We start from the raw sequence: 67585 nt of genomic DNA, 5'->3' as shown, positions 1-67585 counted from the left end.
CCACAAAGATGCAAAGTACTCAAACTAAAGACAACATAAGCATTAACGCCCACAAAACCATTGTGTTCTACTCGTGCAACCATCTATGCATAGACACGGCTCTGATACCACTGTAGGATAACGTAGCATAGAAAACAAAAAATTTCCTACGGCGAACACGCAATCCAAGCCAAGATGCAATCTAGAAGACGGTAGCAACGAGGGGATTATCGAGTCTCACCCTTGAAGAGATTCCAAAGCCTACAAGAGGAGGCTCTTGTTGCTGCGGTAGACGTTCACTTGCCGCTTGCAAAGCGCGTAGAAGATCTTGATCACGATCGGTTCCGGCGCCACGAACGGGCAGCACCTCCGTACTCGGTCACACGTTCGGTTGTTGATGAAGACGACGTCCACCTCCCCGTTCCAGCGGGCAGCGGAAGTAGTAGCTCCTCTTGAATCCGACAGCACGACGGCGTGGTGTCGGTGGCGGTGGAGAAATCCGGCGGAGCTTCGCTAAGCGTGCGGGATATGATGGAGGAGCGGGGCGCTAGGGTTTGGGGAGAGGGGGTGGCCGGCCACTATAGGGGGCGGCCAAGGTGGTGGCTTTTGTGTGGCCGGCCCCCTCCCCTTGGCCCTCATTATATAGGTGGAACACCCAAGAGTTGGTGTACAAGTCTTCGAATAAGACCCCAACCCAAAACCTTCCATGTGTAGGGAAACCTACCCAAGGTGGGATTCCCACCTCAAGTGGGACTCCCACCTTTCCATGAAGGGGGGTGGCCGGCCACCTTGGGGAAAGTCCACCTTGGACTTTCCCCTCTAGGGTTGGCCGGCCATGGGTGGTGGAGTCCCTCCGGGACTCCGCCTTCCAAAGTACTTTCTTCCGGACTTTTCTAGAACCTTCTAGAACCTTCCATAAATGCACCGGATCATTTTCAAACATATAAAATGACTTCCTATATATGAATCTTATTCTCCGGACCATTCCGGAACTCCTCGTGATGTCCGGGATCTCATCCGTGACTCCGAACAAATATTCGAACTCCATTCCATATTCAAGTTCTACCATTTCAACATCCAACTTTAAGTGTGTCACCCTACGGTTCGCGAACTATGCGGACATGGTTGAGTACTCACTCCGACCAATAACCAATAGCGGGATCCGGAGATCCATAATGGCTCCCACATATTCAACGATGACTTTAGTGATCGAATGAACCATTCACATACGATACCAATTCCCTTTGTCACGCGATATTTTACTTGTCCGAGGTTTGATCATCGGTATCACACTATACCTTGTTCAACCTCGTCTCCGACAAGTACTCTTTACTCGTACCGTGGTATGTGGTCTCTTATGAACTTATTCATATGCTTGCAAGACATTAGACGACATTCCACCGAGAGGGCCCAGAGTATATCTATCCGTTATCGGGATGGACAAATCCCATTGTTGATCCATATGCCTCAACTCATACTTTCCGGATACTTAATCCCACCTTTATAACCACCCATTTACGCGGTGGCGTTTGGTGTAATCAAAGTACCTTTCCGGTATAAGTGATTTACATGATCTCATGGTCATAAGGACTAGGTAACTATGTATCGAAAGCTTATAGCAAATAACTTAATGACGAGATCTTATGCTACGCTTAATTGGGTGTGTCCATTACATCATTCATATAATGATATAACCTTGTTATTAATATCATCCAATGTTCATGATTATGAAACTAATCATCCATTAATCAACAAGCTAGTTTAAGAGGCATACTAGGGACTTCTTGTTGTCTATATATCACACATGTACTAATGTTTCAGTTAATACAATTGTAGCATGATATATAAAAATTTATCATAAACATAGAGATATAAATAATAACCATTTTATTATTGCCTCTAGGGAATATCTCCTTCACTTCATGCGTCCCAGCTGCCGATCTCTCCTGTACTAGTATAGACAGGGTTTTCTTCATCTCATCGACTTCCGATGCCAACCGCGCCACAACATCTGCATCCCGATCCGACTTTCTCTTACGGCTTACGTAACCGTACGGGTCATCGTCCTGGGAGAACCCTTCTTTCCACGTAATGTTCCCGGGCATGCCTCGTACACGTCCTCCGTGTTCGGGATTCCCGAGGGCTCTTGTCGGCGCGTCGTTCTCTCCGTTGAACTTGATCTTCCCCTCTTGAGCATCCCTCATTGCGTCAATAAGGGCTTGGGTGGGTTTAAACATTTTGTTCCCGTAAACACACGCCCTCGTCTCCGGGTCTAGCGTTCCCCCATGCCCGTACCACCGGCTTTTGGCCCTTCGGTCCCATCCCTCCGTACACGGACGGATTCCTCGCCTCCTCGGCTCGTTCTCCATCTTCTCCCACTTAGGCTCCCAAAAGCGATACCCTCCTGGCCCCATAACATGATTGTACTCCTTCTTAGCCGCATTTTCCTTATTTTTTTCGATATTTCAATGAAATGCTCCGATTTCTTACGCTTCACAAATTCTGGCCAATCATGTTGAAGTCTCTCATACTTGTCCTTTGAATTCCGGAGTCTTGTTCCGGTTGACATAGTCACGGGCTAGATTCTGCTTGAATTTCCGGAATGTATCGGCCATCTTACCAAGAGCGAAGTGTTTGAGTAGCCTCCTCCTCTCCTTGTTTTCCTGAATCTTGTTACCCGCCTCATCGAATTTGTGGTATTCCGGAGGTAGGATGAAATGCTCCATAAGCTTTTGAAAGCAATCCTTTTTAGTTCTCTTGTCGACAAAAGTGAAACCAAGACATGCCTTCTTTGGCTCATTCCACTCCTGGAGGGTGATCGAGATGTTGTCTCTAACAACGGCTCCGCATTGGTTGATAAACTTGGTGGCGTACTTCGGGGGCTCCAGCGGCCTGCCGGTTGCACTGTCGACAACCTCGATGTTATATGTTTCTCCTGGTTTGAGCGTCTTGGTTGCGCCACGCTTTGACGACGACGTACTCGATTTTTTCGACGATCCGGCCGAGGGCTAAAATAAGAAAGAGAGTCGCGCGTGTTAGTACACACATATTTATTCAAATCAGTAAGTTTGTATCACCAGAGGCAAAATATATATATATACCTCGGCGCCGGAGCTAGTTGCTACTTGCAATTGAAGATCGTCGTTTATCGACGTTTCTTCCCCATCATCTTGTCGACGGCCTTCATCTTGACCGTCAAGATTCAGATAAGAAGAAATATCCTCTTCATCTTGTTCGGTCGGCACATAAGGAATATCGCCTTTTATGATGCCAAATATCTGTTCTTCAACTTCTTGATCATAGTTGTCCATAATCGGGTCAGCTCTATCGTCCGCCATATATCAGTCCTGAAAACATGTAGTAAAAACTAAGTAATTGTGTATATGCCAGCATTAAAAACTAAGGGCGGCGGTGGCGAAAGGGCGGTGGCGGTGCCGAGAGGACAACACACATAACCCTCGCCGCCCCCTCTCGATCCCAAAAAAACACCGCGCGTATACGAGGGGCTCGCTAACGGAGGGAGGTGGCGGTGCCGAGGGGGAAGCCTAACGGCGTCGCTGTGGAGCTCTGTTCGATCGGTGGAGAAGAAGAATGGGGCGCGGCGGTTAGCGCGAGGGTACGGTGTATTTAATTAAGTCAAAATTGTTATGTCAAAATTATTAAGTAAAAATTGTGAAGTCAAAATTTTTAAGTCAAATTTATTAAGTCAAAATTTTGAAGTCTAAGTTTTAATTTTATTAAGTCAAAATTTTAGTTAAGTTACTTTTTTGTTAAGTAAAAAAGAAATGAGGGAGATTTTTTATTAAATCAATTTTTTATCCTCACAAAATTTTAGTTAAGTTACTTTTTTGTTAAGTAAACTAAGTTACTTTTTTGTGAAGTTCAATTTTTTGTTAAGTTAAAGTTTTCATACAAGTCACAAGAAATGGTTTTTTTAACTAATTAAAATTGTAGCTAATAATTAAAGTGTAATTAAATTTGTAACTCCGTTTTAGTTTTGTTTTTTGAATTTGTAACTTAGTTACATTTATAATTAAAAAACTTAGTTACATTTAATTAAGTTACAAATTAAAAAAAACTTTAAATTTGTAACTCCGTTTTAAGTTACATTTGTTTTTTACAATTTAATTAAGTTACATTTTTAATTAAAAAACTTAGTAACAAATTAAAAAACAAAAAAAACAAAAAAATGGGCCAGGGGCCCCTGCCCTTCTCTCTTCCCCTCTCCTCTCTCGTTACTGGCGCCGATCGAAGGGCGCGCACGCCAAAGGGGGCGCACCGCGCGCGCGCGCGGCGAGGGCGCCGGCGGCAAGCGTGGGCGCCGGCGGCGACGTTCGGGATCGAGGGCGCGGTGCGTGTGGCAGCGCGGTGCGTGTGGCGGCGGCGGCGCTTCGGCCGGCATGTGCAGACGACGCGCGCGGCGAGACGAGGAGGGCGCGCGGCGCGACGACGTACGGCGAGCAGAGAAGGGCGGCGACGGCGGCGGTGACGTGCACGGCGGCGGCGCTTGACGACGGCGACTTGGACGACGACGGGACGGCGCAACGGCGTCGTTGGCGAGAGGAGCAGATCGATCTCCGGGGCGGCGGTTCGGGCGAGTTGGAAAAGAATGGTGGGCGCGGAACGGCCGCGCGCTTTTATAGGGGCGACCTTTGGTCGCGGTTGGAGTCACCAACCGCGACTAAAGGGTACCTTTAGTCGCGGTTGGTGACCCCAACCGCGACCAAAGGTTTTTTCGGGGAAATTTCGTTCCCGCGCCGAAGGACCCTTTAGTCGCGGTTGAGGAGGCCAACCGCGACTAAAGGTGATTTTCGAAATACTTTTGGTTTTAAAATCTTAAAAATGGAAATAATATATCAAAAAATTAAGAAAAATAAAACCAATTCAATTCAAAATGTTAAAATACAAATAATATATCAGAAAATAAAGAAAAATAAAATAATTCATTTAAAAATCTTAAAATTACAAATAATATATCAAAAAATAAAGAAAAATAAAACTAGTTCATTTAAAAATCTTAAAAATACAAATAATATATCAAAAAATTCAGAAAAATAAAACTAATTCATTTAAAAATCTAAAAAATACAAATATTATATCAAAAAATAAAGAAAAATAAAACTAATTCATTTAAAAATCTTTCCGCCTCCCTCTTCCCACCAGTTCTTCCCGGCAGCCTCTGTCTTTCCGCCGGCCCCCTCTTCCCGTCTCTGTCTTTCCGCCGGCCCCCTCTTCCCGTCTCTGTCTTTCCGCCGGCCCCCTCTTCCCATCTCTGTCTTTCCGCCGGCCCCTCTTCCCGCCTCTGTCTTTCCGCCGGCCCCTCTTCCCGCCTCTGTCTTTCCGTCGGCCCCCTCTTCCCGCCTCTGTCTTTCCGGCCCCGCTACATGCTTTATCTCATCGAGCAGTGCGTCCACTGATGACCCACAAGTATAGGGGGTGTATCGTAGTATCTTCGATAAGTAAGAATGTCGATCCCAACGAGGAGCAGAAGGTGTTGGCCGCAGTTTCGATGAAGGATTCACTGTAAATGCTCACAGACAAGTATTCAGGGGTTTTGATATTGCGGATAAATAAAGTACGAGTAAGTAAAATGCGAGAGAAATAATTGCAGCGAGTGGCCCAATCCTTTTTAGCACAAAGGACAAGCCGGTTTGTTTACTTATAATGACCAAACGTTCCCGAGGACACACGGGGATTTTAGTCTAGTACTTTCGCTTCATACGAGCTGATTAATCTTCATTGTTTTGATAAGTGTCGTGTGGGTGAACCTATGCTAATGCACCGCCCTTCCTAGGACTAATACATACTTGTGATTATACCCCTTGCAAGCATCCGCAACTACAAGAAAGTAATTAAGATAAATCTAACCACGACCTTAAACTGCGAGATCCTGCGATCCCTCCCGCATCGATATACTAACGGGGGCTTAGGTTTCGTCACTCCGGCAACCCCGCAATTAGCAACCGAATACAAGATGCACTCCCCTAGGCCCATAAATGGTGAAGTGTCGTGTAGTCGACGTTCACACGACACCACTAGAAGAATGACACCACAACTTAAATATCATAACATTGAATATTACTCAACCATAATTCACTACTAGCATTTAGACTTCACCCATGTCCTCAAGAACTAAACGAACTACTCACGAGACATCATATGGAATACAATCAGAGGTGATATGATGATGAATAACAATCTGAACATAAACCTTGGTTCAATGGTTTCACTCAATAGCATCTACAACAAGTATAGAATAACACCGGGAGAGTTTCCCCTATCAAACAATCAAGATTTAACCCGAATTGCTACAGCGATGACGAGGTGCAGCGGTGGTGATGGCGGTGTAGATGGTGGAGATGATGATGATGATGATGGAGATGATGTCCCGCTCGATGACGATGGCGATGGTGTCGATTTCCCCCTCCGGGAGGGAATTTCCCCGGCGGATTCCTCGCCCGCCGGAGAGCTCTTTTCTCTCTGGTGTTCTCCGCCCCGCAGAGGCGGCTGTAACCCTTCGTGAGGTCCTCTCTCTGGCTTAGGTTTTCGGGACGAAGGAGTACATGAAGAAAAGGAGGCGAAAAGGGTCGTGGGCCCCCAGAGCATAGGGTGGCGCGGCCAGGCCTTGGGCAGCGCCGCCCTATGGTCTGGGCCCACAGTGGCCCCTCTCTTCTTCCCCTTCCGGCTCCCTTCGTCATCCGGAAAAATAGGAATTTTCGTGAAATTCCCTTCCACGATTGATCTTCCGAAATATTGCGTTCTGACGGCGCTTTTTCCAGCAGAATCCTGGCTCCGGTGCTTGATCCTCCAATAATGATGAAATATGCAAAATAGATGAAATAACATAAGTATTGTGTCCCAATATGAAATATATCAATGAATAACAGACAAATTATGATACAAAATAGTGATGCAAATTGGACGTATCAACTCCCCCCAAGCTTAGACCTCGCTTGTCCCCAAGCGAAGCTGAGCTCGATAAACAAGACCACATGTTTATGGAGTGAAGAGTCGATAAATAAAATACGGACAAGAAGCATCATATTCATTCACACAAGACATTCTAGTAAACAACTTCCTCATATAACTCATCTCGAAATAAGTAAAGAGAAATCACAAGTAAAGGTGCATAAGAAATCATAGTTGGTGATGGCAAACTTTGTTCTTGGTCAGAGAACTACTAACGGATTGCACTTCTAAGCAAAGCTTTCATATTAGAATTTATAGCTGAGCCTTCATATTTAAGCATGACAATCTCTTCATAATCATTGAATACTTCAAAGTCATATTCATTCGGACAAAATTGGTACTAAACAAGAAAGTATAAAAGACATGATTAATCGAATCATAGCATAAATGATTGGTTCACAACAACTCAATTGCTTGCTTGAGATAGAGAGAAATAGGTTTATCGACTCGACATAAAAGTAAAAGACAGGCCCTTCGCAGAGGGAAGCAGGGATTAAATCATGTGCTAGAGCTTTTCAAGTTTTGAAATCATATAAAGAGCATAAAAGTAAGATTTTGAGCGGTGTTTGTTGTTGTCAACGAATGGTAGCGGGCACTCTAACCCCCTTGCCAGACAAACTCTCAAAGAGCGGCTCCCATTTTATTTTTGTTTTTGGGTGGCACCCCTTCCAACCTTTCTTTCACAAACCATGGCTAACCGAATCCTCGGGTGCCTGCCAACAATCTCATACCATGAAGGAGTGCCTTTTTATTTTAGTTTTATTATGTTGACACTCCTCCCCACCTTTGCTTTCTCAAGCCATGGCTAACCGAATCCTTCGGGTGCCGTCCAACAATCACAAACCATGGAGGAGTGTCTATTTTGATTAATTAATTCGGGACTCGGGAATCCCATTGCCGGCTCTTATTGCAAAGTTATTGGATAAGCGGATGTGCCGCTAGTCCATTGGTGAAAGTTGCCCAACAAGATTGAAAGATAAAACACCACATACTTCCTCATGAGCTATTAAACATTGACACAAATAAGGAGTAATAGTTGGAATAATTTAAAGGTAGCACATGAAGTATTTACTTAGAATGGCGAGAAAATACCATGTAGTAGGTAGGTATGGTGGACACAAATGGCATAGGTTTGGTCTAAGGTTATGGATGTATGAGAAGCATTCCCTCTCGATACAGGTCTTTGGCTAGCAAGGTTTGATAGCAAGCATAAAGTTGAGGGAAACAAACAAATATACATATGATAGAAACAATCATGCATCTTTCTCATAAGCACAAGCAATTTTAACTTTAGAATACTAAGCATAGAGATAATAGAGTAATGTATCTAAGTGTATTTCTCTCTTCTAATTAAACATAAGGGTGTTGTTGCTATTGACCAATGCTAAGTTTGCCAAAACCAAATAGATTTACTTGATGCTCCCAAAGTGATATTAATACTCATGTCAAGAGTAATCATATAATAGAGATTGCAAACTAAAATAAGGTGTGCAAAAAGTAAATGATAAGACTTCTCATTAATATTCCATAACGATAACTCACACCAACGGATACATAGATAACTAACTAAGAGAGATACTTCCACATTGCATACTATTCTATATAATAACTTCCCTACTCATGATATGACACTACTTGATAGTAAAAGATAAAGATGGTGGTGATGTGATACCGCGGCACTCCCCCAAGCTTGGAACAAACCAAGGGGATGCCAATACCGATGATGAATTACTCCTTCGGTGATGGTGGTGATGGATTCTTCTCGACAAGCTTCCTGACAAGCTCCTGTAAACCTTCAATCTCATAGGTGAGGTTGCGAATCATCTCCGAGTTGTGCTCAACGCGGCTCATAATCATGTCCGGTGGTGAATCCCAACTCTTAGAGTTGTTTCCCCATCCTTCGACTCAGATTTCATCTCTCCTGCATTGTCAGAACGATTTATATCCCAATTACTCGGCAACACTACCTTGGGAGTTCTTTCAGTTTGACGATCGTAGATTAGATTGCGGTAAGGGTTGTAATGGCTCGGAGAAGATGTCCTAGGAGCCAAGTAATGACGTGGAACCGCTCCTCCGGTAGTGATTCGTGCACTCCTCTTGACGTCGGATGGATTTGATATCACGCCAATACTTGCAACGGTGGCTTGCTTGGTGTTCCTGCGAAGCTTCCTCCACTTCTTCCTCATCATCTCTTGCATCTTCTTTCTTCAGCTCCGGATCTTGAATATTTTCCTTCAAAGGTTCCTTGTCCTTGTTGTTGGAGGCCATGGTGCTTCTAGATCAAAACAAATCGCGTGAAAACAGCTCGAAACAAAACACGACGAGAAAACGATATTACGGACCTCCAGGGGTCCGGGGGATTTTATAACAAATATTTTTACGACAAAAGGAAGGTTCCAGATCGAACCAGAGTCGGAAAGGGGCGACGAGGCGGCCAGACCATAGGTCGGCGCGGGCCCAGGTCAGGCCGCGCCGGCCTATGGTGGCACGCCCTCGCGCGTCTTTTCCACTCCGTTTCGATTCCGTAATTTTTCATATTTTCCAAAAACAGCAGAAATAATGTTCGGAAAGGTAAACGCGGACTTTTTATTACCTATACTGTTACCTATTCAAAGTCCAGTTCTGGCGGACTGTCAATTTGTCCTTTGATGAAAGCCTCCGGTGTCTCCACTTGAATAATATCAACATCAACATTATAAGAATCACCCGAGATATAATGCTTGAGTCTTTGTCCATTCACCACTTGTGTGGCATTGCCTTGGAGAGAGCTAATTTTAATTGCTCCTGAACGATACACCTCCTCAACAACATATGGTCCTTCCCACTTCGAGAGTAATTTCCCTGCAAAGAATCTGAGACGAGACCGATACAATAGAACTTGATCTCCAACATTAAATTCTCTTTTAATGATCCTTCTATCATGCCACTTCTTAACTTTTTCTTTAAAGAGTTTAGCATTTTCATAAGCTTCACTTCTCCATTCATCTAGAGAACTTAATTGCAACAACCTCTTATTACCGGCTAGTTTAGGATCTTTATTTAATTCTCTAACAGCCCAATAAGCTTTGTGCTCTAGTTCTAGAGGTAAATGACAAGCTTTTCCATAAACCATTTTATAAGGTGACATTCCCATAGGATTTTTATAAGCAGTTCTATAAGCCCATAACGCTTCTTTCAATTTGCTAGGCCAATTCTTTCTAGATTTATTAACGATCTTACCTAAGATACCTTTAATCTCTCTATTTGATAACTCTACTTGACCACTAGTTTGAGGGTGATAAGCGAAGCAATTCTATGATTAATACCATACTTAGCAAGAGTTTTTCTAAAACCTCCATGAATAAAATGAGAACCTCCATCAGTCATAATATATCTAGGTACTCCAAATCTAGGAAATATAATATCTACAAGCATTTTTATAGAGGTCTCACCATCAGCACTTTTTGTAGGTATAGCTTCTACCCATTTAGTAACATAATCAACAGCGACAAGTATATGAGTGTTACCGTCCGAAGAAGGGAAAGGACCCATGAAGTCGAATCCCCAACAATCGAATGGTTCAATAACAAGAGTATAATTCATAGGCATTTCATTGCGTCCGGAGATATTACCAACTCTTTGACATTCATCACAAGATAAAATAAATTTCCTTGCATCTTTGAAGAGTGTTGGCCAATAAAAACCTGATTGTAGAACCTTTTGCGCGGTTCTATCTCCAGCGTGATGTCCTCCATAAACACTTCCATGACATTTATTCAATATCTCCTGTTGTTCATATTCAGGAACACATCTTCGCATAATACCATCCACTCCTTCTTTATATAAGTGTGGGTCATCCCAAAAATAATGCCTCAAGTCATAAAAGAATTTCCTCCTTTGCTGAGCTGAAAAGGTTGGAGGCAAATACTTCGAAACAATAAAGTTAGCATAATCTGCATACCAAGGGCTCTCTCGCGAGCTCACCTTTATTACAGCCAATTGTTCATTTGGAAAACTATCATTAACGAGAACAGGATCATAAGATATATTTTCCAATCTAGACAAATTATCGAGCAACAGGATTATCAAGCACCTTTCCTATCTATAATATGTAAATCAAATTCTTGCAACGAAGTACCCATCTAATAAGCCTTGGCTTAGCATCTTTCTTTGTCATAAGGTATCTAATTGCAGCATGATCAGTATGAATTGTAACTTTCGAATCAACAATATAGGGTCTAAACTTATCACAAGCAAAGACTACGACTAACAATTCCTTTTCGGTTGTAGCATAATTTCTTTGAGCGAGCATCAAGAGTCTTACTAGCATAATGAATAACATTTAATTTTTTATCTACCCGCTGTCCAAGAACAGCGCCTACAATAAAATCACTAGCATCACACATAATTTCAAAAGGCAAATTCCAATCAGGAGGTTCGACTATAGGAGCAGTTGTTAAGGCTTTCTTTAGAGTTTCAAAAGCTTCTTTACAATCATCATCAAAAACAAAAGGTACATCTTTTTGAAGAAGATTAGTAAGAGGCTTTGAAATTTTAGAAAAATCTTTAATAAATCTCCTATAAAACCCAAGCATGACCAAGAACACTACGAATACCTTTAACATCCCTCGGATAGGGCATCTTCTCAATTGCTTCAACTTTAGCTCTATCAACTTCAATACCTCTCTCGGAAATTTTATGTCCCAATACAATTCCTTCATTAACCATAAAGTGGCATTTCTCCCAATTAAGAACAAGGTTAGTTTCTTCACATCTCTCGCAAAACTTTATCGAGGTTTCGCAGGCAATTATCAAAAGAATTCCCATAGACAGAAAAATCATCCATGAACACCTCTACAATACTTTCGCAAAAACCATGAAAAATAGCAGACATGCATCTTTGAAAAGTAGCAGGAGCATTACATAAACCAAAAGGCATACGCCTATAAGCATAAGTTCCATAAGGACAAGTAAAAGTGGTTTTCTCTTGATCTTTAGCTTTAACGACAATTTGTGAAAACCCGAATAACCATCAAGAAAGCAAAAATGAGTATTTTTAGACAACCTCTCTAACATTTGATCAATAAAGGGTAAAGGGTAATGATCTTTCTTAGTAACTTTATTAACTTTTCGAAAATCAATGCACATTCTATAACCTACAACTATTCTTTGGGGAATAAGCTCATCATTATCATTAGGCACAACAGTCATTCCTCCTTTCTTAGGAACACAATGAACAGGACTAACCCATCTACTATCGGCAATAGGATATATAATACCAGCTTCAAGGAGTTTTAATACCTCGTTTCTTACCACTTCCTTCATCTTCGGAATTAGACGACGTTGATGTTCAACAACGAGCTTTGCGTCTTCTTCCATATTAATAGCATGTTGGCAAATAGAAGGAGAAATCCCTTTCAAATCATCAAGAGTATAGCCAATAGCTCCTCGGTGTTTCTTCAATATTTCCAATAACCTTTCTTCCTCAATCTCTGAAAGCTTAGAACTAATAATAATAGGATATATTTTCTTATCATCAATATGAGCATATTTAAGATTATCGAGTAAAGGCTTTAAATCAAAAACAGGATCTTCCTTCGGTGGCGGTGTTGTACCCAAATCTTCCACCGGTAAATCATGCTTGAGAATAGGTTGGCGACGAAAAATTTCCTCAAGCTCATCTCTTTCTTTCCTAAAAGCTTCACTTTCACTATTCTCCAAATGTTGCTGCAAAGGATTATTAGGAACAAGAACAATAGATGCACACTTGCTCCATTTTAAAATCATTACTAGGCAAGTCGGCTTTATAAGGGGTTTTGGTAAATTTAGAAAAGTTAAATTCATAAGGTTCACCAGACAAATCTAGTCAAAATTTTCTCTTTCTTACAATCTATAATAGCTCCACAAGTATTTAGAAAAGGTCTACCAAAAATGATAGGACAATGATCACTAGCAGCGAGAACCAAGTACCAAAAAGTCGGCAGGATATTTAATCTTACCACATAGAACTTCCACATCTCGAACAATACCAATTGGAGAAATAGTTTCTCTATTAGCCAGGTGAATAACCACATCAATATCTTCAAGTTCACAAGAACCAATTTCGTGCATAATCTCCGTGTAAAGTTCATAAGGAATAGCACTAACACTTGCACCAATATCACATAAACCATAATAGCAATGATCACCAATTCTAACGGATAGCATAGGAACACTAACTTGTTTGGATTTATTAGGATGTGAAACAATATTAGAAGCATCTTCACGAGAAAATAATATGACCATCCTCCACATTTTCAGTCACAAGATCTTTAACTATTGCAACAGCGAGGTTCGATTTTAATTTGTTCTTCGAGGTTCTTTAGGTTTCTTTTCACTTTTATTAACCGCACTAGATATGATAGAGTACTCCTTCATTTTAGCGAGGAAAGGAGTTTTTTCAATATAAGCTTCGGGAATTACATTATCAACGAGTTTCAACCACTTGCACATTTGTTTACGGATGAATCAATTTTATCTTTATACGGTTCATGATACTTATCAAAATTCTTCTTAGGCAGTTCATAATGAGAGGCAAAAGCTCTATAAAGATTTGCAACAACTTGGGAATCAAGACCATATGTAGCACTCATATTACGAAATTTATCAGTATCCATAAAAGCTTCAATGCATTTATAATCATAAATTATACCTGATTCTCTATCTTTGTCGTTCTCCCATCCTTCGGTATTTTCTTGGATCCGATCAAGAAGGTCCCTTTTAAACTCTTCATTCTTGCGTGTAAATGATCCAGAACAGGAAGTATCCAGCAAGGTCTTGTCTTGAAAAGAAAGTCTTGCATAGAAATTATCAATAATAACATTACCAGGAAGCTCATGAATGGGGCATTTGAGCATTAAAGACTTCAATCTCCCCAAGCTTGGGCAATACTCTCTCCATCATGAGGCCGGAAATTATATATGCGGTTCCGATCTTTGTGAATTTCACTTGGAGGATAAAATTTGGAATAGAATAAAGGCACAATGTCCTCCCAATCAATAGAATCACCATTCTTCGAGCAATTTATACCAGTGCGCCGCTTTACCAGACAGCGATATAGTGAATAGTTTCTTCCTAACTTCATTCATAGAAATACCTGCACATTTGAATAACCCGCATAATTCATGCAAAAACAGTAAATGATCACCAGGATGGACGGTTCCATCCCCTTCATAGCGGTTATCCATAACACGTTCAATAATTTTCATAGGTATTTTATATGGTACTACTTCCTCACTCGGCGCTTCATCCACTACCGTTGCAGTAGTAGTAGATTTCCCAAATAGAAATTGAAGAGAAGATCTCTCCATAATGATTTATAGCAGCGAGCAGTAAATAAAATCAGCACAAACGAGTAAATTTCCTTACCAATTCCACTTACCAATAGCGCTTCACTCCCGGCAACGGCGCCGTGAAAATAGTCTTGATGACCCACAAGTATAGGGGGTGTATCGTAGTATCTTCGATAAGTAAGAATGTCGATCCCAACGAGGAGCAGAAGGTGTTGGCCGCAGTTTCGATGAAGGATTCACTGTAAATGCTCACAGACAAGTATTCAGGGGGTTTTGATATTGCAGATAAATAAAGTACGAGTAAGTAAAATGCGAGAGAAATAATTGCAGCGAGTGGCCCAATCCTTTTTAGCACAAAGGACAAGCCGGTTTGTTTACTTATAATGACCAAACGTTCCTGAGGACACACGGGGATTTTAGTCTAGTACTTTCGCTTCATACAGCTGATTAATCTTCATTGTTTTGATAAGTGTCGTGTGGGTGAACCTATGCTAATGCACCGCCCTTCCTAGGACTAATACATACTTGTGATTATACCCCTTGCAAGCATCCGCAACTACAAGAAAGTAATTAAGATAAATCTAACCACAGCCTTAAACTGCGAGATCCTGCGATCCCTCCCGCATCGATATACTAACGGGGGCTTAGGTTTACGTCACTCCGGCAACCCCGCAATTAGCAACCGAATACAAGATGCACTCCCCTAGGCCCATAAATGGTGAAGTGTCGTGTAGTCGACGTTCACACGACACCACTAGAAGAATGACACCACAACTTAAATATCATAACATTGAATATTACTCAACCATAATTCACTACTAGCATTTAGACTTCACCCATGTCCTCAAGAACTAAACGAACTACTCACGAGACATCATATGGAATACAATCAGAGGTGATATGATGATGAATAACAATCTGAACATAAACCTTGGTTCAATGGTTTCACTCAATAGCATCTACAACAAGTATAGAATAACACCGGGAGAGTTTCCCCTATCAAACAATCAAGATTTAACCCGAATTGCTACAGCGATGACGAGGTGCAGCGGTGGTGATGGCGGTGTAGATGGTGGAGATGATGATGATGATGATGGAGATGATGTCCCGCTCGATGACGATGGCGATGGCGTCGATTTCCCCCTCCGGGAGGGAATTTCCCCGGCGGATTCCTGCCCGCCGGAGAGCTCTTTTCTCTCTGGTGTTCTCCGCCCCGCAGAGGCGGCTGTAACCCTTCGTGAGGTCCTCTATCTGGCTTAGGTTTTCGGGACGAAGGAGTACGTGAAGAAAAGGAGGCGAAAAGGGTCGTGGGCCCCCCAGAGCATAGGGTGGCGCGGCCAGGCCTTGGGCCGCGCCGCCCTATGGTCTGGGCCCACAGTGGCCCCTCTCTTCTTCCCCTTCCGGCTCCCTTCGTCATCCGGAAAAATAGGAATTTTCGTGAAATTCCCTTCCACAGTTGATCTTCCGAAATATTGCGTTCTGACGGCGCTTTTTCCAGCAGAATCCTGGCTCCGGTGCTTGATCCTCCAATAATGATGAAATATGCAAAATAGATGAAATAACATAAGTATTGTGTCCCAATATGAAATATATCAATGAATAACAGCAAATTATGATACAAAATAGTGATGCAAATTGGACGTATCATCCACCCACGCGTCACAGTTGCACCCCCTCTTCCCGCCTCTTTCTTCCCGCCAATTTCTTCCCGTCTCTTTCTTCCCGCCTCTTTCTTCCCGCCTCTTTCTTCCCGCCTCTTTCTTCCCGCCATTTCTTCCCTGTCTTCCCGCCTCTTTCTTCCCGCCTCTTTCTTCCCGCCAATTTCTTCCCGCCAGCTCTTTCTTCCCGCCTCTTTCTTCCCGCTACTTTCTTCCCGCCTCCTGTCTTCCCGCTCCCATTTTTCCCGCCATTTCTCACTACATATATGTTGTCCGGCTTGGCCAGTATTATCACATCTCTCATGGCTTCCACCGCACCCACTCTAACCTACCAGCAGGTGGAGGAGCTTTGCGCCTCGAACTACCCTTGCCCACCGGGCTACCGCGTCCCCGCCGGCTGGAGCCTAAGCGCCGGCGGCGTGCCGGTCCCTCCCTCCCTCGGGTGCTGCGCGCCGGGCGGCCATCACGAACCACTACTACCTCGACCTCACGCCGGAGCAGCGGATGAATCCCCGCCGGCATCCCGATAACCAGCATACTTGGGACGCCTTCTTCATCAATCGGCGTGAGAGGGCGCTCGCCGAGTATGAGGAGGACGGTCTGCCTCACGGGAACTTCCACGAGGCCGGCCGTCGGCTATGGTGGTACGGCCGGACTCTGCAGAGCGTCATGGACTACATCACGGCCGGCGATATCCCCCGCCTGTGCTACCCTCAGTTCGAGCCACGAGCGCCGCCCAACGACAGCGACGACAGCAGCGACGACAACGGCGGCAACTTAGAAGGCGACAACTACCAGTACAACGGCGGCGACTATGAAGACTACGAGTATGCATATTATACGCCTAGGCAGGAGTATGACTAAATCACTCCAAATTTCATGTATCATCAGTGATATCTCGAATCAATCGAATCATTCGAAAATGGACACCAAACACATCACGGGCAATATAATTCACATGATCCATTCAACAAAGTTTGGTACAATAAATTATTACACATCATTTCTTCCCTTGTGTCCCCGCTTGCTTACGATTGGGCCGTATCCATGGAGCATCCTCATCATTTAACTTAATGCTTGGATCGGTGTTCACTTTGAAGGGCGGAATTTCACCAAACATATTATAATCTTCCGACATGTCTGTCTTGTCCTCCACTCCCACGATGTTTCTTTTCCCCGAAAGAACAATGTGGCACTTTGGATCATCGCATGATGTACCGATCGTTTTCTTATCTTTCCGTTTCCTCGGTTTGCTACTCATGTCCTTGACATAGAAAACCTGAGCGACATCTTTCGCTAGGACGAATGGTTCGTCAAGGTAACCAAGATTGTTGAAATCCACCATTGTCATTCCGTATTGCTGGTCCACCTTTACCCCACCTCCTGTTAGCTTGAACCATTTGCACCGGAACAAAGGGACCTTGAAGGAGGGTCCATAGTCAAGTTCCCATATCTCCTCTATGTAACCATAATATTTGACCTTTTGCCCATTCTCGGTTGCTGCATCAAAGCGGACACCACTGTTTTGGTTGGTGCTCTTTTTATCTTGGGCGATCGTGTAAAATGTATTCCCATTTATCTCGTACCCTTGGAAAGTCGTTATAGTCGAAGATGGTGTCTTGGCCAACATGTACAGCTGATCTACAACCTCATTGTCACTCATTAAATGTTTTCTCAACCAACCGCCGAAAGTCTCCATGTGGGCCTTCCTAATCCAGGATTCGGGCTTCCCGGGTTTTCCGAGCGTAAAATATTCTTGTGTTTCTCAAAGTACGGAGCCACCAAGCTGGAATTGGTCGAAGCTGTGTGGTGTGCTTCGATCGGAGAATGGCCGTCCATACATATCGTTGATTTCCTTCCGATCGTGCCTTTTCCACTTAGTCTCCCCTCGTGCCGCGATCGAGGAAGACCAATCGGCTTAAGGTCGGGAACAAAGTCAACACAAAACTCAATTACCTCCTCATTTCCATAGCCCTTGGCGATGCTTCCTTCCGGCCTAGCACGGTTACGAACATATTTCTTTAATACTCCCATGAACCTCTCGAAGGGGAACATATTGTGTAGAAATACGGGACCGAGAATGGAAATCTCTTCGACTAGGTGAACCAGGAGGTGCGTCATAATATCGAAGAAGGATGGCGGGAACACCAACTCGAAACCGACAAGACATTGGACCACATCGTTACGTAACCGTGGTAGAACTTCTGGATTGATTACCTTCGAGAGATTGCATTGAGGAATGCACATAGCTTCACAATGGCTACTCGAACATTTTCCGGCAGGAGCCCCTCAAAGCAATCGGAAGCAATTGCGTCATAATCACGTGGCGGTCGTGAGACTTCAGGTTTTGGAACTTTTTCTCCGCCATGTTTATTATTCCCTTTATATTGGACGAGAATCCGGACGGGACCTTAATACTGCTCGGGCATTCAAAAAAGATGACCTTCTCTTCTTTGGTCAGAGCGTAGCTGGCACGACCTTGAAACCATTCCGGATGCTGGTCATCAGGGTCTTTCAAGCGTTGCTGTCCTGCCGTGCTTCCTTTGTATCATTTGTCTTCCCATACACGCCCAAGAAGCTTAGAAGGTTCACGCAAATATTCTTCGTAACATGCATCACGTCGATTGCAGAGCGGACATCTAGGACTTTCCAATATTCTAGCTTCCGAATATAGATTTCTTCTTCCACATGGGTGCGTGCCCGTCGGCTCCCTTCGGAATTGATTGTCCGCCAGGACCCTTTCCAAAGATGACTTTCAAATCCTTGACCATATCAAATACCTCGGCACCGGTGCGTTCCGCGAGCTTCGGCCGGTGATCTGCCTTGCCGTTGTAATGCTTGCCGCGCTTTCTTACGTTATGATTTTTGGGAAGAAATCGACGATGCCCCATGTACACGTTCTTCTTACAATTTGGCAAATGTACACTTTCGGTCTCATGTAAGCGGTGCGTGCATGCATTGTATCCCTTATTTGACTGTCCCGAAAGGTTACTAAGAGCAGGCCAATCGTTGATGGTTACGAAAAGCAACGCTCGTAGGTCAAATTCCTCTTCTTTGTGCTCATCCCACACACGGACACCAGGTCTGCCCCACAACCGTAAAAGTTCATCAACTAATGGCCTTAGGTACACATCGATGTCGTTGCCGGGTTGCTTCGGACCTTGGATGAGCACCGGCATCATAATGAACTTCCGCTTCATGCACAACCAAGGAGGAAGGTTGTAGATGCATAGAGTCACGGGCCAGGTGCTATGGCTGGAGCTCGCTCGCCGAAAGGATTCATGCCATCCGTACTTAGACCAAATCTTATGTTCCTTGCGTCAGCTGCAAAATCTTTAAACTCTCTCGTCGATCTTTCTCCATTGCGTTCCATCTGCGGGGTGTCTCAACTCCCCGTCCGACTTACGGTCCTCTTTGTGCCATCGCAACAACTTGGCATGCTCTTTGTTACTCGAACAGACGTTTCAACCGTGGTATTATAGGAGCATACCACATCACCTTGGCGGGAACCTTCTTCCCGGGTTTCGGCCCTCGACATCGTCACCGGGGTCATCGCCTCGATCTTATAACGCAATGCAGTGCATACCGGACATTCATTCAAATTCTCGTATTCACCGCGGTAGAGGATGCAGTCGTTGATGCATGCATGTATCTTCAGAACCTCTAAACCTAGAGGGTAGACAACCTTCTTTACTTCATACGTACTGGAGGGCAACTCGTTATTCTTTGGAAACATATTATTCAACATTTTCAGCAAGTTTTCAAATCCCGAGTCAGCTACACCTTCATGTGCCTTCCATCTCAGCAAATCCAGTGTGCAGCCCAGCTTTTTCAGACCATTATCGCATCCCGGGTACGGCGACTTTTTGTGATCCTCTAACATGCGATCCAAATTCTCCCTCTCCTTTTCGGTTCGCAGACGACTCCGTGCATCAGCAATGGTCCGACCAAGATCATCAGCGGGCTCATCACGTGCCTCTTCTTGATCACCTTCCCCACCTTCAGCATCATCCATGAAAGTATCACCGAAATGATCAAGATAGCTCTCATCGATGAAATCATCCCCTTCTTCATCTTCTTCCATTATAACCCCTCTTTCTCTATGCTTGGTCCAACAATTATAGCTTGGCATGAAACCATGCCGAATCAGGTGCACGTGAACTTCCCTTGAGGAAGAGTAACCCTTCTGATTCTTACAGTTAACACATGGACAGATAACAAAACCCCCTGCTTGTTCGCATTAGCCACTACGAGGAAATCTTTCAAACCCGTAGTGAATTCGCCGGAGAGTCGGCTAGCGTACATCCATTGCCGATTCATCTGCATTATTATAATACAAAATATATAATTAACCATCATGCATTTGTTAAACTAAATAGAAATTAAACAATGAACTACACACATATGCATATTTTATCAATGACACATATATATGAAAGGTTCAAGTGTTGTTGCTAACCGCAATCGAGGAGGAAAAAATAAATGAGGAAGCTCGATCAAGTGTGGCTCCGACACTTCATATCATGTTTGTTTCATGCTCTTGGGACATTTCATCAAACACCTTGTGTGCATAAGAGGAGCCAAAAGCAAACCATACACCCCCTTGTGAAGTTTGTGAAGAGAAGTGGGCACCAAATGGCTAAGTGCTGTGGGCTGGATGGTATATATAGGGGAGGGGCTTTAGTCGCGGTTGGCCTGGCCAACCGCGACTAAAGGCCTTTGGGCCAGGCCTGAGGACATTTAGTCGCGGTTGGCCAGGCCAACCGCGACTAAAGCCCCTCCCGTCCACCAGCTGGCCACCGAGCGCGCTGGGCCCAGGCCTTTGGTCGCGGTTGGCCAACCGAGCCGCGACTAAAGGCACCATTGGTCGCGGTTTTTGCATTTCCGCGACTAATGGGGCTGGACGGAAGACCTTTTTTCTACCAGTGGTGTCAACCTTCAGAAGTCCTCCATTTTCTTTGGCAATGGATGCCCCGTGGAGACGAAAAATAATCTCAAGCGGGCAGTTGGTATTGAGTGTGAAGCCCTCTCCGAACGATACATGGGACTGCCCACGGTTGTCGGTTGCTCAAAGGAGGGGTGTTTCAAATATCTTCGGGAGCGTTCATGGGGAAAAGTGAAGGGTATAAAAGGTCGAGGCATGTCCAAGGCCGGTAAGGAGACTCTTGTAAAATCTGTTCTCCAAGCAGTCCCCGCCCATACCATGAGCTGCTTTATGTTATCAAAAAAGATCTGCCATCAACTAAGCTCAGTCTCGTCGAACTTCTGGTGGGGGGATACAGAAGGAAAACGCAAGGTCCATTGGATAGGTTGGGATCGCATGTGCAAAGGAAAACAGCGAGGGGGCTTGGGTTTCCGTGACTACAAATCCTTTAATCAAGCGTTTCTCGCCAAGCAAGGATGGAGGATGGTGACTGAGCCTGACTCCCTATGTGCATGAGTTTTAAAAGCACGCTATTTCAAGGAGGGTGATTTCTTGAGTGCTGCCTGTCCAAAGCGTGCGTCGTACACCTGGAGGAGTATTATCCATGGTCGAGAGCTGCTGCGTGCTGGCTTAGTATGGCGTATTGGAGATGGCTCCAATATCCCAGTCTGGACCAGCAACTGGATCCCAAGAGAAGGACTGCAGAGGCCAATGGGAAGAAAGATTGAGGAGTGCCCAGAGTATGTTCGTGATTTCATAAAACCGGGTTAAATCACAAAACCGGGTGAGAACATATGGGATGAAAATAAACTGAGAGTACATTTCCATGACCCAGACGTGGAAGACATTCTTCGCACCCCGTTAGGAAATTCGGGTGCTGTTGATGTGCATGCCTGGAATTTTACGAAGAATGGCCAGTTTTCCATGAGGTCAGCATATCACTTGGCGATTCAACGGAAAAACTTGGCAAGAGGACGTCCTTCTTCTTCTAGGTCGTGTGATGAACACAGGGGTTGGCTCACACTTTGGGATGCACCAGTACCAAAAAAGCAGAAGATTCACACTTGGCGACTGATTGAGAATGGACTAGCGGTGGGAATTGAACTACACCATCGAAAAATTAAAGACGGAATTGTCTGTCTAGCGTGCGGGAGAGAAGAAAGTTTAGTGCACCGCTTCTGGTCCTGTCCTCATTCAGTTGCAGCGTGGAATGCCCTCACGGAGCATGTCAATGTTAGCCTGGGCCAACCACTGAAGGTTCTGCGGTGTCACTCTGAACTGAAGGGGTGGATTCTGGACTGGATTGGGAAGAGCAATGATGATTAGAGGGCTTGGTTTATTACAATGCTTTACAACCTCTAGATAGCGCGAAATGATGTGGGGGAGACTAAGAAACTAGCTGACCTGAAGTCTGTTGCCATGAAAACAATTGCTGGAGTTGAGAAATGGTATAATCTTCATGCACCAGCTACGACGATGTCCGCAAAGCAGAAGGAGCGCTGGCTCGTACCTGATTATATTTGGTGTAAAGTCAATGCGGATGGTGCTTTTCACTCAGCTACTGGATTGGGTGGAGGTGGGGTGGTTCTTAGGGATCACCATGGAAGCTTCATAGCTGGAGCGACCCATTTTTTCCTCACACCTTTGATGCTGAGGATGCTGAGCTCATGGCCTGCAAAAGAGCGTTCCTACTCTCGCAAAGGACATGCAGGTGCAAAGGATCTCCCTGGAAACGGACAGTGTCGGGGCTGCGGTGAAGTTAAACAAGGAGGGACAGGATCGGTCGATTCACGGTCTTGTGGTCATGTAAATAAAAGCTCTCCTTTGAAGCTTTGAAGCATTCTCGGTGCATGCTGTGCGGCGATCAGCTAATGAAGCTGCTCATAGATAGGCAAAAGTAGGCTGCGATAATAAAGTTTGTAAGATCTGGATGGGTGTACCACCGGATTGTGTTAGGAATTGTCTTGTACTGGATATGTCTGAAGTTTAATATAATCGCAGCGTTGATCTCAGAAAAAAAACTATACCAGTCTGTATTTAGACCTGGTGTGAATACTTTTGTAAAGCACGTTGCTTCATTGTTGAAACAAGTTGAGACATTGAAAGAAGGGTATGTCTATTCATATTTGTTAAAGGTGAAATAATAACAATCTTTATTGAAACCCTATGATTGGTTATGAGTTCCTCCTGCCTCCCAGGCTGCTCGCGCGGGCGACTTGGAGGCGACCACGAAACCCTAAAAGAGCGTGTCGCGACCCTCCCTGGCCAGCGTAGGTGGTGGTGGTGGCGCCTGGCTGCCAAAGGCGGTGGGCTGTGTGGCGTACCCCTATGAAATCCCTTCGCGCGGAGGGGTGTTGTCGCGCGCGCCGGGAGACGGCGCGGTGATGGAGCGGCGGATGATGGCATGGCAGCGCGACAAGACGATGCTAGAGGCTACGTGGCGGTAGTGTTGACAGTTAAGTAACTAAACTTATCTCGACTACTTACTAAAAAGCAAACTAAGCATCCATCCCAAGCTTCCGGCCTGGCTTGGTCATTTTCTTTTTATTTCTTTTTCTTTTTCTTTTCTTTTCTTGCTTTGCTTTTTATTTTATTATACTTATCTTTCTTATCAGTTTTGATTACATATGTGTATTGAGAAATAAAATTTGCAGACCCGTGACAACGCACGGGCATTTGTACTAGTCCCTTCAAAAGATGAGACTGTGATCGAACAAGCAAAGTCCTGTAAAAGCCAATGGGAAGAATATCCCGTCATCACCTATGCACGCGACAGGTTGGAATGAGAACGAGGAAACGTTGTGTCCTTTGCCTCACCTCTGCAGATTAGCATCCGCTGGAAGAACTGCAAATAAATAAATAAAAAGGGGCATCTCCTGGAAGGAATTTGACGTTGTCTCGGCACAGCCTCTTCGCAGCTACGAAACTTCGAAATAAGGAAAGCTATCAATCTCCAAGCGCGTGCATGCGTGGGAAATTTATGGACAATAAAGGGACGCGTGTTAAGAGACTTCACATACTGTCACATGATACATCCCACTTTCCCCCTCCTTCTCCTTGCTCCAGAGAAAGGCGAAGAGGGCGGCGACCAGTCTTCTCCCTCCCTTCGCCGGCAAGCCTGCGAGTTCCTTGTCCCTCCGCCGGCCGCTCCGGCCGCGGGAGGGATGGGGAACCCTGGGTTCTTGGTCCGGTGTGTAGATAGGGTAGATCTAGGGTTTGGTGGCGGCGGCGTTTTGGTGGCGGCGTCGGCGCGGCTCCATCCAATAAGATTGCTCAGGCTCCAGCCGTATCTCGGCTTCGCCGAGGAGCTCGTGAGCTATGGTTCTTGCCACTCCCAGATGGCAAGAGTAGGATGCCTTGAAGCTGTCGGTGAGGAGATGGCGGCGAAAGCTTTGTGGGCTTTTTGTTCTCTGGCTTCGACCCCGTCCAGATAGTGTGCCCTCCGGCGCCGTCGCGAAGCCTGGAGTCCCTGTTCAGGAGGGAGGAAGACGGTTGGTGGCTACTTCCGTTGGTGGCGCCGGCGACCGTTCGGTGAGGATGATGGCTCGGGAGCAGGTTGGCGGCTCGATGCTGGAAGATCTGTCGTTCTCACCCGATTTGATCGGTGTGGAGCGGCAGATTTGGGATCCGTTCTGCAGCATGGAGATGAGCCCCGTGCGCGATAGCGGAATTCTTCGCTCCTCTTTGCGAGGAGCTTCCCGTGCGACCCACAAAGCCACCGATGGCGAGGTGCTGGCTCGGATCCGGCGATGGAGGAAGAAGATGGTGTTTGCAGGGACCTCTAGGCCCTTTTGTGTAAATTTCTTTTGTTGGGGGTTTTTTTTGCAAATGTTCTCGGTCCTGTGTCCTCTAGTTTCTTCTAGATTCCGTGTGTGTTGTACTGGGTTTGTTTAATATATGTTTCGTGGTTTCTCTTAAAAAAATACTGTTGTCACACGCAATGTTGTCAGCTACAAGTATTTCGGGGATTTTTAATTGATTAAATCTTAAATAGTGTTGTCACATACTGTCACATACTTGTGACACGCAATGTTGTCATACTCTCTCCGGCGGATTTAAGCAATTAAATATGTAACAAGTATTTCAGGGATTTTTAGTTGCGCGATCCATAACAGCAACCTAAACTGTTCTGTCCGTTTTGGTCGGCACGCGACTAAAATTTGGGTCGTGGTTCGGTCCGCTAGGCCGGTGGCTCCAGCGGCGCGAGCCATTCAGTCAACGCTGGTATTTTGGCCAAGGCTAGCCAATTTGACAGTTCTAATCACATTTAAGCACATTGGCATATTGTAAATCGGCAATTAAATAAAGTGGCAAACATGTGCAATTGCCCTTTAGGCGTCGCTAACAAGTGGCAAGTTCCTCCCTGATGGCGTGTAACTCACACGTTCGTTGGGAACCCCAAGAGGAAGGTATGATGCGCACAGTAGCAAGTTTTCCCTCAGAAAGAAACCAAGGTTTAATCGAACCAGTAGGAGCCAAGAAGCACGTTGAAGGTTGATGGTGGCGAAATGTGATGCGGCGCAACAATAGGGATTCCGGCGCCAACGTGGAATCTGCACAACAAAACCAAAGTACTTTGTCCCAACGAAACAGTGAGGTTGTCAATCTCACCGGCTTGCTGTAACAAAGGATTAAGCGTATCGAGTGGAAGATGTTTGCAAAGAAAACAGTAAAACACAATTGCAGTAGATTGTATGCTATGTAAAGAATAGGACCGGGGTCCACGAGTTCACTAGAGGTGTCTCTCCCATAAGATAAAAGCATGTTGGGTGAACAAATTACAGTCGGGCAATTGACAAATAGAGAAAGGCATAACAATGCATGTACATGATATGATAAATATAGTGAGATTTAATTGGGCATTACGACAAAGTACATAGACCGCCATCCAACTGCATCTATGCCTAAAAAGTCCACCTTCGGGTTATCATCCGAACCCCATTCGGTATTAAGTTGCTAAGCAACGAGACAATTGCATTAAGTATGGTGCGTAATGTAATCGACAACTACATCCTTAGACATAGAATCAATGTTTTATCCCTAGTGGCAACAAGCACAACACAACCTTAGAACTTTCGTCACTCGTCCCGGTGTCAATGCGGGCATGAACCCACTATCGAGCATAAATACTCCCTCTTGGAGTTAAGAGTAAAAACTTGGCCAGAGCCTCTACTAATAACGGAGAGCATGCAAGATCATAAACAACACATAAACAATAGATTGATAATCATCATAACATAGTATTCTCTATCCATCGGATCCCGACAAACACAACATATAGAATTACGGATAGATGATCTTGATCATGTTAGGCAGCTCACAAGATCCAACAATGAAGCACAACAAGGAGAAGACGACCATCTAGCTACGCTATGGACCCATGGTCCAGGGGTGAACTACTCACTCATCACTCCGGAGGCGATCATGGCGATGAAGAGTCCTCCGGGAGATGAATCCTCTCTCCGGCGAGGGTGCGGGAGGCGATCTCCTGAATCCCCGAGATGGGATTCGCGGCGGCGTCTCCGGAAGGTTTTCCGTATCGTGGCTCTCGGTGCGGGGGTTTCGCGACGGAGGCTATTTGTAGGCGGAAGGGTAGGTCAGGGGGGCTCACGAGGGGCCCAGATGACAGGGCCACGCGGCCAGGGGCCAGGCCGCGCCGCCCTGTGGTCTGCCCACCTCGTGGCCCCACTTCGTTATCTCTTCGGTCTTCTGGAAGCTTCGTGCAAAAATAGGACCCTGGGCGAAGATTTCGTCCAATTCCGAGAATATTTCCTTACTAGGATTTCTGAAACCAAAAACAGCAGAAAACAAGAATCGGCTCTTCGGCATCTTGTTAATAGGTTAGTTCCAGAAAATGCATAAATATGACATATAATGTGCATAAAACATGTAGGTATCATCAATAAAGTAGCATGGAACATAAGAAATTATCGATACGTTGGAGACGTATCACTCCCAAATATGAAAAATGAGACAATATCATACAATATATTCAAAAGGCGGTAAGTTTCTTCCAAATAGCAATTATCAATGCCATTGCCCTTTGGATGATATTTTTCCTCCTCTCGATCCAAGCCCTTTGTTCGGGGTTGGAGATGATGTCCAAGTCGGTGAGCATGATCCGGTTCTCCTCAGTCATGACTTTGGCTTTGGCCTCGAGGAGCCTAGACCTAGCATCGCTATCCATGAGCTTAGCCTTGGCTTCGGCCTCGAGGAGCCTAGACCTGGCATCGGCATCCACGAGCATAGCCTTGGCTTCGGCCTCGAGGAGCCTAGACCTGGCATCGGCATCCACGAGCCTAGCCTTGTCTTCGGCCTCGAGGAGCCTAGCCTTGGCTTCGGCCTCGAGGAGCCTAGACCTGGCATCGGCATCCATGAGCCTAGCCTTGTCTTCGGCCTCGAGGAGCCTAGCCTTGGCTTTGGCCTCGAGGAGCCTAGACCTGGCATTGTGCTCTTCCACCTCAATAAATCTCATATGGAGATCAGCAAAGCTCTTGGTTGTAGCCTCTTTTTCTTTGTGTCGCCGCTCTTCCTCTTGACAGTGGTCTCTATCTCCTTGACCATCAAATCCCTCAAGATGTTTTGGAACGTCAACGAGGAAGCTTGATAGTTGATGTCGGCCTTGGAGGCCTTGTGGCCTATAGGTCGGCTGGCATGGCCACCATTGTATGGCCCGTCATTACTGTCTTTTTGGTCGATGGCGGCTAGTCGATCATTCTGTCGAACATGTTGACTGGTGGTGACATGTTGGCAGTAGAGATGCGCCATTGCTTCTTCGCGCGCCGCCAATGTTGTGTCTCCGGCCGTGGGAGTGCGGTTGTGGTCGATGGCATGCCATGCCGTCTCCAACGACGTCGCCCGAGGATCGCGAAGTCAGGATAGCGCGCATCCGAGACTCCCGTGGTCGTCGTATTGCACGCTTCTCCGACTTGACCCGACGATCCTCTGATGTCATATCATTGGTGAGCTTCTTCGGCTTGGCCATCTTATTGGCGGCGCCACCGGCGACGGACACGACGATGGGATGGGATCCATCGCTTCCGCTCCCATCGGCCAAATTTCAGCATAGAGTTTTTGGAAGGAATTAAGTGGTTTTTGTGGCACTGGCGAGATGGACCAGCGTGGTCAACGGGAGGACGCGCGCTGCCCGGTCTGACCCATCCACAATCCAAATTTGGTGAAGGGATGAAGCGGTACGTGTGAGCGATGCTGAAGCGTGCCACAGCATGTCAACTTATCCATATGGGCTGTTCCAGACGAGCGAGCCAGGACTGGTTAGGATGCTCGTAGAATGTGATGGAATAGCATGATTTTGTGATAGCGGTTAACGTCGGAAGCACACGTATTGAGCGTGAGGAGGGAGCAGTCCAAGTCGCCAGTGCGAATACAATTCGTCTCACAAGGTCCACTACCGACTTGGTATCCTTGTCACCAACCACGCTCAACACGGCAGCATCAGTAGGACCGTTTTTCCGTCACGGTCCTAGGCGGGCAAAGATCGCAACGTATCTCTCCCCCACACCCAGCTGTCCACCCACAGTCGAGAAGCAGCTGACCATTCCAAAATCCTCCGAGACCTTCCACTTCGACGTCAGCGCTCTATCCCCTGAGTGCCCCACCCACCGGCCGCCCCGGAACAAACAAGACGCCAGGTCCCCGGTCAGCGGCGGGCGGCGCCACCCGTTGCCGACGAGCCCGCAGCCAAACCCGCATCCCCCACCCACCACCAAAACTCCTCCCCAATTCGAACCCACGCGCTCACGCGCCGCCCGCATGCCCTGCCTGCGCCTCCTCCAACAAGCGCAGCAGGCCAGCGGACTCCTGACTCCACCTCTCTCCTCCGGGAGTCCTCCCTCTGTGTCTCTCGCCGGGGAAAACCGATCGATAAAGCGGCGGCCGAAACCCCGACACCAGCCGACAAACCCCTCGCACCGCATAGGAAGCACCGGGCGGGGGATTCCACTCCGGACCCTCCGATGCAGCACCACGCGTACAGCCGGCTGGGGAGCCTCGGCGGCGCCGCCTCCGCCGCGGCCCCGTCCCCGCCGTCGTCCCCGCGGCGGGCGTGGGGGCGGAAGGCGTCCGCGAAGGGGGCCGCCACCTCCACCTCAAGGGCGGCGGCCGGGGCCGGCGCCGGAGCGGGGAGGGCGCGGAGGGCGGCGCGGGCGGTGCTGGCGGCGCTGCTGCGGAGGCAGGCGGTGTTCCTCTTCGCCCCGCTGCTCTACGTCGCGGCCATGCTGCTCTACATGGGCTCCGTCTCCCTCGACGGCGTGCCCCGCATCATCTCGCGCCCCGCGCCCGGGTCCATGTACCGCAGCCCGCAGCTGTACGCCCGACTCCGCGCCGACATGGACGCCGACAACGCCACCGACGCGGTGAGCGCCTCCTCTTCCCTGCTCATCTCTGGCCCGGCAGCGTTGGACTAGCAGTTCATTCATGTTTTCGATCGAACTATTCACTCCATTTCCGCGATAGGCGAATACTGGATGCTCGGCTTGCGTTCGGTGCTTGGATCATTGGGTGCGGAGAATTTTCGGAGGGGTCTAGTTTCAGCGTGTCCTCGGGAGACATTGAAACTGTGTCTGTGGCTGTGTTGCCTAGTGCCGTGTACTTGTTTGGATTGTTCTAGTCCGTGCCTGTCAGGATTCAGGACTAATATGGGCTTGTTTCCTCCCCAATCGCTGCTGAGCTACAATACAGCCGTGCAAACGTATGCGAGAGTGGATGACAGGGCAAGCTAACCATGTTTCGCCAGTTGAAACATACTCTGATTCGTTGGGTTCCTTGTATTTTAGTTGGCTGGGAGAAGCTGTGTATCTTGGCCAGAATCAGATAGCTGATGAGTTGCTTTGAACAATAAGATGTGGGGAATGTCATAAATGTCAGCCTATTGGTGTCACATCGATTCACAAGTTGTGATGACTACACCTCATTTGTATTTTCCTCCCATTGTTATTATTGTTATCAGTTGCAGCAGCACCTCAAGGACATATGCTGGTTTCTTCCTGGATACGCTGCCAAATTCAATGTAGCCATAAAAACAAAGCATACATAGAAGCCTAGTAAGTGGTAACTAATAAATGCAATGCATGTCTTGACTAAAATAAACTGGATGAAACATATTACAAGCGTAGGAAGTTCTAAATAACTTTAGAACAGTAGTATAACTACTTGCATATTTAGGAATGCCAAGCGCGCAACTGTTGTATTTGTGAACTTCACGGAGGATAAAACACCTGATGTAAACTATCCACAAGCAGTCCGCAGTTCTGCTGGTCTGCTGCTTCTAAATTTGAATCATGTGAATGAGTGTAACAATGCATGTGGTTACGACCATCTGGCCAAACACGCCCTTTTATATTAGTAGATATGATGACAGGTAATTTTATGATTCAAATGGATGAAACTTGTGTGTCTCATAACCTTCAGCACCAAACCCTTTGTGTTCAGTGGTTGCTCATGATTTACCCATTGCTCAAGGAAAATGGTATAGGTCGGTAGCAGACAATAACAGATACAACTCTTGTTACGTGCTATAACAATACCTTTATTTTGACTGTGGTGAAAGTCTATCTTCGAAGAGGGAGTATACAATAAAGATAGTTGCGCCCCGGTGGTATAATTTAGAGTTAAATGGCTGTTTATTATTATGGCCTGGGACTTAATGCATTTCACTGTTCATTGTCCTTGATGTATTTTCTAATAGGTGTCAGGACTTACAGTGTGATCTAGTAGAGCTTCATGCCTACATGTTCATGTTGTATGTTATAAGAGAGTTTGTCTTCCATTCTGTTGTGTTTGTGTGATATGTATTTTGCTGCATCCTGTTGTTACCTATTATTCTAAATTCACATATATATATGTATTTTGCATGTTATGTTTTCTTATTCTCATATTGTTACATTTTTGTAGCTAGCAACTGTATGGCGACATGCTTACAAAGGTGGTGTTTGGCAACCTTGCATAAGAAATAACACCTATGGTATGTCAATTTAAATGATTTTAATATTTGTTTGTACTTCTAAATTCAAATACTAGGTTTGTTTTACTGATATAGCTTTATGAATTCTAAAGAAGATTAGCTTTGTTTTTCTCCATATTTACCATCGAACGATCTCTGGTTTGCAGTAGGGACACTTTAATTAAATTGCCCTGGTGTGAATCCTTTGTAGTTGACAAAATGGAACACTTCATGTATTTGACATATTTAGCCACAATATTCGCAGTACTCTATTTTGTTTGTTAGTATACGGCAGATGCCATTTCGCATGATGTACCTCATATCGAATGAAATACATATCATTTTTTGGTTACTTCTGTGTTTTGGTAGGTTTGCCTGAACCAAATGGGTACATATATGTGGAGGCAAATGGTGGTTTGAATCAGCAAAGGACATCGGTATTTACTTTTCCCAAGAAAATCAGATTGTAAATTTTCAATGTACAATGGGTTGGTCACAGATATTTCCTATTGTTTTGTAGATATGCAATGCAGTCGCAGTTGCTGGTTTTCTGAACGCAACTCTTATAATCCCAAATTTCCACTATCACAGCATTTGGAGGGATCCTAGGTTTATTTCTATCTGATATCCATGATGATGATTATGATCCTTAATAATGCTGCTGTGTTCTTGTATGCCCTCCACTATCTGTATATAATCTTGTTGTACCATGACATTTGGTTAGGATTGATAAATTTGAATTTATCGTCGTTGACAGTTTTCCTAAACAACAAGAATGACACTGCACTAACTTTACATGCATGTCTCTTTGATATGTACGGTTTTATAAAGGCTCCAAATTAACAATTATTGGCCAGATTCACACTAGAGAGCTCAAATTGTTAGCTATGAACTGTTATCCTTTTCTTTTTGCATGATGTACAGTCAGGCTATGTTCAATGGCTGAAACAAAATGAATTATCCAAGTAGGCAGTTAGTCAATTTTAGAATCTACTTGGGAGACCATTGGAAACAATACCTTTTTCTTTGAAGTCTTTCTTGTGTTAGGAATGCAGAATTTCAGCGTTCTGGTGGTTCTGTAAAAAAATACCTTTTATTATAAAATAAATCCCAGATGTGTTGGAATATGGTGGTTTTCTTGAAAGTTTGGGTCTTAGTTCAATTTTAATTTAGTTTCTATTAAGTTTGTCTACAATATAAAAGGTTAGATACTAATTTTTTTTTGTTGGTACAGCAAATTTAGTGATATTTATGATGCGGATCACTTTGTCCAGCATTTGAAAAATGATGTCCGAGTGGTTGACAAGGTGCCTGAATTCATAATGGAGCGGTTTAATCACAATATGAGTAATGTTTTTAATTTCAAGATAAAGGCTTGGTCTTCTATTGAATACTACAGAGATGTTGTTCTTCCGAAATTGATTGAAGAAAGGTGAGTTAAAGTCAATTTGGTTATTGCAGTTCTGAAGAATCTGTACTTCTGGCATTATTCAGTTTAACCATTATATGACCTTTTAACAGTACTGTCTGTAAATTATAGGCTCATTAGGATATCACCTTTTGCAAATCGGCTGTCATTTGATGCTCCGCCTGCTGTTCAACGACTGAGATGCCTTGCTAACTTTGAAGCCTTAAAGTTTTCTAAACCAATCACCGCTTTATCTGACACTTTAATATCTCGGATGAGAGCAAAAAGCACGGAAAACCACGGAAAATATGTAGCGGTACATCTCCGTTTTGAAGAGGTTGGTTTTCTTATATAAAAAGATGTGTGCATCATGTTTCTTAGTCTGCTTATGAACCTACAAGACATACTAAGGAGGGTGTAGGGTGACTACCAGGTCCTAGTTACTATCACTGTGTTGAGAAATCGACACATTCTTCTGTCAGAATTTCACTTCTGAAGTATGGCTTGCACATGCTTATCTGATAAAAGAACTGTCATCCATTGTGTTTTTTACAGGATATGGTTGCTTTCTCTTGCTGTGTCTTTGACGGTGGTGATGAGGAGAAGAAAGAATTGGATGTGGCCAGGGAAAGAGGCTGGCGTGGTAAATTTACTAGGCCCGGACGTGTAATAAGGCCTGGAGCAATAAGGATGAATGGGAAATGTCCACTTACACCTTTGGAGGTATGCTATGTAATGGCAGTGTTACTTCTTTGAAAGATGCTCCAGGAATTTCATTATGAAGTGAATACAAGATATATTTCCAGCAAGTTTATTCTGATCTCGACAATAGTCGGTACTGGTTTTTTGTCACAAAGACTTACATGTCCATGATGTGTGGTGTTTAGGTCGGATTAATGCTTCGTGGAATGGGTTTCAGTAATAACACTTCCATCTATTTGGCTTCTGGAAAGATATATAAAGCAGAGAAGAACATGGCTCCTCTTCTTGAAATGTTCCCTCTCTTACAGACAAAAGAAACATTGGCATCAGATGAAGAACTTGCTCCTTTCAAGGTTTGTAGGAATCAGAGCTGCAAAACTTTATTTACTGAACTTTGAAGTATGATGCTCTAACATAGTGCATGCTTTCCAGAATTTCTCCTCGAGGATGGCGGCTATTGACTACAGTGTCTGTGTACATAGTGAGGTTTTCGTGACTACTCAAGGTGGAAATTTTCCTCAATTTCTTCTTGGTCATAGAAGATACTTGTATGGTGGGCATTCAAAGACAATTAAGCCTGATAAAAGAAGATTGGCCATACTCTTTGACAGTCCACGTATCGGGTATGTTTATTGTGGTCCATGACCAGTTCTTCACTTTGAAAGACTTGGATATCTTTGTATTTCTTCATTTTTGAAATCCTAAATTGTATTTTATTAAAGCTGCACTCCCCTTTTATGCAGATGGAAATCATTGAGACGCCAGTTGCTTAATATGAGGTCACACAGCGATTCCAAGGGTATTCAGATGAAAAGAGCAAATGAATCTATATACTCATTTCCATGCCCTGACTGCATGTGCCGTTCCAATAAATCAGAACACTCTAAACCCATCCAGGCTAGATAGTATCTGCCTTGACTGCTTTGACTGATCCTGATTCTTTTTGACATCATGGTACAGTATGCTCATTCTTTCCGTGCAGTCTGGTGGTGTGATGTTCCTCATCAGACACCCCTATTGCAGTGTTCCACTCCTTCCCCCCATGTCGACTTTTGCAGAGACATGTTCAGGATATATTCACGTGGGCTAATTCTGGGGCTAACAATACACTGATCTCCTCTATACTAGATGTATCTCTTAGGTCTTAACCATCTCTAGGGCTATTCCTTGACAATGTAGTGTCAATCTTCATGTTGTGTTTGTAGTTCTCTTTGTACATTGCTCAGCTAGGAAGCAAACACAAATTGTGATATATGAATTTTGAAGGGAAGACACACATTGTTCGCATTGTTCTAGTTTGTCTATGATTTTATCTGATGTTGGCCCCTTCTCTCAATGTATTTTTATTGTCTATTCTTTGGAGTGGTACAATGCAGAGTAGATGGTAGATTATTCCAGGGTTGTCTTCATTGCTGCGTAGCTTGGTTGCGCCGCTACAGAAGACAAATTATGGTGAATGCAAAGAAGGATATCATATTTCTAAGGTGAGTGGAGATTTGGTGCACATAGACACCAGTGACCCCATTTATTTTTTTAAAATAGCATCATATTTCTAAGGTGAGTGGAGATTTCGTGCACATGCTACATGTCTCATTGGACACTGTCTGAGCAACCAGGTATCCATCTACAGAGGTAAACAAGTACTCGTATTTTAACTTTTTAAGTGTCGTATTTTGTTTACATTTCTCTGCGCCTGTTACGTGTCATTGTGGACTGTCTGAAGGACAGTGTAAACAGTCTTTTGAGTGAGTATTTTGTTGAGTACTTTATTACGTAGAGGACGCAAAGTCACAAAGCGGCAGTTATGTAAAGCAGCTTTCATATCGAGTCCGGCCACATGCTCGGTTTGGCGGTTTGCAGTAGATGGAGCTGTACTCTACGGGGACGATAGCACTTCTGAGAGAAGCTGGTGATTTGCGAATAACTTTTCCCCGTGAAATCTCTGATGGATTTGAAAACGGCATTTGCTGGATCCTCTTTCCAGATATCCGTCTTCGAGCAGCTGCCCAATGGTAGTGAATCAAACGCTTCTCAACAGGCTAAACTAACTTCTTTACCTAGCTGGCCTCGAGTGACATGGTTTCAGACTAAAGTGGCTCCTAAGTTGACTTCAGGGTACCGAATCAACATTTCTCGAGTGCGAATATAAAGATTGTAGATCTGTTTGGCTCTTTTAAGACAACACCCTTTCACCTCAAACAAAAGTTACATTTATACTTCAGTGCTCCAAACTTTCACCCAAAGCAAAATTAATTTTTGTTACACTTTTGTACATCAGGCTTTCAATGGAGTGCACTATGTAGGACAAGTTCTTTGAACCAATTGCTTGTTGGACCATGTTTAGAGCAATGGAGTTGAGTTGACTATCAATCACTTCTCTTATGTTCAAGTTTTCGGCATGGTGGGGTTTGTACCCCTCCTTGATGATTCTCCATAGCTTACTAGAGGCACTGCACACATGAGAGCGAAAGTCAAATTGCCGTTTACTAAAATCACTAACATCAAGCTTAGGTGAATCACCTCTAGGTTTATATGAGGGTGAGGGGTAGGTGGGTTGGGGAGCGCCACTTTTCGGCATGGTACTCACTCTTCTCACCATCTCCCTTTAGGGAAGAGGCGCTAGAGTCGTTATCTTTATCAAGTTCATCACCATCCATGGGCTCTCTACTAGAGGGTGAGCCCGAAGGTTTACCCGCTAATAATGAGTTCGGGTCCTCCAGGATGGGAATAACGGGAGGGCTTTTGGCGCTATTAGCCCTGCGATTAGTTCTCACATTGCTACCATTTGAGCATCCATGGAAGATATCAAGGTAGTTTCCAAAGCCTTGAGATTGTTCATGGACACCAGCTTACCAACCTCCTCTGTATCCCCATCGTTCGGCATACTTTTAGGCGGTTAAGCCTGAAATAAGAGCCGAGACTCTAGTACCAAATGAAAGGATAGTATGTCGCATCTAGGGGGAGGGGGGAATAGGTGCTACCAAATTTTAGTTCTTTTTTAGTTAGGATTTTCACAAAAGGTAAATTCTCTAGATATGCAACTAAGTGAATTTACCTATATGACAAGCTACACAACTAAGAAAGCTACCACTAAGCAAGATGCAATATAGATACTAAAGGATAGACATAACCGAGAGTGGAGCACGCGGAGACACAAGGGATGATTCCCGTAGTTTCTTCCTTTTGAGGAGAACTACGTCTACATTGGAGAGGTGTGGTTTCCACGAAGGCCAGACCAACTCCACAAAGAACCCTATTCTCCTATGAGCGCCGCACAAAGGCTGAGCTCACTTATCCACTAAGGGTTTTTCTCGAGACGGAAACCGGGTCTTTACAAGGTTCTTGGGGCATGCATCCACAGCCGAATTGGGGGCTTCCAAAGCTGTTACAACACAACAACAAGTTATCAATGATGTAAACAACAATTTGGGTTTCCAAAGGAAACTCTAGCCAAAGGGCCCTCAAGTGAATGAAGGGGAAATTCAAATCGCTTTGGTGAGGATGTGGATCTTGGTCTTCTCCTTCGATTATCCAAAGATAAAGAGTTTTGGGTGGTTGAGGGAAGAGATCTGGTGAAAATCGTGGCTTAGCTAGAGGTGGTGTTCTTGAAAAAAACGAGCAGCTTCTCCTTGGGAAGAAGCTCCTATTTATACCCCTCAGCCAAATATGGTTGTTGGGATGACCTCAACGGCACTACCCCTGCCCAATAAGCGGTAGTACCGCCCCCGTGAACTTGCACAGAAGAAGAGCTCGAAGAAGGCTCCAGTGGTAGTGCTGCTCGAGCCCAGCGGTACTACCGCCCGCACACAGCAGCAGTGTCGCTTGAGGACAGCGGCAGTGCCGCCCTCTCCCAGCGGTAGTGCCGCATGGCTTGCACGGCAGTGCGCCCCGGCGATGAACTCTCGAGGCTAGCGACAGTGCCGCCCAGCTAGTAAAACTGGGGGGGGGGGGGGGTGTCGATGCCGATGGTGACATTCGAATAGAATTGATGCATCTCACTTAGCATATTGTTAAATGATCGTACGTATTGTCGCCAAACACACAACACCCTAGAGATCATGAAATGCTTTCAGCAACACCGTAATCTACGATTGTCCGGTGGCGCCCGCTTCCCGTCCGTAAAAGATATTTTAGTGCAAAAAGAGTTAGAGAAACAATCATAATTTAAGCTAGCTTAGTGAAAACATATGCCCGCAACCTGTTATGCTTGCCACCCTACCATAAACCAAGGCCTTCGGAATATCGACCTTACTAATCTCGATATCGCCAATCTCACCATGCATGGGTGATCCTTGGCGTAACATATTGCCATTTTTATGTCGGGAATCACAAACGAAGTGGTAATCTGTTCTTTATGTGTGGTGGTGTAAAAAATACGAGGTAAATATCAACCAAACTAGTGATTGTTGCATCTGCAGAACCTTGTACAAAAACAACATATGTTTGTTTCCATAACCATGTGGTGCAATCAAGCAGCCAACATACCGAGGGTCATCCAACCAATATATGCTCTTTTCCCTCCTCCAATAAACCCTATCTGCCACTGCAAGTTTCCTTCGCCTACCATTCCAAGACTATCGGTTCCCCTCTAGGCCTCGTTCGGTTACTCCCATCCCCGAGTGGATTGGCCGGGTTTCACGGGTCATCCCGGCGGGGGTAAAATCTCGCCCGAGCCAAAAATTTCGCGTTCGGTTATTCCCGGCCTGGATAGATTCCCGGCCCAAACCCTGCCAAAACCGTCGAATCCACGGGGGTTAGAAAAATCGTGTCTCGGCCCGTGGAAATATTCCCGAGAGGCGTGAGAAGCAGCGCTGACCCAGTCGGGTGGACTGGGCGGCGACCTTGTCCGGCGCCGTCTCCGATGACGCCTCCGTCGGTGACCGCCCCGAGGCCAAATCCTCCGAATCCCCTACATCGACCGGTCTGGTAGGAACCGGTCCCTCCCTTGCATCTCGCGCATCCGGCGGTGGCCGCTCTGTGCAGCGAGAACGTGATTGGCATTCGGCTCAGTCGTCGGCGTGCTCCGCGTTCCCGTGGCTGCCGTCCACAGCGAGCTCAGAGATATTGTCCATCGTGATCTCCATGGTCCACTCGCTCACCCAGCAGAAGCAATCGACCCACATCGGCCAGAATCGCTGCCGCCGTTGTTATCTTCTCCGTCTCCGGCTGTGGGTCGCCGCATCGTGACTCGTGAGGGACGCGTCTGCCATCGTTCGGGGTGATGGCGCTCTCTAGAAAGAGCGATGGGATTGGCGACGGACTGCCAGAACTCTAGAGGAGGAGGACAAGCTCCACGTGCTCGGGATGGCACCGCGGTCACGTCGAGACTAACCTGATCGAGCCCGCGATGTGCAGGTTTTAATACCTGCAGGGGTTAGGCTGTAGAAACGGGGATCACCCAAATACTGGGCGAATTAATTCCGTTGGTGGATTGCTTCCACTGCAACCGAGCGAGGCCCTACTGCCGAGAGGTCGAGAACCACAATTCGGGAGAAAATTTCAAGGTTTTTGTGTATGTGCCATCTTGATGGGATCGCTGGTGACACATCAAATAAAGTCTAACCGGATCCTCCCCTTTCTCGATGTCGTGCTTGGCGGCATTGAGGGCTAGTGGGAGGCGTTCATATTCAGGTTGTTGCTCCAATGTGGTTGTTTTGGTGGTTTGTGGTTCCCATCACCGATGGGTTGGTATTCTCAACGGAGACACTACTTACTTCTCATCTGGTTGTCCCTCTATGTGTCTTCTTGGGGTCATGTTCCTTATTCTCCCTGCAAAACAAACACTCGACCGTGAGCATGAATCGATGCCCTCGCTAATATGCCTTCTTCCCTCAGATATTGTTACATGTAATCTGTGGAGACTACGGTGACACAAAGGAGGTTTTCTCTTCGGATCTACATCAATGACTTAGTAGTTGATCTATTCTCCTTTGTCTTCCCTTTTGACTCAACGGGCGATGGCAAATTAAGCGACGTTGGATTATGTTCCAAGGATTTGCTCCCAATAGCTTGCTTGTATGGTATATGTCTTGGAGGGTCTGTTGAGGAACAAATGTCTAGATGTTTGTAGTGTAAAATTTGTTTTCTTTATTACTGTATATAAATTGGGGAGTGCGTTTTGGCACATGGGAGTATATGCTGAGAAGATAAATTTTCTCTTTCTTAAATAGATCACAAAAATATTGGTTAATCGCGAAATTTGACGAACACACATATATTATGGAGACACGCATAATTTTTTGTCAAAATTTTTCGACATTTCAAAATATAATTTTTGGGTAGAGGTAGCATACGCATCCGGAAGCCAAATTGTATTTCCGTAGAATCATTGTTTTAAAAATCCAAACCACAATTCTCAGCGTTAAAAACATATGCTCCTACCTATTTCAGTGTTTAAGGAGGTGATTTAGACGAAACATTTCTCGAAGATCGGAGAAGCCCCTTGTTCCAAAAACGTGACATGGCCTAGAATGACGACTCGGGCAGCATCATTTTGTCTACTAGTACCAAACGCACACGTGACGCGACATGTACACACACTTCGCAAAAGTTCCCTGGTAGACTTTGGGAGCTGGCGTACTCGCCCACCTACACACTGCCACGCCATTAATAAACTCTAGTGGAGTGTATCCTCTAGCATCCAAAACTCGTACGTACCAAAGCACTCTGTAAAACACAAGAAATTCACGAAAAGTTTCGCCTCGCTCATCTTCTACCTCACACTGGCCCAGCTCCCCACTCCACTCTACTCTCCAGTGCAGGACGTCAGTAACCTGGAGATGGGGAGAGCTTCCCCTCCCGCTCCAGTCCTCGCGCTCGGGGTGCTCGTCTTACTCGCCGCGCTGCCTTCCCCGGCGGCCGGGGTCAACGTGACGGCCGTGCTCGCGGCGTTCCCCAACTTCTCCGACTTCACGCGGCTGCTGGCGTCCAGCCCGGTGGCCGCCGAGCTGGCCGGGCGGTCGTCGCTGACGCTGCTGGCCGTGCCGAACGCCAACCTGCCGCGCTCGCCCTCCGCATTCGCCGCGGCCTCCGGCGCCGACCTCGCCGACGTGCTGCGCTACCACGTCCTCCTCGAGTACCTCTCCCCGTCCGACCTCGCCCGCCTCCCCGCCTCGGGGAAGCTCGTCACCACGCTGTTCCAGACCACCGGGCGCGCGCCCTCCGACTTCGGCGCCGTCAACCTCACGGCCGTGGCAGCCGCGGGCAGCAACTCCACCACCGTCGTCGTCCGCTCACCGTCCCCGTCCCCGGGGCCGTCGAACGCCACCGTCCTCGGCGCCGTCACCTCGGAACCCTACAACATCAGCGTGCTCGCGGTGGGCGGCCTCATCGTGCCCTCCGGCCTCGACATCGCGGCCTCCGGCTCCGAGACGCGCCCGTCGCCCGCGGTCAACATCACGCGCGTCCTCTTCGACGCGCGGGGCTTCAACGTGGCCGCGTCCATGCTGGAGGCCTCGGGCGTCGCGGACGACCTCGAGGCCGACGAGCGCGGGGCCGGGGTCACCGTCTTCGTCCCCACCGACGACGCCTTCGCCGACCTCCCGGCCACCGACCGCCTCCAGTCCCTCCCCGCCGACCGCAAGGCCGTCGTGCTGCGCTTCCACGTGCTGCACTCCTACTACCCGCTCGGCTCCCTCCAGTCCATCGTCAACCCCGTCCAGCCCACGCTCGCCACCGAGTCCGCCGAGGCCGGCCGCTTCACGCTCAACATCACGCGCTTCAACGGCTCCGTCGCCATCGACACCGGCGTCGTGCAGGCCACCATCACCCGCACCGTCTTCGACCAGAACCCCGTCGCCGTCTTCGCCGTCTCCAAGGTTCTGCTGCCCAAGGAAATGTTCGGCCGGGGGAGCACCGATGCCGCCGCGGGGGCTGCTGCGGCGCCTCCGGCCAGCAAATCCCCGGACGTCCCTGGTGGCGTGGGGACGCGGCCGGCGAAGCTCTTCTCGCCGCCAGCCCTGCACGGCGGCACGGACATCAAGCCATCGTCGGCGTCGGCAAGGGCATCGGCAAATTGGCGGTGTATAGGATTGCTCTACCTGTCACTATTGCTCCTACCTCTGGTATGAGATCCAGCTTGCTCGCTCGCTTGCTTTCTCAATTCTTCTTCTTCTTCTTTTACTACCATTTTCCCCTCTTTCTAGATTGAATGAATGTGTGTACACCTGGAATGAAATGGGGAGAGAATTCCGTAGAGTAGCAATTGTTTCTGGTTTCTTCATCACTTGATTATTAGGGAAATAATAATACCATGTGCAGAAATCTATGCATTCCTTTTTCTGCAAAACGAACAACCTTGCTTGCTGTTTCTCACTCCTTCAGTTCTGCCTTGTCTTTGTACTGAAGATCATGAATTGCAATTTCACCAAATGGTGTGGGAATTGTTGGTTGAATTAGCACTTGATTACTCCTCCTACCAGTTTACCCGGGACTAGTCGGTGGGGTTCCCTGGCAATGAGGAAATAGATAGAGACAGGCCAGGCGGTGGGCATGAGTGGGAATGGGCTGGCCACCATAGCATAGCAGGGAACGCGGCCTGGCCGTCAACCTGCATTAGATTCCTCTGCCTCTCACTGCTGACATCGTCCTACTCTATGCATCGTGTCGATTATGAAAACGATCGAACGAACCCTTACCATATACTGATGATACACTAGTCCGTACTCATCTTTGACTATAGTGGAGGGACTAAAGTCTGATGATATAGTTTTTTCCCATTGATACAGCTCAAGTTCAAACTCCAATAACCGCCTATGAACGTTTGCTGAATTTTTTTTTCGAAATGGGGTATTCCCCGGCTTCTGCATCATGATGATGATGAACGTTTGCTGAAAGAGAAGAATTTAAGCAATTTTGAAATGGGAGCTAAGCCCCGGCCTCTGCACACAGCCTTTAACTTATTGCATAGTTTGAAAGTATCAGGGTTTACAATTCAAGGGTCACTCAAAGTGGGAACGTGAATTAGCCATCTAAAGAGATTACACAAATATAAAAGGCCGCTATGCATCTTGAAGGCGATTAGAATGCAGCCAGCCACCTGGCTGAATGTAGCCCGTACAACCACCATCAATTGCACCCAGTATTTATAGGTCCACGCTGCTCCATAGGAAGGAGGTAATACCAAAAGCGTATCGATGAAGCAGCCCTATGTATATCCTGCCATTTTTTTGGTTTTACTGTTCTGTTAAAAACCGCATCATTCTGACAATTCCAAATTGCCCAAACTAAAGCCGAAACTCCCACACGAATTCGAGCTTTTATTTTCTTATAAATCCGGTTTAACCAATTACTAAATAGATTAGTTACAATAGATGGAGGCGGAATATTATACGTGAAGTGTACCGCTCTCCAAATGAAACGGAAAAAGGCACATGTGATGAACAAATGGCCAATTGTTTCATTTGAACCGCAAAAGATACATTTTGTACACCCTTTCCAACGCCTTTTTGCAAGGTTATATTTAGTTAGAAGCACTTTCTTATAAAGGAATCACATAAAGATCCTAATCTTCAGCGGAACCTTAATTTTCCACAAGTTTTTTTTTTTAAAGTCGTATGCCCATTCATATATATGATCTGCATACTTATATTTGACCATAAAAACACATGTCATAGTTAGAACAAATTTAGCATGTTTATAGAATTGTGATAAGGAAGTAAAGTCTGATAAGTTACTGATCATATGAGTTTGTACTAGCATCATACTTAGCAGCATTACTTTGTAGTACATCCTGTCTACTACCCGAACACTTCACACAACATATATGGTGAGAAATATTTGTCGATATATCCTTTTAGCTGTAGTTATTGTCTGGATGTTCCAAACATTCGGTGGTGTTCCATGTTTTAGGATGATCTTGTTTAGAACTTCAGATGTAGTTTTGCTCTAATGATGAGGTGGCCCATGTTTACTAGTATTCTTCCTGGGCCTATTCTCTCATGTGCAAGCTTCCAATTAGCCATGGGACTCATATACTTTTTTCCTCTCACTCTAAAATATGTGATTCACCCGGTTTCAAAAGGACTATGCAATCATTTTCTGAATAATATTCGTGTCAGGACTCATTGAACCATTATTCAAAAATTTCACCCGTGTGTTGTCATCTAGTTCTAGTTCGTAAGAGGTGAACTCAGATTAATTCTGTAAGAAGATTCTACCAGAACTAATATTTGGACTTCTGTTTCGCTCAGTACGACCAATATTAATAACTCCTTTGCTCATTACAAATAACCTATAGTCCAATTGACAGGCCAGTGAGCACTATCTATACCACAGTAAAATTAACAGGAAAGAAGAATAAATGTTCAGGTCAGGGATGCACTATTCAGATTCAGGGAACATTTATCATGCTATAAACGGAGTGATTTCGTGCCAGGGGAGAGAAATTACTCAATGAGGCGTGGAACTGTGGGCAATGTCTGGAGCGCATAGGGTTTTTCTCCCGGTCAAGATTGAGTTTTGTCTTGCCATGGTGATGGTACAGTTGATCATTGTGGGCTGCCCACCTACAGCCTGCAATAAAATGAAAAGGTCCCCAAATGTACTGTTTCATGCATTTGCATCTGTGTCTTGCATACTCTGTAGGTATTCATCATGCTGTAGGGTACTCTTAACTCTACCGTTGTACTATTTCCTTTGGCTTATATGCGACTTTACGTTTATGAGATAGCTGGACTTCATCAATGCTGAATACTAACTTGAAGCTGCCCATCTTTTACTCCGAAGAGTTTGATTTTCTTCACGCTACTTATCTGAAATCTTCTCCTCTTTTATGTAAGTTCAGTTTTACCTCTTTTCTGTAACTTAACCACTATAATGCGCTGTAATGTACTCTACAAGTGTGCAACAATAGGGGTATGAAACATTCCTTTTTGTTGTTCCATGTGTATGAGATAAATATTATGCCACATTGGTTTCCCTGAGATGAACGATTTTGTCTAGTGGAACCACACAAAATGAGCACAATGGAAATCCAGTATATGCTCCACCAAAAGGACTGCACCCCTACGTTGTATTTGACTGAATGTACTTTGTTAAACAAAAAAGAAGGGAAATGCATGCATATAGTTATTGCAGGGCAGTTGTAGATTTTAAGTTTTGTTTTTTCAGTGGTATATAATACCATTTCCCGTTATTATGCCAGTACTGTCAAAATTAAGGACCAGATGACATGAGATTGAACTAGCAAGTAATTAGTCTTTTGTTGATCAGAGAGTCCAAGGAAATGTAAAATTTGCTTCTGTTTTCCTAGCCATAGCAAGTTCTGTAAAAATGTTTAGGGTGATTTTTAAGGACTTGAAAGATGTGAAATAATATATCTTACACATATCACATGCTAGGAAGTCTTAGACGGAGGAAAGACATCAAACCACTTCAGATGATCCAAACTGGTAGGGCACATTGGATGTCAGTGGAGGCATTTGATTGATACAGCACTGGAAGTTAGTTTGTGGTCACCGGGTAGCATGTGTATATCATTGTACTGCCTATACTTGTGATGATTAGCTACCTATAGGAAGTAAAACCGGACAAATAAAATCGTGTCGGAACCGACTGCAACAAGATCTGCATCTGGCATTCACTGTTTGGTTTTATTAGGAAAATCCAAGTACTTACCAGCTTGTTGCAGCGACACCGTTTACTCTATGTGTGGTAGCAACAGAAGCCAATTATCGACTGGTTCCTGAAGATTTCTGATTACTCCCAACTGGTGATTTATCACTTACCACTGGTTGTAGTGATATCCTTTACCCTGTGAGTGACAGCAACAAAAGCGCATTATCGACTGGTTCCTGAAGATTTTTATTTTTTTTGACTATTCCTGAAGATCTCTGATTACTCCCAACTGGTGATTTATCACTTCACCACTGGTTTGAGTGACATCCTTTACCATTGTGAGTGCTAACAACAAAAGCTAATTATTGACTGGTTCCTGAAGATTTTTTTTACTCTATTCATGAAGATTGCTGATTACTACCAACTGGTGATTTATCACTTCACCACTGGTTGCAGTGACATCCTTTACCATTGTGAATGTTAGCAACAAAAGCTAATTATTCGACCGGTTCCTGAAGATTTCTGATTACTCCGAACTGATGATTTATCACTTCACCACTGGTTTCTGAACATTCTCAGCACATTCTTTCACCTGTTTTGGAACGTTGGATATGTATTCTGCTTTAAAAAAATATTATTTACCAATGCTGCTATATGTGTACTGCCTGATGTTTGTTCTTAGGGGGTGTCCACTAATCATCTGTTGTGTGCGAAGGAGTACGTTAACATTTGATCTATGCTGATAACATTACTTTTAGTTTGTATACATAATGGTCTTGTGAGCATGTTGGTAGATCAAAAAAAAAAAAAGGTGTACCAGGACATGCTGAACATTTGGTGTGTATTCACCTCGTCCGGCTGTTCATTTTTTTCTAGGCGTGTCTTTGTTGCCTTACTTTCCCCTGGTTACTAGTAGCAACTTTACCAAGTGATGAAATAATGTTTGAAAAGAGTAAGTCGAAAGCAGTTGGAATCATGATCGTAAACCATGTGATGATGACTACCAATTTGCATGGGAGATGTAATAGTGGGAAAAAGGAAGGATTTTAGGCATGGTTGCACTTGCATCGAAAGTTCCTAAAGTTTCTGAACATTGTTTTGCTTGGAAAAAAAAATAGCAGCAAGATTGAGAAACTGGCACGGGATAGGAATCTGGTATCCTGCTGATAAGGACACTTTCCCCTGCATGTGTAGACTGTAATCCGGTTTGGTCCAAGGATAAACCCTGCATCATTTCCGCCTGCAGACACGTGCCGCTGGCCCCTGGAACGGATCACATGATTTCTCTGCACGTAGTAACATATTAAAGCTCCCCAACCCCTCCTCTCCCGAACCCCTCCCCAAACCTAACCGTCGCCGCCGGTAGCGCCACCGGGGCAAAGACCCACGGGGTGTGGCGGCGGCGGGAGTCTTTCCTCGCCAACGTGGGGGACGGCAGACGGGCTCTCCCCTCCTCGACGCACGCGGCGGCGGTGGCTCTTGCGATGCGGTCCCCCCTCCCCTCATGTAGGCTTCCATCCGCAGCACACCGGCAGGGGCTGATGGTGGGCGGCGGCCAGGCCCTTGGTCTGCGCCATGCCCTCCCCCACCCCGCCTTTCTTCGGTGCGTGGATGCGATGTCGGGTTTCTTCCGCGTCATGAGGGCACCCGGGGCAGCAGCCTTGGGTTCGACAGAGGAGGTGGCTCTCTTCTACGCCGGAGAGGGTCGGCCTGCGGTTGGTGGTGGTGGATCTTTTGATCTATCACCGCGATCGGGCGACGAGATGGAGGAGCATGGAAGCCGGCGATGGTGTCGCCGGTGGAGGGTTGGATTGGCCAGCCCGGGATGGTCGCCGGCGTGGGGGTCCGACCTGTATAAAGGCGGCGGTTCTAGGGCCTCTCTTGTGTGAAGAGGAGGACCTACCGGAGGCCTAGACTCGTGATCTGGCCAGAGGGTTGAGTTCCGGAAGGCTCCACCGGTGAATGTAATAGTGCTTTGCCTGGAGTTTGCTGGATCAGAGGTATTCGGTCGTGTGCACTCATGCTTTTATTCCGACCGATTGGTTATGGAGGGAGCGGCGCGAAGCTCTTTTTCTGTGTTGACATCAAGTGACTATGAATCCATGATGAAAGTCGGAAGAAGAGAATTTCATGAAGGCCGGAGGGGACGACTAGCTAAGGGAGGTTCAAGTCTCCGCGCTGTTGAGAGACTTGCTTGGTGTTCCGAGCTTCACGACGGCGGTATGAAAGTGGGGGCGACAACACAGGCGAAGTGCAGAGTCCTACCTTTCAGGGTGACCAAGGTCTGGCCTTAACTGGTTGTGCCTGACAATGGTCTTGGTGGAGGCATTGTTTTGAGAGCGGGGACTATCTTCAGGGTGAAATCCTAAGATCTTTGATCGGACGACGATGGTGTTTGAGCAGTGTCCCCTTTTGGAGGTGTCATTTTTTGGAGAGTCTGTAATTCAGGTGTTGTCTTGGCGGTGGATGTATTGCTGTTGTTAGGCCCGAGATACTGTAGCGGGACTTTTGTTTCTTAGTTTTCTTTTCTTTTTTTGGTCGTGTGCATCCGTATACACGCGTGAAAACTGTAACAAAAGGCAAGACATAACTAAGTTATTAATCAATAACTAAGTTACAATAGTATACACGCGTGAAAACTGTAACAAAAGGCAAGACATAACAGGATCTCCTAAAACATTGCAAACAAGAGCCAAGAGCATGCTCCACGAGGTCCCTACATATACCGGCCATTGGCAAACTCGAACATTGCCAAAGCACTCGCTGGAAGGGTAGTACAAGTTCCATTGATGCAAGGTCCAGAGCAGCACCATCGCCCAAGAGGCTTTTAGAGCCGATGAGCTTACCCGCTGCAAGCATCTGATCTATGTGGATAACATTAGTTTTAGATTATAATACATAATTATCTTGTGAGCATGTTGGCAGATAAATAAAAAAAGGTTGTACCAAAGAGCTGTTAATCCTGAATATTACTTGTGTCTCTTCACCTAGTCCGGTCGGTCAGCTTTTTCTGGACGTTGTCTTTGGTACCCTACTTTCCCCTTGCTACGAGCAGCAAAATTAGCTAGTGTTGTAATGATGTTTGAAAAGAGTAGGGCGAAAGCAGCTGGGATCATGATCGTAAACCATGTGACGGTGCCTAACAGTTCGCATGGGAAAAGGAAGACTTTTTCTTAGGCGTGCTTACACTTGCCCTGAAAGTTTCTGAAGTAAATTGCACACAGTTTTTACTTGGAAGAAAATTTAGCAGGCCTGTTTTGAGAAACTGGCGTGGGCACAAATCTGGGATCCTGCTGTAAGTACACTTTCCTCTGCATGTACAGAGACTGTATATCAAGGATAAACCCTGCATGCATTTTTTCAGTATACTTGGGAGGATCGTGGTGTAAATTAGTCACGTTTCAGACTGCGGATTTCTTTCCCCAGTTCATTCAGCATCGATTTCAGGTTTCAGAACGGATGAACAGAGTGCAGACAGCCAAAGCGGACGTAGCGCTGCCAACTGAACCAAACATTCTGTACAAGTTCGAACACAGAGGAAGAACACGGCCCTAAAGCGTCCGGCAACGTCAGCAAAGGACTGACCGTGCTGACGCTTTTTTTTCTTGACGACACACACGGGACATGCTAGTACACAGAACGTTACAGTACAGGGGACTAGGGTAGAAGCCATCGGCTGGTCCTTCGTGATCACTGGCCGAGCAGCAGCGTCGCCTCCGGCCGCTGCTGCCCGAAGCCGAGGAACGGGTGGTGGTGGTGCCGCTCCTCCAGCTCCGCTTCCTCGCGCCCGCTCCCGGAGCCGAGCAGGTTCTCCTTGTCCTCCTGGTCCTCGCCGACGTCGTCCTCGTCCCACCGCCGGCCCTGCTCGTACTGCGAGTGGCTGCGCCCGTACACCTGCGGCGCCGCGCCGTCCTCGCCGCCCCACAGCTGCGCGCGCGAGGAGCCGGAGCCGCCGCTGCCGCCGGTCCTGAGGTTAAAGCTCCCGAAGCCGCTGATCTGGCGCGCCACCTTGCGCGCCCGCTCGCGCTCCTCCTCCAGGAACGGCCCGCGCTCCAGCAGCCTCAGCACGCGGTCCGACTTGCCCTTCACCGTCGCGCCCCAGTTGAAGCTGCGCACCGAGGAAGAAAATCGGCATGGAACTGTCGTCAGAGATCAAAGGACCGAAAATGTTTCAGAAAACTGACATCGTGTGTAGAAGAAAAATGGAACGAACCCTTTCTCGTCGACGTGTTGGAAGGTGGCCATCTGCCGGATGACGGCCCTGTCCTTCTGGAACTCGAGCGCGACGCTGCGCGGGCCGTGGGTGAGGAGGTGCTCCAGGAGCAGCAGCGCCTTGTAGGGCTCCCGCCACTGCCTCCTGTCGAACGTGGCCAGCCTGAAGATTATTTGGTCGATCCGTCAGATTAAGCTATAGACACACGAAGGGGAGCAGAAGAGAATAGCATCGATCTTTTGAAGGACCAGGTGGGAAGGATAAATCACCTGGTGTGTAGGATGTCGAGGATCCTGACGTACTCGTCGATGTCGAATGCCTGCCGCGCGATGAGGCCCATGGTCTTGGCGGTCGGCGGCGACGCGTCGCCGTTGGTTGCCTCCTCCGTCATCCTGCACAACCAGGAGAAGAACTTTGTTCGTCAGACCTGAGCAGAGCAGCGGTAGATGAATCGCAGAAGGGGAATTGACAGGGGAGGAGGGATTGACGTACAGCTGCGTGGGGGTTACGTCGGTGAGCGCGAGGCGCGCGGAGCGGATCTTGCCGGTGAGGTAGGAGGAGGCCTGGCGGCGGAGCTCGTGGAAGAATGGCGCGTCCATGGCCGGCCGGCTAGACGGAATTCCCCACCTCGATCTTTTTCCCCTGGAACCCTCCGGACCAGCCCGATGCCGCCGAGGTGGATCGGAATCGGAGGTGGATATAACGAGAAGGAGGCGACGCGGCGTGTCGTGGTGTCACGTCAGCCGGACGACTATTTTGCGCGCGACCGCGTGGGTGCGTCCGCCCGCCCGCCTGCTCCCGACGCCGGCAGTGGCAAGAGCAACCACTACACTGATCCACTCCGCAGAAGCGAACAAGCGGTAGTAGACGGCCGGCTGGGCGCGAGCGCAACCACTCCTCTCCGGTTGAGCTAGTGTGACGCCTAGGTAGGCGGAGACCGTGAGGCAGCAAAATTGGATCGGTGGAGCTGAGCTGAGTGACGAGCTCGTTTTGGAGGGGAGAGCGTTTTAATTCGGTGGATCCATCCAGTGGTGGACGAGGACGTGGATCTCCTCCGCCCCAGCCCTTTTGTTTTGTTTCTAGCGGCTTCGGACCGTTCATGATTTGTCAACTGCTGAACGGCACCGGGTTTGAATTTTGAATTCCATGGACCGTGGTGCAGCGGCGGCAGGCAGGCAGGGATGCGGTACTCGTACGTACGTGGTGGGTCGCTTGTGAGGTCACGTGGTGTGGCCTGTGTACTCGTGGCGCGCGCCCCGTGCACCGGCGGCCCGAACCGTATGCGTAGCAGGTACGAGTGGTGGTGGCCGTATTTTGCTTCCATCACGGTGTGGGTATGTCCTCGTGGCGTCGCGCTGGCCAGCAGGCACGCCACGGATGCCTCTCGGAAATAGAGGGGAACAAACAGGAAGGTCGGCATGCCACGTCACGCCGTCTTCTTCTACATACATGGCCTCGTCACCTCTTCCCTCATTATTTTTGGTCAGTTTTACGCCTTCTACTGCTCCCAGAATAGTTTTTTTTTTTTTGAGAACAGCATCCCTCCTCTTTATTACTGCTCCCAGAATAGTGACAAGTATGAAATAAACCAACGGTTCAGATTTACCAATCAAGATTAGGCCCAGTTCCAGCAAGCCATAATAAGTAATTGTTTGGAAAAAAGAAACTGCCAAAATGGTAGGAGCAGGCCCAGCATGCAATTCCATGCCACAATTCCAGCATGCAATTCCATGCCGCGCGCGGTACAGGCCGGCCCAGTTCGGGTGTTGGGCCAGTTGGCCGTTTTCTTTTTCTGAGTTATTTTTCTGTTCTGTTTTTTTATTGCTGTATCTTTTTCTTTTTCATTTCTGTTTCTTTGTTATTTCTGTTATTTCTTTTCCGTTTCTTCTTCTTTTCTGTTTATTTTTTTTATTTTTAAGATTTAATTTTTTAAATTTAAATATATTTTTATATGTAAAATGTTCTATCTAAAAAATTTCGAGAAAATTTTAAATTCGAAAATTGTTCAAGTATATAAATTGTTCAAATGCAAAAATTGTTCAAGTATATAAAAATTGTTCAAATTCGAAAATTGTTCATATATAAAAAGTAATAAATTTTTGTTCCAATTTAAATTTGTTACAATCTAAAATTTGTTCCAATTTAAAATTTGTTTTAATTTGAAAATTGTTTCAATCTGAAAAATGTTCAAATTTTGGAAATATTTAAATTTAGGAAAAACTAAAATAATTTTAAAATATCGGGTCTAAAAAGAATCAGCTTTTGAAAAACGTAAAAAGAAAAATAAAACAGAAAAAACGAAAAAGCAAAAAAGCAAAAAATAAAAAAAAAGTTGGAATGTGTTGGGCCGGCCCAACAACCCGTCTGGGGGTGTGCGGCGCCTGGTCCGCGCCGACTAGGTCGGCGTACAGCACCCCCAAGTTGTGGCCTATCATGCGTCTACTCCGACTTCTCTTACAAAAAAAAAAGTAGTACTCCAAGATTTCTAAATCATTTTTCCATGCCACGATTTATGTATAGCCTTCCCAAATGTGCAGTACACCATCGGTCTTCGTCTTCCCGACATTGTGAGTATTTTTATTAGTGAAGACTAATAACCACATAATTACGTAACTATGCCATTCCAGAAACAGCTCTCCACCGATTCGCATCAGCTATACTTGTCCTCATCATGCAATGCATGTATGCTTGAGAGACCATATATTATATCCTTTTATTAATTTAGTACCAGATGTGTCTACTCTTCTACACACGTTTTGTATGGGCATAAGAATCGGTTACTCCCATCATTTTGTCATGTGGTTAATTTTAGAGTTACATATGTATATATGTATACACACATGTATAAAGAAGTTATTGTTACAAATAAGTATCATGGTATATAGTTCGCCCCATCTATAACAGTAAGTAGTTTTTAAATGTATTCATTGAGATTTCGAATACCACAGGTCTATCAAATGTACACACTAGTATTTTTAAGTCTCTTATGTGACCAAGTCACAGTGTTTGGTACATATTGTTGTGGGGCCTAAAAACACCAATAATGATAAACCTTTGACTAATTTTTAAATTTCAACATAAATGTTATAGCCAAATTAAAAGAATTTAATTGAGTGGGGGAGGGGGGCGGGGCAATGGCCCCCTACCTGTAGGGAAGCTTTGTGAGCGTGAACAAGGGACCTTTCTTGAAGCACCTCAAAGTTTATTACGTATGTGATGAATCACCATAAAATATGATTAGTTGTGTATTTTTGAAAAATACTAATGAAAGTAGAGAATTGGTAACAACGAAAATGGATTTTTTCGCGAGTGTGCTAGCCACATCGATCGTGCCAACATTTATAGGATGAAGCACTTCAAACAACAAGACTCAATAAGAATTTTTTTTTTTAATAGAGTACTTGGGTCCAAAAATGTTTGTCCACGACCATTTGAAGATATTGCAGCTGAAATTCTCAAGAAGCGTGATGGATTGCCATTTCCAATTATCACCATAAATAGCCTTTAGCCAGCAAGTCTTTCACACAAGACACAACCCACTTTGGAAGAGATGATGGGTATACTTAACCTCCGCTACATACATCTTCCTCTTCATCTCCGACCATTACTTATGTACCTTGGAATGTACCCACAAGATCATGTCATCAGAGTTGGTGATGTCTACGCACGCTTCTATTTTGTAGACAGTGTTAGACCTCCAAGTGCAGAGGTTTGTAGAATAGCGGCAAGTTTTCCTTAAGTGGATCACCTAAGGTTTATCGAACTCAGGGTATGCCTCTCAAGCAACCCTACAATTACGATACAAGAAGTCTCTTGTGTACCAAACACACCCAGTACACTTGTCAGGTGTATAGGTGCACTAGTTCGGCGAATAGATAGTGAAATACAAGTAATATGGATGATTATAAGTGATAATTGCAATCTGAAATAAAAATGGCAGCAAACGAACATGTAGCAGAACTGGTTGTAAATGGTGTTTCAATGCTTAGAAACAAGGCCTAGGGCTCTTACTTTCACTAGTGGACACTGTCAACAATGATATCATAATTGAATACATAAGTATTATCTCTTCACTATGTCACTCTGAACCAATCTTCGGTTGGATAACGAACACAAAATCACCGCGTAGGGCTGCGTAAGCACTCCTTAAAGTTCGCGTTCCCAATCTATGGACGCCCCACGCTATCACTTTGAGCATACAAAGATAGTACTAGCAAGACACCACAATTCATAAGTATTTCTGTAAATTAAGCTTAAGAGACACACATGGTATGCACACTGTCACCTTCACACCGTGGGATAAGGTGTCTCCGGAGATCACATAATAAAACCACTTGAATAGCATAATAGTTGAAGAATAACATCTACTTATTGAACTAGATTATAAAGCTCATGATCACATAAAGATCATACCATGGGAGAGAGAGATAGACCACATAGCTATCGGTAAATCCCTCAGACTCGGGGGAGAACTACTCCCTCCTCATCATGGGAGTCAGAAACAACGATGAAGATGGCAGCGGAGTCGATGAAGATGGCTCCGGAGGCAATTCCCCATCCAGGCAGGGTGCCTGAACATAGACTTCTGTCCCCCGAAACTTGTCTTCGACGTCGCAGAGCTACAGAACTTTTCTGGGACGGAGGCCGATTGATGTAGGGTTTTCGCGTCGGGAGGCAATTTATAGGCGAAAGGGCGAGGTCGGTGGGCAGAAGTCTATGTTCAGGCACCCAAGGGCCCCACACCATGTCTAGGCGCGCGCGGCCAGAGGTAGGCCCGCGCCTAGGGGTGGTGTGTCCACCTCGGCGTCCTCCTCCATCTCTGCTTTGGACTCCGTCTTCGGGTCGGGAAAAATAGGAACTATGGCTTTCATTTCGTCCAATTCCGAGAATATTTCCTGTACAACTTTTCTGAAATACAAAACAGCAGAAAACATGACTAGCACTGTGGCATCTTATTAATAGGTTAGTTCCAGAAAATGCATAAAAATACCACGAAGTGTAAACAAAACATATAAAAATTGGTGTAAAATAAGAATGGAGCATCAAAAATTATAGATACGTTTGAGACGTATCAAGCATCCCCAAGCTTAACTCCTGCTTGTCCTCGAGTAGGTAGTGATAACAAAAATAATTTTTGAGTTGACATGCAACCAATACAATTTTGATCAAGTTATTGTAAAAGCATTGTAAGCTGGGATCAAAGTACTCTAAACATAGGCATGATAGATGTGAGTCTAACAATAGAACTTAGCAACTACTACCTCCATCCCAAGGTTTAACGCCTATATTTTTTTCAGAAGGTCAAACAAAGTAAAGTTTAACCAAACTTTTAGATGAATTTATGAACAAATATGATATTTTGTCGGTACCATATGAAATTATCTATCTAATGATATTGATTTTGTACTTTTCATATTAATGATTTTTGATAAAAACTTAGTCAAACTTAACATGGTTTGACTTTCTGAAAAAATATAGGAATTAAGCCTTGGGATTGAGGTAGTATGTTACACCATGAAAAGTAACTCAAATAAAAGATCATGAATATTACTGAAAGCAACTGTTTGTTCTTAAGCATAAAGAAAACATAGTAAAGTGGTATGCAGCTTGTCTTTCATGGAATAAAAAAAACATAAATGCTATGACACCTTTAAAGTTCAAAGGGTAACTAGATACAAGTAATTTGAGAACAAGCAATAACATAATCATGAATCAATCAATAATAAATTTTGAAACTATGCACATTATACTCAGAATGACAACTATACTCTCTTAATTGGTGTATAAAGCAAGAAAATGAAGACTCAACATAAAAGTAAGAGAAAGGCCTTGCGCAAAGGAAAGCAAGATTACTCATGTGCTGGAGCTTTTTATTTGAATAAACAGATGTGTTGGAAATGTATTTTGAGAGGTATGTATGTCTATGTCAACGACTGATATTAAATAGTTCATCATCATTTCATATAGTGACTTCAAGATCGGCTCCCATGTAGTTCTCCTTTTGCACACCATTATTTAGGATCTCTCGAGTACATAATGTGTGAAGCTTTATTTATTTATTTATTTTAGGTGTGCTGGGCGCCCAGTTGCCTTGCTCTTTTTGCAATATTAATGATTAGCACATTATTCATGCTAGTTAAGGTGTGAGGTCATGAAAAGACAATAAAGCATTCAATACTTCTTCATGAGCTAAAACAGGAACACAAAATATGTAATAGTTTTGAAGGTTTAAAGGTAGCACATAAGAAATTTATTTTGGAGTGGCGGTAAAATACCACATATAGGTAGGTATGGTGGACACAATTAGCAAACTTTGGTTTTTGGGAGTTGGATGCACGAGTAGAGCTCATACTCAGTACAGGTGAAGCCTAGCAAAAGACTGGGAGCGACCAACTAAGAGATCGAGCAATAATGGTCATAATCATGCATAGAGACAAAACATTATTAATCAAAACATAAAGTGATATTAAAAGTCAAAAACTAAATGATCATAGAGGCTTTAGGTGACCGTTTTGTAGTCATAACATGGTGTAAGCATGTGCCAAATCAACCCAATAAATTAAGCATCAAAGGAGAATACCACAATATAATGATTTTTATGATGGAAACAACATATGATTCGTCCAATGTCACATTAAACACTCTTAGCTATTTGAGACAAGTCATGCTACAACAATAACTACTAAGCATATGATAAAAATAACATCCAACATGACATGCCAAAGTCTATGTCACAATCTAAAAAAGCTTCCTTTTGCATCATTATAAGCATGAACCATTTTACCCGTCTCCAACACCAATCAATTTAATTAAAACAACTCTCATAGATAATAATCAGTAAATACCAGAGAGCTAATCATACCTAACTAAAGAAAACTAATAAGCTCTGAACAAAATAAGATTGGAAAAACCAGAGCTAAACGCAGTACTAGCAAACTAGAACACTCGGAGAACAATAAAAGTGAAAACTATATTGTTCTATGCAATTAAAACAGAGTGTCTCTCTACCACACAAGAATTCTAGGATCCAACCATATTCTACAGCAAACAAAACAAAAGAAAACTAAAAACAAAAATAGATACGCTCCAAGAACAGCACATAGCATATGAAGAAATAAAAATATAGCGTCTTGAAAGATGACTTGATACTTTGTTGATGAAGAAGGGGATGCCTTAGGCATCCCCAAGCTTTGATGCTTGTACCTCTTGAATATTTCTTTGGTTGACACGGGCATCCCCAATCTTGAGCTTTTGTCCATCCTTCATCTCATCACATCATTCTTCTCTCCCTCAACTTGAAAACTTCCTTCATACAAAATTTCACGCAATTTTCATTAGCAACATTAGTGCAATCAAAACAGTAAATCCATTTTGGTTTAGTTATAACACAAGTCAAACATCCATTAAAACATTAGCTACTGTAGAAAATTCTTCGAAAAGCTCTTTCTCTCAAAAGAATTAAAAAAGAAAGAGATTAAGAGGCAACTGTAAGTAATGGCAGAAATCTGTCAAAACAGAACAACAGGTAAAGATCATCTATTGCTCAAATGGAAAAAAGTGCAAAACTAATGAAAATTAGATAATAACCTGGGGTATATGCTAAAAAATTATCAGCTCAAATTACGTTCTGTCTAGGAAAATGATTTTTTTGGTAATAGCACATAATCTGTTTCAGGACAACAACTTTCCCAAATCTTACCTTCTTTCTGTTAGAGGCTATTGTTGGCACAAAAAAATTAAAAATGATAATGAGAGGTTATTACAGAGGTAACAACTTCCAAGACTCAACAAACAAAAATTATAGAAATAAAACATGGGTTATCTTCCAAGAATGCTTTTTTTAACGTCTTTAAGCTAGGCGTAGTAGTTTGAAAAGGTTCTCACATACGAAATATGAATTAAAGTAAAATAGAGCATCAAGAAGAAAAAAAAATAAGTCTAACCCACTTCCTATAAAAAACAATATATTAAAGAAACAAGTCATGGAAGCACAAAACAACAAGCCTAGGAAAGCAACACAAGTGCAACTTCAAAATTTTCAACATAAAGAGGTGAAACTTATTATTATTGAGACACATAAAACCATGTTTCCCTCTCTCATAATAACTTTTAATAGCATCATGAATAAAATTAACAATATAACTATCACATAAAACATTCTTATCATGAGCCATATGCATAAAATACTTATTACTCTCCACATAAGCATAGTCATTCTTATTAATTGTAGTGGGAGCAAATTCAATAAAATAGCTATCATTATTATTCTCGTCACCATAATCATCAAATATAGGAGACATATTGTAATCATAATTAATTTTCTTCTCAATAGTAGGTGGACTGAAAATAACATCAACATCATATATTAGAGGCATAGTATCATCATAGAAAATTTCCTCCTCTAAAGCCGGGGAACTAAAACATCATTTTCCTAAAAACTAGCTTCCCCAAGCTTAGACTTTTTCATAGCATTAGTAATAATGGTGTTTAAAGAATTTATACTAATAACATTGCTATTAGCATGCAAATAAAGTTCCATAGGTTTTTAAATTTTTTCTTCAAACACCTCATGTCCTAACTCAAGATAAATACTATAAAGCTCTCTAATTTTTGTTGTTGTTTTTCATTAAGCCTAACTAGTTAAAATAAAAACAAGAAAAAAAAGATATAATTGCATAATCTAAAGGAAATAACTTCGAGCACTCACCAACAACTAGAAGACTTAGTAGCCAGAGGATGTGAGTACCTTTTACCTTACCTCCCCGGCAACGACGCTAGAAAAGAGTTTGATGTCTACGCACGCTTCTATTTTTGTAGACAGTGTTGGGCCTCTAAGTGTAGAGGTTTGTAGAACAGCAACAAGTTTCCCTTAAATGGATCACCCAAGGTTTATCGAACCCAGCAAGGTAGAAGTCAAAGATATCCCTCTCAAGCAGCCCTGCAATTACGATGCAAGAAGTCTCTTGTGTCCCCAACACACCCAATACACTTGTCAGATGTATAGCTGCACTAGTTCGGCGAAGAGATAGTGAAATACAAGTAATATGGATGACTATAATGTTGGAGATATGCCCAAGAGGCAATAATAAAAGTGGTTATTATATATATCTTTATGTTTATGATAAATGTTTATATACCATGCTATAATTGTATTAACCGAAACATTGATACATGTGTGATATGTAAACAACAAAGAGTCCCTAGTATGCCTCTTAACTAGCTTGTTGATTAATGGATGATTAGTTTCATAATCATGAACATTGGGTGTTATTAATAATAAGATTATATCATTGTATGAATGATGTAATGGATACACCCATATAAAGCGTAGCATAAGATCTCGTCATTAAGTTATTTGCTATAAGCTTTCGATACATAGTTACCTAGTCCTTATGACCATGATATCATATAAATCACTTATACCGGAAAGGTACTTTGATTACATCAAACACCACTGCGTAAATGGGTGGCTATAAAGGTGGGATTAAGTATCCGGAAAGTATGAGTTGAGGCATATGGATCAACAGTGGGATTTTGTCCATCCCGATGACGGATAGATATACTCTGGGCCCTCTCGGTGGAATGTCGTCTAATGTCTTGCAAGCATATGAATAAGTTCATAAGAGACCACATACCACGGTACGAGTAAAGAGTACTTGTCAGGAGACGAGGTTGAACAAGGTATAGAGTGATACCGAAGATCAAACCTCGGACAAGTAAAATATCGCGTGACAAAGGGAATTGGTATTGTATGTGAATGGTTCATTCGATCACTAAATTCATCGTTGAATATGTGGGAATCATTATGGATCTCCAGATCCCGCTATTGGTTATTGGTCGGAGTGAGCACTCAACCATGTCCGCATAGTTCACGAACCGTAGGGTGACACACTTAAAGTTGAATGTTGAAATGGTAGTACTTGAATATGGAATGGAGTTCGAATATTTGTTCGAAGTCCCGGATAAGATCCCGGACATCACGAGGAGTTCCGGAATGGTCCGGAGAATAAGATTCATATATAGGATGTCATTTTATGTGAATTAAAATGTCGCGGAAGGTTCTATGGAAGGTTCTAGAAGGTTCTAGAAAAGTCCGGAAGAAACCACCAAGGAAGGTGGAGTCCACATGGGACTCCACCTCCATGGCCGGCCAACCCTAGTGGGGGAGGAGTCCCAAGTGGACTCCCCCTTAGCTTGGCTAGGTTTCCCCTCCTTATGGAAGGTTTTTGGTTCGGGTCTTATTCGAAGACTTGGAGACCAACTCTTGGGGATCCACCTATATAATGAGGGGCCAAGGGAGGGAGCCGGCCACCCCAAGACCACAAGCTGGCCGCCCCCTTGAAGTGGCCGGCCACCCCTCCCAAACCCTAGCCGCCCCTCTCCTCCATATCTTCCGCGTAGCTTTAGCGAAGCTCCGCCGGAGTTCTCCACCGCCACCGACACCACGCCGTCGTGCTCGTCGGATTCAAGAGGAGCTACTACTTCCGCTGCCCGCTGGAACGGGAGGTGGACGTCGTCTTCATCAACAACCGAACGTGTGACCGAGTACGGAGGTGCTGCCCGTTCGTGGCGCCGGAACCGATCGTGATCAAGATCTTCTACGCGCTTTTGCAAGCGGCAAGTGAACGTCTACCGCAGCAACAAGAGCCTCATCTTTTAGGCTTTGGAATCTCTTCAAGGGTGAGACTCGATACCCCCTCGTTGCTACCGTCTTCTAGATTGCATCTTGGCTTGGATTGCGTGTTCGCGGTAGGAAATTTTTTGTTTTCTATGCAACGTTATCCTACAAGTGGTATCGTAGCCGTGTCTATGCATAGATGGTTGCATGAGTAGAACACAATGGTTTTGTGGGCGTTGATGCTCTTGTTATCTTTAGTTGAGTACTTTGCATCTTTATGGCATAGTGGGATGAAGCGGCTCGGACTAACTTTACATGACCGCGTTCATGAGACTTGTTCCTCGTTCGACATGCAACTTGTATTGCATAAGAGGCTTTGCGGGTGTCTGTCTCTCCTACTATAGTAAAGATTCAATTTACTCTTCTATTGACAACATTAGTATCAACGTTGTGGTTCATGGCCATAATGTGATGATGAATATGTATGAGATGATCATTATTGTATTGTGGCAACCGGCAGGAGCCTTATGGTTGTCTTTAAATTTCATGTTGAGTAGTATTTCAAAGTAGTTGTAATAGTTGCTACATGGAGGACAATCATGAAGACGACGCCATTGACCTTGACGCTACGCCGACGATGATGGAGATCATGCCCGAAGATGATGGAGATCATGTCCGTGCTTTGGAGATGAAGATCAAAGGCGCAAAGACAAAAGGGCCATATCATATCACATATGAACCGCATGTGATGTTAATCCTTTTATGCATCTTATTTTGCTTAGATCGCGACGGTAGCATTATAAGATGATCCCTCACTAAAATATCAAGATAATAAAGTGTTCATCCTTAGTAGCACCGTTGCCAAGACTTGTCGTTTCGAAGCATCTCGTGATGATCGGGTGTGATAGAATCAACAAGTGCATACAACGGGTGCAAGCCGATTTTGCACATGCGGATACTAAGGTGGCCTTGACGAGCCTAGCATGTACAGACATGGTCTCGGAACACATGATACCGAAAGGTAGAGCATGAATCATATGATTGATATGATGAACACTTTGAGTGTTCGCCATTGAAATTACACCTTGTCTCGTGATGATCGGACTTAGGTGTGGTGGATTTGGTTCGTGTGATCACTAAGACAATGCGAGGGATATTGTTTTGAGTGGGAGTTCACCTAGATTTTTAATTATGTTGAATTAAAATTTGAACTCAATTTGTCATAAACTTAGTCTAAACTATTGCAAATATATGTTGTAGAGATGGCGTCCCCAATCAATTTTAACCAGTTCCTAGAGAAAGAAAAGCTTAAGAGCAACGGTAGCAACTTCACCGATCGGTTCCGTCATGTGAGGATCTTCCTCTCCGGCGGAAATCCGCAATATGTGCTTGATGCACCGCTAGGTGACCCTCCTGCGAAACCGAAACCGATGAAGTAAAAGCTGTTTACGAGACTCGGAAACTCGGTACTCTCAAGTTCGGTGTGCCATCCCGTGCGATCCGGAATCCGATCTTCAAAAACGTTTTGAGCACCACGATCCTCATGAGTTGATGAATGAGCTGAAAGCTATTTTTGAGACTCATGCGGCCGTGGAATGCTATGAAGCATCGAAACATTTCTTCAGCTCGTATGATGGAAGAAGGCAGCTCCATTAGTGAGCACATGCTCGCCATGACCGGGCATGCGAAGAAACTCGGTGACTTGGGAATAGTGATTCCTAACGGATCGGGGATTAATCGTGTCCTTCAATCACCGCCACCAAGTTACAAGAACTTTGTGATGAACTACAATATGCGAGAACATGAACAAGGAGTTACCCGAACTCTTTGGCATGCTAAAAGCTCGCTGAGATTGAGATCAAGAAAGAGCACCAAGTGTTGATGGTCAACAAGACCACCAGTTTCAAGAAACAGGGCAAGTCTAAGGGAAAATTCAAGAAGGGTGGCAAGAAAGCTGCCACGCCTCCTATGAAACCTAAGAACGGCCCTAAGCCCGATGCTGAGTGCTATTACTGCAAGGAGAAGGGACACCTGGAAGCGTAATTGCTCCAAGTATTTGGCGGATCCGAAGAGCGGCCTTGTCAAGAAGAAGAAAGAAGGTATATTTGATATACATGTTATAGATGTTTATCTCACCGGTTCTCGTTCTAGTACCCGGGTATTTGATACCGGTTCGGTTGCTCATATTTGTAACTCGAAACAGGAACTAAAGAATAAACGAAGACTACTCGAAAGATGAAGTGACGATGCGCGTTGGAAATGGATCCAAAGTCGATGTGATCGCTGTCGGCACACTTCCTCTACATCTACCTTCGGGATTATTTTTAAGCCTAAATAATTGTTATTTTGTACCCGCGTTGAGCATGAACATTATATCTGGATCTTGTTTAATGCAAGACGGTTATTCATTCAAGTCTGAGAATAATGGTTGTTCTATTTTTATGAATAATATCTTTTATGGTCGAGCACCCGAAAAGAATGGCTTATTTCCGTTAGATCTCGATAGTAGTGATACGCATATACATAACATTGATGCTAAGCGAATTAAATTAAATGATAATTCTACTTATATGTGGCAATCGTCGTCTTGGTCATATTGGAGTGGAGCGCATGAAGAAACTCCATACCGATGGATTACTTGAATCACTTGACTTTGAGTCACTTGATAGATGCGAAGCATGTCTAATGGGAAAAATGACTAAGACTCCATTTTCTCGGTATGATGGAGCGAGCTACCGACTTATTGGAAATCATACATACCGATGTATGCGGACCAATGAGTGTAGCATCGCGCGGTGGTTATCGTTATGTTCTAACCTTCACAGATGATCTGAGTAGATATGGGTATATCTATTTCATGAAACATAAATCCGAAACTTTCGAGAAGTTTAAGGAATTCCAAAGTGAAGTAGAAAATCAACATAACAAGAAGATTAAATTTCTACGATCTGATCGCGGAGGTGAATATCTGAGTTATGAGTTTGGCATGCATTTAAAGAAATGCGGAATACTTTCACAATTGACACCGCCGGGAACACCACAACGAAATGGTGTGTCCGAACATCGTAATCGAACTCTCTTAGATATGGTTCGTTCTATGATGTCTCTTACTGATTTGCCGTTATCATTTTGGAGTTATGCATTAGAGACAGTCGCATTCACTTTAAATAGAGCACCATCAAAATCCGTAGAAACGACACCGTATGAATTATGGTTCAATAAGAAACCTAAGCTGTCGTTCCTTAAAGTTTGGGGTTGCGAAGCCTATGTAAAAAAGTTACAACCGGACAAGCTAGAACCCAAAGCGGAGAAATGCATCTTCATAGGATACCCTAAGGAAACTATAGGGTACACTTTCTATCACAGATCCGAAGGCAAAATCTTTGTTGCTAAGAACGGAACCTTTCTTGAGAAAGAATTTCTCACTAAAGAAGTGACTGGAAGAAAAGTAGAACTCGATGAGATTAATGAATCTATACTCGTTGATCGCAGTAGCGCAAGATCGGAAGTTGTACCTGTACCGCCTACACCGGCAACGAGAGGAAGCTAATGATAATGATCATGAAACTTCGAACGAGGAAACTACCGAACCTCGCGGATCAACAAGGGAACGTGCCACTCCCGATTAGTATGATCCTTGTCTAAATGTCATGATTGTGGATAACAATGATGAGGACCCCGCGACGTATGAAGAAGCGATGATGAGCCCGGATTCCAACAAATGGCAAGAAGCCATGAAATCCGAAATGGGATCCATGTATGATAACAAAGTATGGACTTTGGTAGACTTACCCGATAGCCGAAAGGCCGTCGAGAATAAATGGATCTTCAAGAGAAAAACAGATGCTGATGGTAATATTACTGTCTATAAAGCTCGACTTGTCGCAAAGGGTTTCCGACAAATTCAAGGTATTGACTACGATGAGACTTTCTCACCTGTAGCGAAGCTAAAATCTGTGAGGATTTTGTTAGCAATAGCTGCATTTTTCGATTATGAGATTTGGCAGATGGATGTCAAAACGGTGTTCCTTAATGGAGACATTGAGGAAGAGTTGTATATGGTACAACCCAAAGGTTTTGTCGATCCTAAAAATGCTCGACAAAGTATGCAAACTTCAGCGTTCAATCTATGGACCGAAGCAAGCATCAAGAAGTTGGAACCGACGCTTTGATAAGGTGATCAAAGACTTCGGGTTTATACGAGTGTCATGGAGAGGCCCGTATTTACAAGAAAGTGAGTGGGAGCTCCGTAGCATTCCCGATATTATATGTAGATGACATATTATTGATTGGGAATGATATAGAACTATTAAGCAATGTAAAAGGTTATTTGAATAACAGTTTTTCAATGAAAGACCTTGGTGAAGCATCGTATATATTAGGCATCAAGATTTATAGAGATAGATCAAGACGCCTAATAGGGCTATCACAGAGTACATACCCGGACAAGATTCTAAAGAAGTTTAGAATGGACGAAAGTAAGAAAGGGTTTTTACCTATGTTACCAGGCAAGGTCTTGAGTAAGACTCAAGGACCAGCTACGTCGAAGAAAGAGAAAGGATGAATCGGATCCCCTATGCTTCGGCGAGTAGGCTCTATTATGTATGCCATGCTATGTACAAGACCGGATATAGCGCATGCTCGTTAGTTTGACTAGCAGATATCAAAGTGATCCAGGAATGGAGCACTCGGACAGTGGTCAAGAATATCCCGAAATACTTGAAAAGAACTAAGGATATGTTTCTTTGTTATGGAGGTGACCAAGAGCTCGTTGTAACAAGTTACACCGATGCAAGTTGGAACACCGATCCCGATGACTCTAAGTCACGGTCCGGGTACGTGTTTATATTGAATGGTGCTGCAGTAAGCTGGGCAAGCTCGAAGCGAGTGCACGGTGGCGAAGTCTTCAACGGAATCGGAGTACATAACGGCTTCGGAGGCTTCATCGAAGCGGTATGGATGAAGAGGTTCATTGTAGAGCTCGGTGTGGTTCCTAGTGCATTGGACCCACTAGTCATATACTCGTGACAACATGGGTGCCATCGCCAATGCACAAGAACCAAGGTCACACAAGAGGCTGAAGCATATCAAGCTGCGTTACCACTCTATTCGCGAGTACATCGAAGATGGAGAAGTAAAGATTTGCAAAGTACACACCGATCCGAATGTAGCGGATCCGTTGACTAAAGCTCTCCCTAGGGCAAAGCATGACCAACACCGAATGCCATGGGTGTTAGGTTCCTTACAATGTAATCTAGATTATTGACTCTAGTGCAAGTGGGAGATCTGTTGGAGATATGCCCAAGAGGCAATAATAAAAGTGGTTATTATATATATCTTTATGTTTATGATAAATGTTTATATACCATGCTATAATTGTATTAACCGAAACATTGATACATGTGTGATATGTAAACAACAAAGAGTCCCTAGTATGGCTCTTAACTAGCTTGTTGATTAATGGATGATTAGTTTCATAATCATGAACATTGGATGTTATTAATAACAAGGTTATATCATTGTATGAATGATGTAATGGATACACCCATATAAAGCGTAGCATAAGATCTCGTCATTAAGTTATTTGCTATAAGCTTTCGATACATAGTTACCTAGTCCTTATGACCATGAGATCATATAAATCACTTATACCGGAAAGGTACTTTGAGTACATCAAACACCACTGCGTAAATGGATGGCTATAAAGGTGGGATTAAGTATCCGGAAAGTATGAGTTGAGGCATATGGATCAACAGTGGGATTTTGTCCATCCCGATGACGGATAGATATACTCTGGGCCCTCTCGGTGGAATGTCGTCTAATGTCTTGCAAGCATATGAATAAGTTCATAAGAGACCACATACCACGGTACGAGTAAAGAGTACTTGTCAAGAGACGAGGTTGAACAAGGTATAGAGTGATACCGAAGATCAAACCTCGGACAAGTAAAATATCGCGTGACAAAGGGAATTGGTATTGTATGTGAATGGTTCATTCGATCACTAAAGTCATCGTTGAATATGTGGGAGTCATTATGGATCTCCGGATCCCGCTATTGGTTATTGGTCGGAGTGAGCACTCAACCATGTCCGCATAGTTCACGAACCGTAGGGTGACACACTTAAAGTTGGATGTTGAAATGGTAGTACTTGAATATGGAATGGAGTTCGAATATTTGTTCGAAGTCCCGGATAAGATCCCGGACATCACGAGGAGTTCCGAATGGTCCGGAGAATAAGATTCATATATAGGATGTCATTTTATGTGAATTAAAATGTCGCGGAAGGTTCTATGGAAGGTTCTAGAAGGTTCTAGAAAAGTCCGGAAGAAACCACCAAGGAAGGTGGAGTCCACATGGGACTCCACCTCCATGGCCGGCCAACCCTAGTGGGGGAGGAGTCCCAAGTGGACTCCCCTTAGGGGGCCGGCCACCCCCCATATGGGAGGTGGAACTCCCACCTTTGGTGGGAGTCCTAGCTTGGCTAGGTTTCCCCTCCTTATGGAAGGTTTTTGGTTCGGGTCTTATTCGAAGACTTGGAGACCAACTCTTGGGGATCCACCTATATAATGAGGGGCCAAGGGAGGGGGCCGGCCACCCCAAGACCACAAGCTGGCCGCCACCCTTGAAGTGGCCGGCCACCCCCTCCCAAACCCTAGCCGCCCCCTCTCCTCCATATCTTCCGCGTAGCTTTAGCGAAGCTCCACCGGAGTTCTCCACCGCCACCGACACCACGCCGTCGTGCTGTCGGATTCAAGAGGAGCTACTACTTCCGCTGCCCGCTGGAACGGGAGGTGGACGTCGTCTTCATCAACAACCGAACGTGTGACCGAGTACGGAGGTGCTGCCCGTTCGTGGCGCCGGAACCGATCGTGATCAAGATCTTCTACGCGCTTTTGCAAGCGGCAAGTGAACATCTACCGCAGCAACAAGAGCCTCATCTTGTAGGCTTTGGAATCTCTTCAAGGGTGAGACTCGATACCCCCTCGTTGCTACCGTCTTCTAGATTGCATCTTGGCTTGGATTGCGTGTTCGCGGTAGGAAATTTTTTGTTTTCTATGCAACGTTATCCTACATATAAGTGGTAATTGCAATCTAAAATAAAAAATGGCAGCAAGCAAACATGTAGCAGAACTGGTTGTAAACGGTGTTTCAATGCTTAGAAACAAGGCCTAGGGCTCTTACTTTCACTAGTGGACACTCTCAACAATGATATCATAATTAAATACATAAATATTATCTCTTCACTATGCCACTTTGAACCACTCTTCGGTTGGATAACGAACATAAATTCACCGCGTAGGGATGCATAAGCACTCCTTAAAGTCCGCGTTCCCAATCTATGGACACTCCATGCTATCAATTTGAGCATACGAAATAGTACTAACAAGACACCACAATTCATAAGTATTTTCTTTAAATTAAGCTTAAGAGAAGCACACGGTATGCACACTGTCACCTTCACACCGTGGGACAAGGTGTCTCCGGAGATCACATAATAAAACCACTTGAGTAGCATAATAGTTGAAGAATAACATCTACTTATTCAACTAGATTACAAAGCTCATGATCACATAAAGATCATACCATGGGAGAGAGAGATAGACCACGTAGCTACCGGTAAAGCCCTCAACCTCGGGGGAGAACTACTCTCTCATCAGTCAGCAACAACGATGAAGATGGCAGTGAATTCGATGGAGATGGATCCGGGGGAAATTCCCCGTTCTGGCAGCCCGGAACAGAGACTAGCTTATGTCCCCCGAAACTTGTCTTCGGCGGCGGCGGAGCTACGGAACTTTTCTGGGAAGGAGGCTAATTGATTTAGGGTTTTCGCGTAGGGAGGCAATTTATAGGCGAAAGGGCGAGATCGGTGGGCGCCCAAGGGCCCCACACCATGCCTAGGCATGGCCAGAGGTGGGCCCACGCGTAGGGGCGGTGTGGCCACCTCGGCGCCCTCCTCCGTGTTCGAGTTGGGAAAAATAGGAACTTTGGCTTTTGTTTCGTCCAATTCGAGAATATTTCCTGTACAACTTTTCTGAAATACAAAATAGCAGAAAACAAGAACTAGCACTGTGGCATCTTGTCAATAGGTTAGTTTCATAAAATGCATAAAAATGTCACGAAGTATAAAGAAAACATATAGAAATTAGGTTAAAACAAGCATGAAGCATAAAAAATTATAGATACGTTTGAGACGTATCAGTTGGCTAGGCAATGGATATTTGAAGGCATAGTTTGTGGTTCGAACGGTGAAGACTTCGATGATATTGTGAGAAGTTATTTCAGTCG

General features: G+C 44.7%; 3 protein-coding genes across 3 annotated transcripts; 2 read left to right on the top strand and 1 right to left on the bottom strand.

Moving 5' to 3' along the window:
- Nucleotides 1-28816: 28816 nt before the first annotated feature.
- On the top strand, nucleotides 28817-34195 carry LOC124660576 (protein ESMERALDA 1-like). The gene is made up of 10 exons (XM_047198395.1): nucleotides 28817-29215; nucleotides 30753-30822; nucleotides 31171-31238; nucleotides 31322-31410; nucleotides 32036-32233; nucleotides 32342-32546; nucleotides 32765-32932; nucleotides 33097-33264; nucleotides 33344-33534; nucleotides 33655-34195. The coding sequence occupies exons 1-10, from the start codon at nucleotides 28817-28819 to the stop codon at nucleotides 33815-33817; spliced, it is 1719 nt and encodes a 572-aa protein (XP_047054351.1). The 3' UTR covers nucleotides 33818-34195.
- A 5495-nt stretch (nucleotides 34196-39690) lies between these two features.
- On the top strand, nucleotides 39691-40980 carry LOC124660577 (fasciclin-like arabinogalactan protein 4). Its single transcript, XM_047198396.1, has one exon. It carries the CDS (start codon nucleotides 39691-39693, stop codon nucleotides 40978-40980), a length of 1290 nt encoding a protein of 429 aa, XP_047054352.1.
- Nucleotides 40981-48017: 7037 nt separating this feature from the next.
- On the bottom strand, nucleotides 48018-49296 carry LOC124668403 (epsin-3-like). The gene is made up of 4 exons (XM_047205550.1): nucleotides 49173-49296; nucleotides 48950-49072; nucleotides 48681-48842; nucleotides 48018-48575 (listed from the first exon to the last, which is right to left on the bottom strand). The coding sequence occupies exons 1-4, from the start codon at nucleotides 49277-49279 to the stop codon at nucleotides 48158-48160; spliced, it is 810 nt and encodes a 269-aa protein (XP_047061506.1). The 5' UTR covers nucleotides 49280-49296; the 3' UTR covers nucleotides 48018-48157.
- Between the last annotated feature and the right edge of the window lie 18289 nt (nucleotides 49297-67585).

This window comes from Lolium rigidum, chromosome 6 (genome assembly GCF_022539505.1).
Source record: "Lolium rigidum isolate FL_2022 chromosome 6, APGP_CSIRO_Lrig_0.1, whole genome shotgun sequence".
NCBI lineage: Eukaryota > Viridiplantae > Streptophyta > Magnoliopsida > Poales > Poaceae > Lolium > Lolium rigidum.
Note: the sequence above shows the minus strand (reverse complement) of the source record. Positions and strands in the feature narration are given on the sequence as shown.

What these genes read in the sequence shown, in the direction of transcription:
- LOC124660576 (XM_047198395.1), top strand. Translation starts at nt 28,817, where the DNA reads ATGCAGCACCACGCGTACAGCCGGCTGGGGAGCCTCGGCGGCGCCGCC. An exon ending in CATAAGAAATAACACCTATG is followed by an intron (nt 30,823 to 31,170) that starts GTATGTCAATTT and finishes GTGTTTTGGTAG; the next exon opens with GTTTGCCTGAACCAAATGGG. An exon ending in GTCCACTTACACCTTTGGAG is followed by an intron (nt 32,933 to 33,096) that starts GTATGCTATGTA and finishes TGTGGTGTTTAG; the next exon opens with GTCGGATTAATGCTTCGTGG.
- LOC124660577 (XM_047198396.1), top strand. Translation starts at nt 39,691, where the DNA reads ATGGGGAGAGCTTCCCCTCCCGCTCCAGTCCTCGCGCTCGGGGTGCTC.
- LOC124668403 (XM_047205550.1), bottom strand. Translation starts at nt 49,279, where the DNA reads ATGGACGCGCCATTCTTCCACGAGCTCCGCCGCCAGGCCTCCTCCTAC. An exon ending in GACGTAACCCCCACGCAGCT is followed by an intron (nt 49,073 to 49,172) that starts GTACGTCAATCC and finishes CTGGTTGTGCAG; the next exon opens with GATGACGGAGGAGGCAACCA. An exon ending in CAACACGTCGACGAGAAAGG is followed by an intron (nt 48,576 to 48,680) that starts GTTCGTTCCATT and finishes CTCGGTGCGCAG; the next exon opens with CTTCAACTGGGGCGCGACGG.